The 72,089-nt window shown below is 39.1% G+C and overlaps 1 long non-coding RNA gene across 1 annotated transcript; it reads left to right on the top strand.

Annotated features, from left to right (window-relative positions):
- Positions 1 to 42,764: 42,764 nt before the first annotated feature.
- Positions 42,765 to 49,068, top strand: LOC120441768. The gene is made up of 3 exons (XR_005614259.1): positions 42,765 to 42,892; positions 48,598 to 48,842; positions 48,930 to 49,068. It is a non-coding gene; the product is annotated as an uncharacterized LOC120441768 (long non-coding RNA).
- The last annotated feature ends 23,021 nt before the right edge of the window (positions 49,069 to 72,089 follow it).

Genomic DNA, 72,089 nt, shown 5'->3' with positions numbered 1-72,089 from the left:
CTGTTTCGATCTTCCGTTCTCAAATCGACATAGTGTTCCGGAGATTTGGAGTCAACCATTAGCGGAGCGGGGGGGTGGCTTACTGGGCTTAAGCCCGGGTCATTTTTTCAGAAGCATGGGGCACCGTTGTAAATTCCCCCTAATTTTGGTATGATCCGAGCTCAGGTACTAGGCGACTGAGCACAGCACACATGTGAGCGAGGGGGGAGAAGCTGCTGCTTGCGAGTTTGCTGCAGACAGAGGAGAGCTTAAGTTTGACCAGGTACCAAAGCAAATCATTCGTACTGAACTAATAATGTAAATATGACGGTGTATCACAAAAGATTGATATCAAACTGATCAGTTGGTTGCGTTACTTGCTCTTCGAGTGAATCAACAAATGGATAAATAAAAAGCCGAACAACAATGCTGATTTTTTTAGAGAGTCTTAGCCTACATTTCATATTTTCAGTTGTTACCCTCCACGGCTAAACAAACTCTCTAAATCGGTTTCAATTGTGTACTGATGAACACAACAATGGACATAAGAAGCTTCTTTCAAAGAAAAACTCAGGTAGATGTTATTTTATATATTATGCTTTGTATGTTGTTCAGTATATCTATGCAAAACAAGAGAAATTTCAATACACAGCAGTATATTCACAGATGAAACCAGATATTTACATACACTTTAGGTAGAAAACATAAAAACTATTTTTACTGTTAAACATTAATTTAGAGTAAACTTTTGTTTTAGATAAATAAATGTTGAAATATCTTTTGAATTAGTTTAATGACAGAATAAAGAGAGACAGAGCTGTCTATTTTTATCCCTTTCATCAAATTTAGGAGTACATATACACTAAGTTTATTGTTAATTAATAAGAAAAACTCCAGACATTCCATTCTGAGCTTAAGAAGCTTCTGATAGGTTAGTAGAGTCCATGTGAGTAAATTGGTGGCACAGCTGTGGATGCATATAAGGCAAAACACAGAGCCTGTTTCTGTGACATGTGAAAATCAAGAGATGTCAACCAAAACACCAGGAACAGAATTGTGGAGCTCCATAAGTGTGGCTCAATTTTGAATACAATTTGGTGCCATTTGCAATTAAGAAATACATATAGTTTTTCTCTTTACTCTTAAAGTTAACAAATATGTTTTTATATTTATCAATCTAAAAAAATAAACATTTAGTCTGATTTGATGTTACAATTAAAAAGTGTTTGTGTTTTTTATCTGAAGAGTATGTAAATATCTGGTTTCAACTGTATATTTGATGATGTTGGTGTTTGGCTTGATTGTCAGCACAAAGAGGGAGAGAGAGAACAGAGAGGGAGATGGAGAATGAGGACAGAACAGAGATCGAACAAGAGCAGGTGAGACACACATGTTAGTCAAATGGTTGTTTGCCAAAACTCATCAGAACATGTATCTAGTACCTGTTTCTTTTTAGATACCATTTGTTACTTTTCAAATTCTATATTTATTAAGTTATGCAGGCTTGTTTGCACAACAAGGCTAAATAATTATATAAACTTTTCAGAATCTAAATAGCGTGCTTTGGTAGAATTAAAAAAATAAGTGTAGTGCAGGTCTATGATGATTTTCAGTGCTACTATCATCTAGTTCTGATTCTGGTTCCGTCTTGGTTAAGTCCTAAGTAGTCCTGATTTTGAACTGTTGTAGTCCTGTTTTAATTCGGATCAGTTCTGGGTCTGGTTGAATTGGGATTTAGTCCCTGTGTCTTGATACAGGCCCGACTTTGTTCTGCCTTGCTGCTTAATTAAAAAACTAGTTTAAGGTGTCCTGCATATGTGATATTTATTTTTTTTCTATATGAAGTCATTCTTTTTGAACAAAACTCAAAACAGAGCCTAATAATCTTTCAGTCATTTCTACCCTCACTTAATTTCCTTTCGCTGCTCAGCTCTCACACAGTGGCTCAGTTATGCTCCAATCCCTCCATGCTCCAATCACATGCGAGGATATAGGATAATATCATTATGTGAAAAACAGAGAGGGTGAGAGACGCGACAGTCAAGTGGAGCGTGCGTCTGTCCTCTCAGTAAGTGAGTGAGACAGTACACAGCGGTGAGGAGGGCTGTGCGAAAGCAAAACACATAAATATGCCTGACACCTGTAAACGAAGCAGCATCTGGCTGCAGTTTAAAGACTTTTTTGGTCTCGGTCTTGGTCTCGTCTCAACTTGGTCTTGGTCTTGTCTTGGTCTCGATACCCTCTGGTCTTGGTCTTTGTCTTGGTCTCGATACCCTCTGGTCTTGGTCTTGTCTTGGTCTCGGATTAGGCGGTCTTGACTACAAGTCTACCAGCCAGCAATCACAGACATTGATAAAAGCTGAGCCGTGTTACCCTCGTTAAGACCACACTGGACTTGTAACGTTGTGATTTCTACTTCATTAGGGACAGCCCCTTGAGATAGGCCATCTTGTTTTCAATGGGGTCCATATGGGAGTGAAAGTACAAAATATGCCAGCTAGGATATTGATATGAGCAAATAAGACACGAATCATTATTTGAACAGGGTGTAATGAGTTTAAGTTTTCACATATTTTAGATTCTAATGTTAGGCTATAACCCCTACAGCTTACTATTCATTTTCCAGATATTTTCTTGAATGTGAAATATTATTTACAATTACAGTCAGCATAAGATTAGAGTGTATAATTATGTTTATTGATTTGAGGGTACATCCTTTGCTCATTCTCACCAAAAGCTCATTTCCATCAAACTTGTAGGATCAACCAATCACGGCTTTTGAAATGATGACTCATACCTAGCAACGGGGTCAACCACACCTCACTAAGATAGGATTTTCCATCCATTCCTTGCTCAGAGTTCACTGAAAATGTTCTGGAATCACTTCTAAGCTAAAACTCCTGGCAAGGAATTTTTAGGTTAAGTTAGGAGCTCTCTGAGGGGATTCTCAGAATCTTTAGGGATACGGGCCCAGGTATTTTGAATTTTACCCAGTTTCTTTAGGTGTCGTGCTTTCTTAGCCATGTCAGCGTTGTATTTGGTTAGATGGTCATTCATGTAGACGTTCGATCCCTTTAGTTTTCTCCCCTGCTTCAGCAGTGCATTCTTGTTTCCTGTTTACAAATCTTATGATGACAGCTGGTTTATCACTAGCGTTTCTCCTGGGCAGAGGGTGGCATGCCTCGATGTTATTACAGTCCAGGTCGATCCCTTTTGACTGCAAGAAACCAGCCACCTGTTGCTCTGCAGAGCTAACGTCCAGTTCTCCATGCTCCTCTTTGCTGTCAGCATTCCCAGCCCGAGCATATGACCGAGGTTTTATGTGTAGCCCTGTGACGATCACATCGTTCATTCTGGTGTATTGCTCCAGGTCCGCGACCCTGCACTCCAGATAGACAATCCGTTTCTCCTTCTCTGCATTCTGATTGCGAAGCGACCTTATCTCCTCGACAATGTCCAGGATATATTTCTGCTGTAGCTTGATAGCTGATGTTTCTTCAGTTAAAAAGTCCAGTGACTTTTTAATGTCCTCAATTTCCTCAGTGGTCGGTGTTTTCTTAGGCCCCATTTCTGAAGTAGTAGTTAGTGGCGACTCACCAAAAAAAGCTCCTTAGTTGCTGGAGGATCCTAGGCCTGGTGGCTGCTGGAGGATCCGATCAGACTGGAGCCTTGTTGAGCAGATGGATCAGAGTATAAACGCAGCTGAGAGAAAAGAGAAGGATCTTTGATCTGAAGATGTTTGATTGTTATCTTGCAGGCTGTGTCTCCTTTTTTCCTCACTGTGTCAATGAAGCTGCGTGCCTTGTCTGCTCTGGCTAGGTTCTTCTCCAGTATTGATTCTTTCTCCAACTCACTTAAGACAGTGTCACATACGGGGGCCTCAAGGAGCTGTGTGAGGATTTTTGTTGTTACCCTCCAGACAAAGGCTGACCGCACCCTGGCAAGCTCCTCCTATCTTATGCCATCAGCTTGCCCTAGGTCACGGTTTCCTTCCACGCATAGCTTTGCAAAAATTGCATAAAAAGCGCTTGCAGGAACAAAAACATAATATTCCACAAACACGCTTTGCCGATCCGATTAGCTGTTTAGGGTGTAGCCCAGTTTGATTGACAAGTGAATGCAGATACAGCCATTCCCCAGCCCCTCATGTCTCTCTCTCTCGTGTTGCCTCACTCCCTCTCTCATCTGCCTTTCCACCAGTGTCGAGCTTGCTTGTCAGTCTACATCTGTGTTTTCAATTTTATTTTTATAGTCTCATGGTCCATGTTCAGTTTGTTTAGTTTGCTTTCCCTGTGGCGTCATGTTTATTTGTATCAGCTGTGTTCCCCATGTGTTTCCACTCCCCTTGCCGCCTCTCTGTGTATTTAGTGTGTGAGTTTTCTGTCATTCGTTGTCGTCTGCTCGTTTACCCGTGTCTGTTGATCTCCCAAATGTTCCCGGTTCCTAGTTTTTCTATGGTCCAAGTGCTTCGCTGTTTAGTTTAGTTCTTTCCCAGTTTAGGTTTAATCCTTGGTTTTTGTTTCTCTATTTTTGTACCTTCATGTTTCAGCCTGAATAAATGGCTCACCCTTTGTTTAACCAAGTTCGTGTCTCCTTGTGTTGTCTGCTTTTGGGTCCATTTAAATAATATAAGGTCTGCCTCTGCAGCCCTTCGACAATTTCTGAGTAATACAGGAATGTAAAGGGTTTCTGCACTAAATTCAGGAATTAAATTACAGTTACAGTTGTGTCATTACTTATGTTTCAAAGGTTCTTCAGTTAAAATGTTAACCATTACAGACAAATGATTCATAACCATCTCACAGACATATCATTATGTACAGCTACTTTCAATACTACTGGTAATTATTTAGACTCTTTCTCACCAATTCATTTTTCGGAGTTAATTTCAGTAATTTCTGCCTCCAAACCATCAATGTGTCTATTTGATCCCGTTCCTACAATAGTGCTCAAAACAGTCCTGCGGTTAATTAATGCTTCAATGCTGACCCCAGCCCAGCAGCCAGAGCCTGATCTTCAGCAGGTAACAAAAGTAACCAGACTTGTAACCTCCATTTCTACCTTTTCATGTTTTTAAAGTAGAATAGTAGGATTTCCCCTGCAGATGCCTAAATGAATATAACATTAATGATAAAATGAATCTTTAATCCTATAGTTTAATGTCACAAACAATCAACACTTGCAACACGTGTCTGGGTGTTCACTGGTTCAAAAGGGTTCACTGTCAACTTTTAAAAATCTCTTCATGCTGGAAAAGAGAAGAAAAACCCCTCCAAGTATGTGTGTTTCTCTCTCACTTGTGCACCGTTTCTCTTTTTATTTTCTTCTTTGATGCAAGAGGGTGGAACTGTAATTGTTATTTTGCTGACATTGCTATGTTAACCTCACCATGGCAATGATGCAAACACACGGACGTGGAGCAAATCGCCCAGTCCTAATATGGACACAGTTAGCTAAACAAACTAGGTAACATAAGATTTACTATAGGAAAAGGACAAGCTTAAGGAAACTTTAGAAATGTTCATGAAAAAAACATGAGGTCATCTTTATTTTGAAAAGCTGAGAATGAGGTATGTGGGATTGATCAGGTGTATGTGCAGTTGTAAACTGAAAGCTTTGAATGTTAGACAAGTTGTAAAGTTGTAGCATGCCATTTTAGAAGTTACCTGGTTAACTTGATTGGCTAGAATAGTTAAGGTAAACATGCATAAAAATGTTTATGGGTCTGTACAGTTAACCTGCCATTAAAAGGTTGTGCAAGGTACAATAAGCTTTATCATGCTAGTTAACTGTCTAATAGTGGGAAAACTACCTAGAGTTTTGTTACTGTAAAGCAAATGTACAAAATTATTTTTGTTTCCTGTTCCCCCCAAAATTTAATTGCCTTAAAGTCATCAGTGCGTAAAGAAAATTGGATGTGCTGATGCCAGTTTGTCTCAGTACCACCCCATTGAGCACCAGAAAGAGACTTCTGGGAACGTTACACACTTCAAGGTTCACTGGTTATGAAAGTTATTTAACTTTAAATTTCACTGTAGAAACCCAGTGAAATGGCTGTTGAAGCTTTTTACATTTTTCCAGAACAAAAAGTTTTTTGACAAACCTGTATAAGAAAATTCTTTAATTAACACACCACAGATTAGAGATAAATAAAAAAAAAAAAAAGGAGACTATTTGAGCACAACTTGTGTTTGTACCTTTAATAAACATCAACACAATACACACTGAAAAAACGAAATAACTCGCCAGGCTTTCTCCTTGCATGAAGATTAAAATGTATGTGATGCATCTTTTTGTTATTATATGGTAAAAATTCACAGGCAGACCAGCTGAGGATCTTTTATTCAACATACACTTTGTTGTTGTTGCTCGTTTGCTCATTTCCTTTGTTGATTTAGCAAAACAAACTTATGCCATGTTTTTCATGTAATTTTGCAAAGGTCCTGTTCTCTTTGTGAGTAGAGTCTGTTTGAGGTCACTTCTCTGAATATTTTACAACACTGAAGGTATAGTCTATTCATAAAACTGTGTGACCGAGTGCACCCAAACAGAATAGGATATTTCAGTGTCTCAGGATCCTGTGTATTATTGTAGAGCTGCAGGCATTTTAATCCAAATCTCTCATATCAGAGGATGGCTTTAACAAGGTTGTGAGGTTTACATGAATTGGGGAAAAAAGGCAGGTTTTTTGGTTAAGAAGAAACGCTACATGCATTTGAAAATAATACCTCATTATCTGTTATATTTGTAAAGTACTGCCTAAAGCTTTGTATTATCCACAGACAAAGTTCTAATAGGAATGAGGTCCAGGAGGATGCATGGGTCAACAAACCACAGAACAAGGTTTGTTTCCAGTTTTATGTTTTTACCCATATCCTTAACTACACTGTTTATTTAAACTTATATATTTATACCAGAGACATAAGGAAGAGAGTTAGCATTCAGAACATCTTCAATAGAATTCTGAAGGAGAATTTTTAAAGATAAAAAATGTCAGTTATCTTGTCCCTCACAATTAAGTGGAAATTCACTGGTATTTGTGGAGCACATTTCTTGAGCCCAGGGCTTTGAGTTTTGTAGCATCGGTTCTTTGTTTTTGGTGTGATTCATCTCTGAGTTGTTTTCCTGTTACTTTTAAATAAAAAATCTAGTCGGTGTTTGCAATTGTCATCTAGTGCTTTTACTCTCCTCTACATCCACTGTTTATGCGTATTGAGTTTTATTGAGTGTAGTTTATCTTTTGGCATGCCTGTTTGAATGTCTGTCTTTATGCATGTCTGTGTTGAAAAATGTCTGAACCATTTTTTTGTTGACTGCAATGTGGCGATGGTAGCCCGTTTTCTATAAGAACTGGTGGTTCCCAGTAGTTCAGGTTCTAGGAAGAAAGTCTGCTTGCATATGATTCTGCTTAATGTTCAAGTAAGGGGCAGAGGGCCAGGGCAGAAACAACTGCATTATACTGCTAACAGAACCTATTTTGGATATCTGTTATCATCCTATTTTTTTTTTTTTAAATTTTGTTGTCTGTGGACGTTGAATCAGTCTGTGCATAAACAGCTCAGTTTTTGTTCTGAACTCTGCCTCTACAATTGGGTCCAGCCTCAACACTCTCCATAGTTTGACATTTCTAGCCTTTCTAGCAATGACACCACTTTATACTACAACATATGGTGCTTTATTCTATGCATTTTAAGCACTTTATTTGCTTATTTCCATGACCAAATTAATTAAATTGACTAATCAACCTGTCATGCACGTCTGAGAACATAATGACTCTGCACAGAAAGACAAAGCTGACCAGCAGATTCAACCAATGGCAGCTTGTTTCAGTCAGATGAAACTGTCAGCCAGTGTACCACAGTGCCATACCCTATGCCAAACATTTGCTTTGTAAAATCAAAAAGATATAGAACTAGACAAAGTCTCTTTAGACTCTTTTGGTCTCCTTTAGCCAAGCTGCCTAACCTAAATGGTTCGAGAAGTGACCACATCTGCCCTGTCGTTTCTTTCTTCTTTAAAATAACGGTTGATGATTTATTTAGAGAAAGTAGTTAATTCACAATATTTTGTCCTTTAAACTAAACAACCTTGTATCACATTGCTCCCTGCATATGGACATTACAAACACATCAGCACCAAAATCAACGTACGGTGGAATCAACACCTCCATAAAGCATTCTGAAATAAACCCACCATTGCTGCACGTGTCTGTCTTAAATTATGTTATGCAAGCACTCAGTTTTATTTTGTTTTATGTTAGGAAAAAAAAGAAGAAGAAAAAGGGTGAACTTTTAGGCAGATTAGATTATTAAAATCTCTTAAATTAAACCACATTAATTGGTTGCTTGAAAAATCAGTTAAGACGATTACACACAGGGCATGAAAAACAGCAAACAATTTATATTTTCACAAGTCTTTATTCTAATTAGCTGAGTGTGAAAGACAAATATACACATAACATCTAGGAGAAATAGAAAAATGAGAATATAAAGTACCATCCCTGATGAGTTTCTGGTCAGTACTGTAACAGTGACTGTCCCTCTGAGCTACTGTCGACAGCTTCTGTGTTCATATGGCCTTAATCACCATGAAAACATCCTTTGTCACAGTCACTTTGATAGGATTAGCGTACAGCTGTGGGCAGGGAATGTGGAAAACTCCATTTTAGATATTGTACTCTTGTGTGAGGGATGTGTCTTCACTGACATGTAGGAGCTTAAATTAAATGTTTACACAAATACCTCATACACCTCATGGACACGTGATGCAAGGCGATGCCTGCTTCCTGTGCGAGCTCATTATATGCACAAACAACAGTGAAAATATGGACAAATATGTATTGAGCTGCCACTGGCTTGATAACTAACAGTAACTGCTGTCACAGCCGCCAGCTTAGTCACAAAATGATAAAACTGTGCCCTACTTTCACTTTTTTTCAATAAAAACTACTTATGAAAAGTACTCTTTGATAATGCTGTGGCCTTCCTCAGCAATTTTTATCCAACCCTCCCTTTCCATACAGCCCTGTGTTTTTTCCCCCCAAATAAATTTATTTTCTTTTGTGTCCTTGTAATATATTCATAGCAGAGGAAAACAGGCAGAGGATCAAGATCAAGCAGCCCAGAGAATATCAAATGGAATATATTCATTGGGCTCTGTGGCTTCTCACTGTGCTGGGCATGTTTTATATATAGGATACACACTAACACTGTTTGGAGGCTATCATTGTAATACTCCTAAAGCAAACAGCCAGGATATTTAACCATGTCGTCACCTGCAGCCTCGACTGAAAGAGACGGGAGTAGGTGGAGTCTGACTCAACGTTTTATATTTAGTGCATATTTTATAATCACTTTAATATGATACATATACACGTATACAAAACTGTCTAAACTGCATTGCCATGGAAAACACTGCGTTTGGCTTGTTGGTGCACTGATATAAAATGCAAAAGTCGTGTTGTAAATGTTAATACCTCACACATCTATTCTCTGAATAAGAAATGATGGTAGTGGTTTGCAGTTGTGTTGCTAGCAAACAAGTCTACACTGTAAAATCTAACTTGTTGTTTCAACTTAAAAATATCAGGTACAGGGCTGCCTTAAAATTTTAAGTTAAGTCAAGAAATAGAGTTTGTTCTTATAACACAACCAATTGTTATCTTAATGAAAAATCACATGTTGTCTAAACTTTTGTCTTAGTTTAGTTGACTGAGATTTGTTAGTCAGTTCAACTCCTTTAATTGTCATCTTTACTTGGGGAAAACCTTTTCAGCTAAATTAAAATAATCTATTGTTTAAACTCTTGTCCTAGTTCAGTTGACTTGGGTTTTTTAGTTAATTCAAATACTTTAGTAGTTCTTTTAACTTAGGAATCTATTTTAGCTTAACTAACATAATCTGTTAGCTAAGTTGATTTAAGTTTATTAATTAACTGAGCTCCTTAAGGTAGCTGAGTGCACTCGTAAATCAGTTTCATTTTAATTATCAGAGTTGATTGACTGGATGTAAAGAAAAATGTGTATTAAACATCTTAAGTTTTTTTTTTTTTTTTTTTTTTTTTTTTAGCTTTCTAACATCCATTTCAGCAAAACTACCTGTTAGGTTTATCTTAGATCTCAGGTTTAAATATCTACATTCCTTTAAATTAATTTTCTGTTGTTTACAGAAAAAATAAAAACCCACAGATTCCATTAAAGTCTATCTGATCATTTCAGGCAGAAAGTTTGTTTTAAGAACATGACAAGACAATTACTAATGAGCACCCAACATTCACCATTTATTGTGCCATCTTAGTCATCTGAGAAACAGAAAAATCAGTGACGTAGCTCATCAGGCTCACAATCCATCAAAACTCAAAGGCTGCTCCTGTGAAACAATAAATTTGAACTTGGTCTTGAGCCCAGTTTGGGTGAAGATTAAATTCTGACCAATACTCTAGGAGCAGTAGTGATTCTTGTGAAGTAACAACATAAAGTCTGCATTAATGTAATGTATCAACGGGACACTTGCTATTTTAGAAAAGTTATTCTTTACATTTGCAAAATTTTTAAACTTCATTGTGCTCAGTCACACCTGTTAGCATAAAACTTGAAATATTAAAATAGTACAAAACCTTTGATAAGTGACAGTAAAGATCAGTTTATAACAACTAAGACATCAAACTCTTGTATTTGTCTTCGTTTACAATTGCAACAAATTCCACAGAACCAATATCTCTGAAAATGAGCGCATGCTTCTGAAACATTTGATAATATGGATATTTCAGAAACATCAGTTTGAGTCTGCTCAATTGCAAAACAAAGGAAAAACTACTGACTTGCATGAGATAAGCATCTGCAAAGTCCACCATTATATTGTTGTTCACATAAGTTTCTTAAACCATGAACAAATGAGTAATTGTCTAATCTGGAATATAAAGTGCAGTCATTTAGTGACATACAAAAGTGAGAATGAGAACTTGCAAGAATAAAAAAAACAAACAGTAAAATAAAAACTGTCCTTAACACTGAGGCAACTGTATGCTGTGAGCATACAATTACAGTTCTGCATGGCTTTCTGCAAGAGTCTGTTTCTTAGACCATGCACTAGTGAGATGCACTGCCTTCCACCAATGTTCATTAGGATGTTCTGAATGACTTCAAAGATGTCCTTAAGTTCCGTTGGATAGTCTATGTTGAGGGCAAAAGAAGGCCCATCAGCATGGAAATGGCACTTGAGACATCCCTCAGATTAGACAGGATTACTGCCGCCTCAAGGACAACCAACACATCGATGATGTCTTCTTCTTTCACCATCGCAATGCCAACTTTCATCCTCTTAGAAAACATGTCTTCAATACCTGTCGGCTATAAAGACAAAAAAAAAATAATAAAATTACACAATTACAATTACACAATATCCCTTGTGCTTAAGAAATCATGTCTTTCCAAAGAAGAGCCATACTGATGCTTTGGATGATGGTGATTGGCTTTGGGTAACACTTATTAGTTGTTAAAGTTTTTTCAGAATGAGATATGCACCCCATGTTACAAATCCATTTCTTGCTTTAAACAAAGACCATGTTCATAAATAACTGAGCATGTCTTCAATTGCAGAATTCAAACAAAATTTTCAATTTAAATGGTAAATGGCCTGTATTTGTATAGCGCCTTACTAGTCCCCTAAGGACTCCAAAGCGCTTTACACATTCAGTCATTCACACACATGGGTGGATGACTGAAACTCAAGAGTTGACAGTTCGTCTTATAATCGGAAGGTTGCCGGTTCGAGCCCCGCTCCGACAGTTTCAGTCGTTGTGTCCTTGGGCAAGACACTTCACCTGTTGCCTACTGGTGGTGGTCAGTGGGCCCGGTGGTGCCAGTGTCCGGCAGCCTCGCCTCTGTCAGTGCCCCCAGGGCGGCTGTGGCTGCAATGTAGCTTGCCATCACCAGTGTGTGAATTTAAATCTACTTATGCTAAATATTGGCTGTGCTCTAAACCAAATCTGGCTGAGAATACATGAAATGTGCAAACTGCAGGATCAGATTATGGCTCCATAGACAATGTTTCTTTAATCAGTTTATTGATTAAAGTTTATTTTTCCCCTATATTAACAGCATGAAAAAGAGCATATAGACATGGCTGAACAGGTTGCATAATTGGCACTGAATATCAACATCCACCTTTACCCAGCTGCCCAATGACTCTCGGCCAGTAACCTTTAATTGCTTACCCAGTCTACACAGTCTCTTTTCCAGGGTCCAGGACATTTCACCAAAGTATTGCCCCCACAGCTGTAGCAGCCACTGCAGCCCCTTAAATATCCTAATATCTCTGCCATTACAATATACAATGTGAGAAATCAAACGTAAAGCTGAAGTGAACAGTACAGCAGCGAAATGTCAAAGACCCTGGTGAAGACATGAATAAACACAAGACACTAATAATATCAACGCTAGCTTGCCAGTTAGTTTCTCTGAAACCTAGACCAACTTCAGTGTCAAAGATCTTGTAATAATACATTTGGTGAGGAAAAAGTACACATGTTATCATGTGGCATCTATTGTTTCATAGATGCCACATGTTTCATTTAAAATCCACTGTGGTGCTGTCATTATTAAATTTACTAAAAGAAACAATGCTAACCTTCACAGTCTTGAAAGTGTGTGAGGGATCTTCCTTTAGAAAAGGAAGGTGAGGTCCTCTCTCCTCTTCCTTTGTGTAGGGCTCTGGTCAAAGAAGTCAAAAGAAAACAAAAACACTCTTTAAACAGTGTTTATGAAGCATGTAGACAGCTCCAAATTCACAGCTTTTTGATGCATAATTCCATCAATATATGATTATCATTGGAGATTTTGAATCAGGCTTATCAGGACATTCAAGTAGAATATGATATCCAACCTACCACCAATATACACAGATTCTGTAAAAGTTACCACACTAAATGTCCAGTTGTGAAATATGATGACTGACTTTACTTATCAGCTTTCTTTCAATGAGTTCATCAGTTGAACTGGATAACCTAAAACTTAAACAAAGGAGAACATTTCGCAGTTGAACACTTACATCATCATTGAAGCATTTTATGAGCCTAGTCAGCCCTCCTATGCCGCTCTTGATTTTGTACAGCTCCACGAACCTCTCCATAATGGTCAAGCACAGCAAAAGGAACCCTTTCAGGTCAACAGATGTAAGACGGGCAAATTCTGCTTCAACCTGAGCAATAGAAGAAGAGGGGTGGAGAGTACAGGCAGAATGAAAAAAAGATTCTTTGAGACCCAAATTTAAGCAAACAGTCATCTGAGGCCCATTAGAGAAAACACAAACACACAAAAGCAAACAAACAAAAAGATGCACTTTACCTGCCGTTCAGCAAACAAGGAAGTTCAGAGAACATTAAGCTCTGTCTTGAAATCTTTTAAAGTAGAATGATTGTGAAAATGACTTATGTGATATAAAACTTTAATAAACATGCGATTAAAAGAACACTAAAAGGACAAGTAACAGTTTCCTTATTCCTCAGATGTTTACCTTGATGAGCAATACTGTTTTAGTCCAACTGCCTCATTAAAGTTACACAACAGGCTTTTTACATTAAAGCCAGCAAGTCCATTACATACTCCCTTTTAGATCTGAAATACTGTGCACATTCTGTGTATATGTAGTGGACAGCAATTTACCCAAAAGAGCGCAAAAGTTTGCAAGTCCACCTCATTTAAATGACAAAGTCAGATGTGATCATCTAGACCTGTGAAAATAAATTAATGACAAACTTGCAGTTATGGATGTTATTACAACCACAAGAACCTAAACAGTCTGCTCCATTGCTTTTGTTAATGAATCATTTGTTGGCAACACGTCTGAATATTTAGTTTATGCCACCTGCATGTGATCATCAATAGTGCCATATTACTTCTTAAGAAGTACCCTGACACTACAATCTTTATATCATTTCTTCTACAGAGCTATTAAGTTACAATATGATCTGTGGTGTTTCCAGTATGACAAAATGCACAAATTGTAACTTACCATTTGACTCCACTGACAAAAATATATCCCCAGCATCAAGTTTGGCTTCACAGACCTAAAATGAGTAAAATAAAAATATATGTTATAATTATATTGTTTTCGCCATTTATTCATGTTTGCTAATTTTCTGACATATAAACAATGTTAGTTTTGTTACAATACAGAGAATGCAGTTTAATTAAAAGGTAAATTATTCCAAAAAAAAAAAAAAAAAACTTCTGCAGTATACCATGCCAAAAATCAGTGTCTCTGATGCCAATTATTTTATCACTACAGCTCTTTTATTATGGAAACTCACACAATCTAGTCATACTGATCACAAGAGTTCAAAAATAAGTCAAAATAGTGAGCTGTTGTTAAGCATAAAGCATTTCAGAGTAACAAATAACTGCACAATAGAATTAAAGCAAAAAAAAAAAATAAGCACACTGGAGGACTATCTGATAAAAACTAATATAATGCTGGTTTGTAGACCATATTTTGTCTCAGTCCTCAGTGCACTCTTGCAGCTTAGCATGCAGCAGTTAATAACAACTTAAGTGATTACATAGGGGTAAACAGATGACAACAAGCATCGGAGTCCTGCCAAAAGTTCTTTTGAACCCAGTCAGTTATTGGAAATATTGCCAAAATGAACTTCCACCAAAATACAACAGCCTGTGAACTTGAAAGAAATTTACAAGTACAGAGACAATATGAAATAAGCTTTATTAATTAGCTGAGTTAGCTTGCTAATATCGCAACAGTGGTTGAGTGCACAACCTTAAAGCTAGCGGCACAATACTTGTGATTTGGTCAGTGCCACATTAAACCCATAAAAAAGGCCATGTGTCAGTATATTAGGTCAAGTTTGGTCATGACACACAAGCTGGACCTTGTCGGCTAAAGTTACATTAGCTAAAGCAAACATTTCGGTAAAAGAGAAAAATACACATCATGCAATAAATTCAAAACATGTTCCAACTTTTGTAGCTCTCTTTCCTTATAGTTATAACCTATGTTACTCACCTTGAAAGCATATTCCAAAGAAGACGATTAGAAAACGTCCAAGTAAAGTGAGCATGTCGTTAACCGCCAATTCCCCATGATGCACCTCGGTAGCAGTCACGTGAGGCAGTTTTGAATCCTGCTGTGCTCAACTTACCCACATTGTCAACTTCACATAAGCAGTGTTGCCAACTTAGCGACTTTGTCGCTATATTTAGCGAGTTTTCAGACCCCCTAGCGACTTTTTTTCTATAAAAAGTCGCTAAAAAAAGACGTGAAAGCGCGTATCGCTTTTACTCTCAACAAGCAGCGGGTGCTGTAACGCAGTCAGTTCTTCTTTTAATCTTTTACTCTTATGCTGTTTTGTGGATCACAAGGTTTAAAACTACTTATAAACACACACAAACACAAAGTAACTCCACCAGAGTGTCTATTTCGGTCACTTTTGCCGGTCCAAGCCCGGTAAAGGAGCAGGGTTGGAATTGTGACATTAAAAAACAATAATTGCTAAAAGAAATTTAATTTGTAGTTCTAAATAAACTCTAAATGCATTTAGGACGTTTTTTACTCACTTTATGTCTCTTCCACGATGTTATTTCTCTCTCCAACAACATAGGTTACAATTATATTAGCGTGACCAATTATGCAAATTAGGTGATGACGTCATTTAGCGACTTCTAGCGACTTTTAGGACAGCCAATAGCGATTTTCCTTACTGAGGAGTTGGCAACACTGCACATAAGTTGCTGATTTAGCTGGACATGAGTTTTCAAGTTAGCTTTTTTTGGTGTAATTGGGACGTTTTTAACTTATAATTCTATGTTATAACAACAACTTCAGTCATCTATCGTCAAACTGATATAAAATAATATGTTGAAATAACAAACATCTAGAATTACATTTTACAGTGTACTAATGCGGTTTAAAGTCCTTTTAATCAAGAAGGAATATGAGCAAAAAAATTAGATGTTCATCAAAAAATGGAGCCGTTTTCCAAAATTACAAATCTCAAAGGGATCGACACGAGCTATAATAGGGTGTTATCAGTATTTGTAGTTTTGCTTATAGGGCTTGATTTAGGGTTTTACTTAGCTATGTGGGATACACCTGTAACAATGCAGTTTTCTCTAAAATTAGCTGCTTTGTATGACCCTTGAAAAGAAGATGACTGCTTTCACTATTGCCACTGGTATTGCCATGTGCTAAGGGCTCTACTATGAAGCCACATTAATGGCTTAAAGTCACCTGGGGTGGCTGTAGCTCAAGAGGTAGAGCAGGCCGTCTCCTGATTGTAAGGTTAGTGGTTTGATCCACTAACCTTACAATCAGGTAAGGTTAGTGGGAAGTTGCTCTCCGATGCATCCATTGGTGTGTGAATGTTAGCTAGAAAGCACTGAAAAGCATAGAAGAAAGTGCATGTGTAAATGTGGCATGTTGTATAAAGTGCTTTGAGTGCTCCGAGAGAGTAAAAAAGCGATATATCAGAATCAGTCCATTTACCATTTCTGTGGCTCTCTTTTTATCATGCTAAATCCCTGTGGTAACTTAAGCTGGTCACATAACCTGGTTAGGAACATGTTATGTTCCGAGTTTTAGTTTAAATTCACAAAATCTCTTTCTTTCACTTACAGCACGTTTGAAGTGCAGTATCAATTCTCTGCTGGGCAAATACATATGCATGAAACATGGATGTTAAATCATTCAATTCTTTATATGCCCTTTATTGATGGAATCCATCTGTGGTTATGGCACAGTACTGCATCTTACATAAATGTATATTTTGAGCAGAAAACTAAATTAATTGATATACTGAACTGTGCAAAGGTCCAGTCCTTGAACAAAAGGCATCCAACATCCAAAGAAAGGCTTCAAAAAGCCTGAAAAGCTATTATTAAATGCCACCTCAGAAAGAAAGCTTGTCTAAGTGACTTCAGGCTGTGTTGAATAAAGAAAAAAAATGGTCATTTCAAGTATCAAATTTGTTTGCATGTTTCAATAAATTGCTGCAGCTGTTTCCCATTTTCCAAGCTATGAAGAAATCAAGTGACTTTTACATATACATACACAATGATACAGTTGCATTGTAAGTGGTGGGCTGACAGGGTAAAAATCTATACTTGTGTACTAGAAGTAGTCACGGGCCTGTATGCAGTTTTATCCTATTCTGCAATGATTCTTTAGAATAAATTTGGCATCTGTTGCAGTAAATATGTGAATAAAGGGAGCTCTTAATTAGTTCATCTGGGAAACAATTGATCAGTTCATCAGAGGCTTATGTGGACTCTTTGTCAATAACATGGATCACAGAGGAAACAATGCCAATACACATCTGGACTTCAGTTAACAAGTTTTTGTCTCCTCAGGTTTGGGCCGACTTGTCTTGCATATAAAACAAAAATGGGCCGTTTTCATTACCGACATTAATTACTTATTTTTTTCTTTCTTTATTTATCCATTTAGTCATCTCTTCATCTGTCATTATTAGTGATCCTATTTGTGGATAATCTGAGCTGCCCTTCCCTTGCTCAAAATGAACTATGCTTCTGTGACAATTCAGTTTAATTTCTTTTGATTTGGTTTAAATTTGCACAAAAATACACCTTACTCTGTTTAACAGTGGCAGGCTAAGTGTAATTATAGGAATACCAACTATAGCATGGTAAAGTTGGGGTTCCACAAAAATACAGCTTTCAGTAGGGGGGAAGAAAACATTCAGAACACTGCCTTTGAACTTTATGAATTCTTTTCAAGTCTTATTTAAACTGTGGTGCACATCAGTACTTGTGGTCTTTGATATTGTGTCTCTCTGATCAAAAGGAGGCGAGAGTGTGAATCTCAGAGCAATCTGATTTGTTTACTGCAGGCCACTTTAGAAACAAGGACTGATTTTCTACTTTGTCACTTTCTGCAAAGAAAAAAATAAACCAGGTGAGATGTGGACATCAAAAGACATTAGTGTTCTTTTCGAATGCTGATCTTCAGGTTTAACATTGAGGCTTGTTTGCTGTCATGGGTAATGTGATTTAGAGGTATGTTTGGCACGGATGGCAAAAATCCCACCTAATCGCCTTTCATAAATGTCAGGAAAATTTGCAATACTGTGCCTGTGTGACCGAAGGACTGCAGAGAAAAAGGCTCAGCGGGGACTCGGAGAGAACACAGAGTACGCACAGCATAAAGGTTACACATTTTTACAGGGATTGTTGCTTTTTCCAGTTTGACATTTCGTTCTGATGATGATGACTTTAATGTGACTGATGTGATAATGTCAAGGGTCTTCTGCTCTGCGGACGATGGAGGCTTGGCATTACAAGAGCCTTGCTTCAGATCTATTCAGTATCAAAGAGTCACCTCCCACACAGACACACAGATAAATGAAAACACCAAGAACTACAGATAGCAGATGAACACAATCCTTTGATTAAAAAAGAATGACCTCCCGAATTTGGACTGCACCTTATTCCACAATAAAACTTTGAGATTCCCCTTCCTTTAGTTCTCATTTTCCTTTCACCTCTCTTGATACTCACTTGGTGCCTCCGTACATGGATGAAAGCTTTTGCGTAAATTCCAAAGGGTGCTCCCCTGACAAAAAAAAAAAAAAAAAATCTACCCAAAGCCAACCTTTTGTACTTGCTACTAGAGAATTATTTTATAGCACGAAACATGACTCCTCCATGCCCAGTTTGTCCTTGGGTGTGTTATTGAAGGAACCTGCTGAAGGCTACTGAACACCAGACAGGGATCTGGTGGATCTGGTCTCTGCACTATTGCAGCTCTGTCCATTAAAGTAACAAGTACTCCTTTGGGTGTTCCATAGAGAAAAGACCTGGAGGCTTACGGACCTCCAAAACTACATGAATAAGCTATATGCGAGTAAAACAGTATTGATCATTAAAATATTGATCATTTTGAAAATAAAGTTGAAATTTTGAATGACTTTAAAGTCAAAAAAGCATTTTAGCAGAGGTGGAAGGAGTACTAAAATATTTTACTCAAGTAAAAGTACTATTACTTTGCTGAAATTTTACTCAAGTACAAGTAAAATTACCTGTCTAAAAATTTACTCAAGTGAAAGTAAAAAGTAGCTCATTTAAAATGTACTCAGAGTAAAAGTTACATAGTTACTTTTCTGTCAGCAGGAGGACAGCCTCTTCTGAGTAGTGCAAAAAAAAAGACAGTGGGATATAAATCTCAAAGTAGTTCTTTTTTAATGAAAAGAAAAACTTTAAAATGCAGTGGCAGTTAAACTGCAAGTCTATACATGAAAATGGATAATGGTCACCAAACCAATCAACCAAACTGTCAGGTATCACAGTGTTTTCAATACAAAACCATATCATTCTTTCACATGAGAATGTGTTCTAAACTGTCAAATAAGAGAACAAGTACTGAACTGAACGGCAGCTGCTTTAAAAATGTTTTTTTAATTTTTTAAACTTGGCCCTGCCCTACTGTACCTCTAGATTAAAGTTCCTTTGTGTCCATCCTAGAGTGTTACTCTCTGAACTTCCTGTTAATTTTGAGGAGCAGTTGATTTTCAAAGTTAGTAGAGTTCATCCTTGCTCGCTTTGCAGTGAACAGTAGTCCAGCAAAGCTAAAGAGACGCTCGAAGGCAGCTGAGGCAGGCAGGCCAGTGTTAAGTTTGAGAGAAGGTTTTTGACGTCCCTAATAAGACATCAGTGCATTACATAGCTACTGCTGGTAAATTATACCAATATTCCTCGTGTTTTTTTTTTTATTGGACAGTAACAGGCTAGTTAACAGGAGGTTGCAAGTGCTAATTAACAAGTAACAGAAGTCAGCTGTCTTTGACTAATCTAAGGTAAGTGAGCGCTCTGTTATTCTTTTGCCTGCAGTGTGAACATATGTGGGTTAAGTAAGAAAGTAGCTGCTTCTGTCTTTAATTTAACTATTTTTTTTTAAATAAATTATTATTATTAACAAACAGGAAAAACGTAGGTAAACACATTTTCTTTTGGCAATTTACCAACCCAGTAAAAAAAAAATGTAAGTTGCGTGGACAACAACGTGCCCGATTAGAATAGAATAGAATAGAATTCAACTTTATTGTCATTGCACATGCACAGGTACAGGGCAACGAAATGCAGTTTGCATCCATCCAGAAGTGCTTTAGTGATATAGATATATTACAATATATATATTAGCAATAATATAGATATCCAAGTATATTACAGAAATGGGTCTATTGTGGTATGTTATAATGTACACGGTATGAAGTATGTTGTGAATATTCTATAACTATAGGTATGTACAGGCTGTAGTGAGTACAAGCTATGTACAGGCTATGAACAGGATATAAATATGAAAAACTATACAGAATATGAAATAAATAACTTTACAGAAATATGAGATATACAGTTATATAGAAATGGGAACTATGCAAGTTGTAAACAGTTGTAAGGTTAAAAATTATTGTATGTACAGAATGATTATTTACACAGAGCTATACAGTAGTGCAGTTAAGATAAGTGAGGGTGTGGATAATTTCTACAGAGGCTGTCAGATGGCAGGAGGCAGAGTTCAGGAGTCTGACAGCTGTGGGGAAGAAGCTGTTCCGGTACCTGGTGGTCTTAGTCCGGAGGCTCCTGTAGCGCCTCCCAGAGGGCAGGAGGGTGAAGAGTCCATGTGATGGGTGACTGGGGTCTCTGATGATTTTCCCAGCCCTTTTCAGACACCGCTTCCTGTAGATGTCTTTTATGGCAGGAAGTGGTGCTCCGGCGATGCGCTGGGCAGTTTTCATGACCCTCTGCAACGCCTTCTGGTCCGAGGCAGAGCAGTTCCCGTACCAGACTGTTATACAGTTGGTCAGGATGCTCTCGATGGTGCAGCGATAGAAGTTCACCAGGATGTCTGAGGAAAGGTGGTTCTTCCTCAGAGTCCTCAAGAAGAAGAGGCGCTGGTGAGCCTTCTTGACCAGCTTGGAGCAGTTGGTCGTCCAGGTGAGATCCTCGGAGATGTGGACTCCCAGGAACTTGAAGCTGCTCACACGCCCACAGCCGTCCCTTAATATGGATGGGTGGATGTGGGTCAGCATTCCTCCTGTAGTCCACGATGAGCTCCTTGGTCTTCTCGGTGTTAAGCAGCAGGTTGTTTGTGTCGCACCACTCAGCCAGACGATCCACCTCCTCCTCAGTAGGCGGCCTCATCGTTGTCACTGATGAGGCCAATCACCGTGGTGTCATCTGCAAACTTAATGATGGTGTTGGAACCATCAGCAGGTCTGCAGTTGTGGGTGAAGAGGAGTAGAGGAAAGGGCTCATCACACAGCCTTGTGGTACACCGGTGTTCATTGTGATTGTTGATGAGCAGCGGTTATCCAGCCGGACATGTTGGGGGCGGTTGGTCAGGAAGTCCAGTAACCATTTGCAGATGAGGGAACTGATGCCCAGGTCTGTCAGTTTCCTGATGAGTTGTGAGGGTGGATTGTATTGAACGCTGAACTGAAGTCTATAAACAGCATTCTGGCGTAGGTGTTGTTGTTGTCCAGGTGTGAGAGGACAGAGTGCAGTGCGATGGAGACTGCATCCTCTGTGCTCCTGTTCTGGCGGTATCTTGAATTGGTGGGGGTCCATGGTGGGGGAAGACAGGATTTGAAGTGTGCTAGGACCAGCTGCTCTAAGCACTTAGTGATGATGGGGGTGAGTGCTACTGGGCGGTAGTCATTGAGGCAAGATGGGTTGGAGTTTTTGGGTATCGGGACGATGGAGGTAGATTTGAAGCAGGCCGGTACCACAGCGTGGAGCCAAGGACAGGTTGAATATGTCTGTCAGCACTCCTGCAAGCTCCCAGAACACGCTCTGAGAACACGACCGGGATGCCATCAGGACCTGCAGCCTTGTGGACATTGATCCTGCTCAGCACCGCTCCTACATCGGTGGGGAGAGAGTCAGAGGTTGGTGGTCTGGCGTCACATCTGCTTTGGTTGTGGTTGTGGGGTTCCCTCGCTCAAAACGCAGCGTAAAAGTTGTTGAGCTCGTTGAGGAAGGAGACATCAGAGGATGCGGGGAGGGTTTGGTGGTCCTGTAGTCTGTGATGGTCTGGAGTCCTTGCCACATGCGTCGGGGTTGGAGTTGGAGAAGTGTTCTTCTACCTTCTTTTGTAATGGTGTTTGGCTTTTTGATGCCCTTCTTTAGATTAGCCCTGGCTGTACTGTAGGCGTGTGCATCTCCTGACCTAAAGGCGGTGTTGCGGGCCTTCAGGAGGAGACGAACATCCCGGTTCATCCAAGGCTTCTGGTTGGGGTACATGGTGATCCGTTTCTGGGTGGTGACACTGTCTGTGGTTTTGGAGATGTAATCCAGTACAGATGAGGCGTACTGGTCCAGGTCTGTGTTGGTGAACATATTCCAGTCTGTGTTTTTAAATCTGTCCTGGAGCACTGCGTCTGTCCCCTCTGGCCACACTTTAATTGTCCTCACAGCAGGTTTCACACATTGGATGAGTGGTGAATACCGAGGTGTGAGGAACAGGGAGAGATGGTCCGATTGTCCAATGTGGGGAGGGTGTTGCTTTGTAGGCTCCAGCCAGGTTGGAATAAACATGGTCTAAAGTCTTGTCTCCTCTGGTGTGGCAGGAGACATGTTGGTGGAATCTGGGAGGACTGTCTTTAAGTTGGTGTGGTTGAAGTCGCCAGCAACAATAAAAGCAGCCTCGGGTGTTTATTCTGGTGTTTGTTAATGGCTGCAGAAAGTTCTTTCATGGCCAACCTAGCATTAGCGTCAGGGGGTATATACATGGCAGTGAGTATGATCGAAGTGAGTTCTCTGGGGAGATAAGGTCTGCATTTGACCATTAAAAACTCCGCATTAGGTGAGCAGTGACTCTCAGTAGTAGTGGAGTTCATGCACCAAGCATTGTTAATATAAATGCACAAACCTCCACCTCTGGTCTTGCCGGAGTCATCTGCTAGCCTGTCGGCTCGGTGTGTGTGGCGTCCTGCTAACTCGATAGCATTGTCCGGGCAGCTGTTGTTCAACCATGTTTCGGTGAAAAACATGACATTTGAGTCCATAATCCGTCTGTTGTTAGTGATGGAGAGCCGTATCAGCAAGTTGCTAGTACCAATCAACGTTAGCTGTGTTCTTCACAGATGTCTTAACTTAATGTGATTAATTTGAGCACAGCCTTTTTGCTACCATGACGGTACGAGTTGTATTTAACTTACCTCTACATGCTTGCGCAGGTTTGATGTGGAATTTTTAAAAGCTGCTAACTCGATCTCTCTGGGCAAACACAGCTTACACTGCATAATAAAGCTGTTGCCTTTCTTGCACTTGAAGCCGAAATGGTCCCTTAAATACTGCCAGGGGTTCACATCCGTTTCTTCGAGTTCAGGGTCAGCAGAATTCGACGGGGCTTCTTTTTTCACTGGATCCGTAACACCGATGTCAGACTCCATCTTTAACGTGACCTTAGCGCCAATTTGTTCTACTACCCATCATTCCCTGCAGTATTTCCGAAGCGCAATGTTTTTTTAATTTACTCAGTAACGGGTGTGATTGAAAACGTAGCGAACTACAATACTTTAAAAAAAATATACTTAAGTAAAAGTAAAATTACAGACTTGAAAAGTGACTTTAAAAAGTACAAATACACAAAAAAACTACTCAATTACAGTAACGCAACTAAATGTAATTCGTTACTTTCCACCTCTGCATTTTAGTAATAAAATCTAAATATAATTTTGAAAAAAAAGTTGAAATACTATTTTGAGAAAAAAGTCTAAGAAAGAAAACACAAACTTGGAAGAGTTGGCCAGGTTTGTACAAAGTGAAATCACTGGCAATGGACAGATGGAAGGATACCAATGTTTATACCCTAGGGCCTAGTGCAATAAAGACGATGTATGTTTTATCACAAGACACAATAAGACAGATCATCAATTTGTTTCAATAAGTCATCTACACAAGGCATTTTGTAGTGATTATAGGAGCCGTGGTAGTTGTTTGACTTGAAACGACAACTGTAATCTCCACATTTTGACTTTTTTAATCAAAATACAATTTAGAGTTTAATCTCAAAATAACAGGGAGTTAAGGACATGCTCTACCCATGCTAGCTGGGAGTTCCAGGTGGATAGATTCATGGACACCATACACTGAAGAGAGACCTCCAGCTCCTGGATTGTCCTCTCCGTGTGGCCGTTAGTCTGTCCAACCCAGAACAAGGACTAACCTGGGCTGCCAGCGGGGAGCAAAACTCTTTCCAAACTGAGGGCCACATGATTGGTCATCCATTGCAGAACACTGAAGCGAAGCATATGGCTAGGTTAATGTGTCCTGTTTTGTTGATACATCGAGCAGCAGAGCTTCGTGTCTCACATCAAGGAAAACAAAGTTGAGTCAGCTGAGTTCATTTATGGCTCAGAGAGCATGAAGGACTGCAGAATGCAGTTTCGTGAATTTATTTGCAGCGATGTGAATGTCAGACTGAAGGAATGTTCTCAGTATTTGAAGGGAGTTGACTGATCACAAAATGAGGAGCCAGGTGAGTTGATTACCGCCACCAAGAGGTTCCCACCTCTGAAAGGTACGGTGCAGTTATCACACACACCCCCACACAAGACAGAGAGAGAGAGCCAAGGTGGAGAGCAAGAAAAAGTGGTAGGGTCAAAACCGATCCCCAAAACACAAAGGTCATAGTTTTATAATTTAGGGAAATGCTATTTTTTTTGTTTTGTTTTGTTTAAATAGAGATTTCTGACAAAGTTAAAAAGCCTTGATGCAATAAACAAATTTAAAAGGCACTTTTATGCATTTAAAACCTAAAAACGGGTCAAGCTTAACACAAGAGGAAGGTTGATGTGTCCCTAATATTTCATCATAGTGTGAAACCAGCTTGTCAAGGCAAGCAAATCACATTTTAAACACCAATTTCTATAGTAGCTTGGCTACTCAGGATCGCATTGTTTCACATTTGATACAAGTTTATGTGCAGTCTCCTTGTAATGGTCAGTCTTATCTCTCTTTGCACTTCGCTCATTACAGTTTGATTGATACGTAGTGGGTTATGGCTGGTGACTTGTTCCGTGGCTTGTACTGTGTACAAAATGCAAAAAGGTTATCAGACTGGAGAGTACCCAGGAGAGTTTTGGATTCATGGTGACCAATTACATCACAAGTCACACAATGTAGTTGAGTACAAGCAAATTGAATCACTTCGATGGATACTTTGGCAATAAATAACAAGTAAAACACATTATGGTTTATGATTTGTTACTTGCTGGGAACACACGTGTTCTGTGTGCTTAAGACGATCAATTTAAAACCGTTTAAAAAGTCAGGCCAAATGATGAGGCCAAATTAAAAGTTAAGTTGATATAAAGAAGAAGAAAAAAATGAGACTGTGTATAATGCCAAATGTTGATTTGGATAAATATATATAAAAAAATAATAATAAAGAGCAATAAAATAACCCAATCATGTTAAAGCTAGTTTTAAAATGTATATTTTCTGTCATAAAGTTGGCTGTTTGTTTCACATGGAGTCATAATTGTGCTATATATTAATTTCTAGGAGACACTGTTGGTGTAATACATAGCCTGTTGTTACTACTACCACCCTTCAACCATTCACAGACAGACAACCATTCACACTCACATACACACCTATGGCCAGTTTAGAAGGTTGTCAGAGATGCTGGAAAATATACAAAATATACATAAAAGTTAATAGTTCTGTCTGAATCACTTCTTCACTGAAACCAAATGCAAATGTGTCAGCGTTTATGTCAAGATATAGTCATTTAATTTCTCGACATACTTTTAGACTATTCCAATGTATTTTAATTTGATACAAATGCATTACTCCATTCGCAGCAACCACCCACAGTTGACTTACAGTAAAGCTGCCAACTTGAACCAAACTATTCCAAGTTTAACTTTTTTGTAGAGTTTGACACACATTCATATTTGCTGAATTAATATCTAAAAATGAGTTTTACAGCGCATTTAAGGGGCAGTCACAGTGGTTCTTATTCAAATTAAACAGCCAATTTGGGATTCAGGCTGCTAAACTTCTCTTCACAAGCACTTTTATGCTTCACATTTCTAGGCTACTGTCCCCAGTGAACTGAACTAACTGCTTAGTGCATGAATAATGCTCAAAAAGCCTTAGTAGCACACGAATGTGTCTAGTTGAGAACAGGAAAACAGGGATTTTAGGAGGATGTGCTTTTTCTTTTTTACATTGTACACCCTTTAAGGTGAAGCTCATTTCCATTAATAGTCTCAAATAGGCAAACATTTCGTCCCTGTTACCCAGCTATTTGAATTACACTGAGACAACTGAACCTGTGTCAGTGTAATTGATGGTCTTCACTTACTGCTGCACAAGGTGAGTAATGGCAGTCTTTCCCTCCGTTGCTGTTTCTCCCTGCATCCAGTAATGGCTCCTCTGAGAGCAATAATGGCATCCAAGATGGGCAGTCAACTGCTAATACTATCATCTCTCTGTTACTTATAGAACCTGGACTGACATTTCAGGCACTGCAAAGAGTTCTGTCTGAATAGGATTCCTGTAGAAATAACATCTCACCTGTAAGGCATGGTTGAGATAATGTGGATAATCTCAACTTTTTCCTGAGTGAGCAGCTAAATGTGTTTGGTTAGATTACAGTAACTAAAAGGCCTGCCAGCTGCTGTAATTACCTTTCCTAAGTACCATGTGAATACCTTAGATAGGCTATTTGGCAGAACAGGCATCTAGAGAGAGGAGGGATGATCCGAACAGATCTGCCTTATTTTCCTTAAGGGTCTAGCAGGTGCTCAGAAGACCTACCCCCACCAGGAATAACGGCTGTTGGAAAGTAGATGTGTTTGAAGTGTAAATATCCCACAGGTCAAAGACTGCAACAGAGAACTCAGATAACAGTATATTTTTACCCATGCAAAAAAAAACAGACTTTGATTCATTTCACACACTTTATTCTTCCCAGAATGCAGACAATGGATCTCCCAGCAGTGCTTATGAGTAAGGTTTGAAGCTATATTAGGAGCAGTCTGGGCTGAGTTTGTCTGGGAAACGCAAGTCAGAATGAAGGTGTGGAAGTTGCAGATGCTGTCCTGTAAATAAAACCTCACTGACTCATGGCAGTGAGGTTCTATCATTATCACCCAAATGTTTTCTGAATGTTTTCTTTTAAAGATTTTAAAGCCCGAGACGGTCTGATTAAATACAACTCTATAATGTGACAGTGAGTGCAAAAGCTGCATGTGCTGGAAAACACTTTAATTATTGCATTTGAATTCACAGCAGGCAAGAATTTGCATCTTTTCATGTGTTACTAAAGTTGATGGAGGAAGTCAGGTCCGGCTAATACAGAGCATGGGTCAACAGGTTAGCAAGCAGACAAGGTATCATACTAGGAGGCCTAAATTACTCTAACACACTTAGTAGTTTAACAGTTCCGCAAAGAATTGAGAGGCGAACCTGGGTTATATACTGCTGGAAATGGTAGATGAGTCAAGCAGAGTTAATACCACAACTGCAGACAAAAAAAGAAAGAACAGAGAGAAGGCAGGTCCGAACTAAGAGGATGGAAGGACCGTGACATATCGTGATGGAAATCACTCATGCCCTACGCTGAACTTCATCTTTGGAGAAAACAATAATGGGTTGTAATATCATTTTTCTTGTTTAATATGCTGCCATGTTTGCACAGTCTTCATCACATGACATGAAAACAGGAAACGTGCATGTACTCCAAGGTAGTCTTATATTTGAATCTTCTACCTCTACAAGCTGCTGATTTATGTGTTACCTTGAATTAATAAGCAAATGGAGAACAGCGACCTTTCCTTAACCCCAACCAAGTGCCTGAATACACCAAACATGTCAGTTACACTGTAAGAATGGAAATTTAAACAAAAGGGTAATACACAGTCACACATTTTAATACTATGTTCTCAGTTTTTGACTTGCTGATTAACAGTGTCACTATTTAATATATTATTTATTGCAAAAACACCTCAAGGAGACAGGGTTAATTATGTACTATTAGATTATACACAATCTAACTGGATAATTAATTTATCATCGACTTCTTGTTAGTTAATAATACATTTTACAATGGATAATATAGCCTTGTCTTATTGGAGTGTTTGTGTTTCTGTGTTGTGGATGTTTTTTTTTAATTACTTTTAGTAATTTTCTCCATGGGTGCCTGGAGGTAAATAAAACCCTCTTGTTAGGAAACATAGCCACATGTACAGGTAAAAAATCGAGAAACCATTTTAGGCTGAAGATGCAGGGAAAACACATAGAAAAGGATTTATCATTTGTTTAGGTACCTTTCAAGATGGTTACAATAAGAAATACACTGTGTGCTTTAAGTTAATTGTCACTTGAGGCCATAGTTTGTCCTACCTTACATCATCAGCATTTGCCATATGTTTTTTCAGCGTTGTCCTTGTTAGTTAACCTCTTAGATAAACACTGGAGACCTCACCCCAAAGAAAATGCAGTAGAAAATGTGACCTAGATTAAGAAGACAGTGAGTGAACCATCCATTCGTCTGGATTGTGCAGTTTCCCCATCACACTGACACACATTACACATCAAACTCTAAATTAGCAGTGAAGAAGATTCAAGATGCAAGAGCCTCAAGACCTCCAAAGAGCATAAAGCATCAAATCATGGATTTTACATTTAACGTACACTAAAATTTCAGCACTGCTAGAATGGGTGAATTGAAATGCAGTACCCAGAAAATAAGACATGTACAAAACTCTCAATTGTAGCAAAAGATAAGCAACTTAAACACGGAGTGAATTCCAACAGTTGGGCCACGGTTTCCACCAGCAATCTGGTGAGAAAACTATAGGTTACTAGTAAAGCTACTTTCAAGTACTGAAGTTGCCTTCTTGTCACGGGGATTGCCACAGCATGGGCATCTTCCTCATAGTAAATATCTTAATATGATGGGAAAGATGTTTTGATGTGTAATTTGTGACGAAGCTGAGGAAAGTCCAAGTAGGCAAGTTCCACGGGTGGAGAGAGTGGGCAGGTAAGTGAGTGGAACTGGCGGGCTGAATTATCAATTTGTAGTTGAAGCAGAGAGCCAAGGATGTCAGGTAAGATGTGGTGAGAGCCTTTCCAGGTAAGTGTTTCCTTCAGTTTAAGTTTTTTTTACCAAGGGTTTACCATATCACTAGCTGGAGTAGAAACACACCAGTGTTAGCAACCGGCCTGTGTATGGAGGTGACAGTGCATCTTTGAAATCCACAGCAGTAATGATGACCAGTAGTGATGGCTGAATCACAGACAGCAGGAAAGACACTGTTTCCAGGCAAGGGGCAGGTCACTTCAGAATCAACTTCAGCTGTATATGAGGAAAGAAAGAGACAAACAGAGAGAAATCAGATTAGAGGGAAACGAAATACGCTGTGAAAGCAGGAGAAAAACAGACAAGAAAGCTGGGGCCTGGCCACCATGGCAGTTTTCTATCAGCTGGTTCTGCATCTTTGTGGGTGTATGAACCATGGACCTAATCTTTTTGTTCTCTCTTAACACATAAGCATACTACATACTATGAACTGATAGCACGTGGCTTGTGGATCGACCATTTACCCCTAGTACAGGAAGTCTGGCCCGGCTCTCTGTTTAAAGGGGCCAAGTATTAGATTCAAAGGGGTGTTACTGGTACATACTGCCTGACCTCCGGATGTCACACACACACTCACACTTTCCTACTCTTAATATATACAGTACTTTTCTGGGTCTCACAATCAATCTGAACAGTGCTCTACTGCACTTCCTCTTTTCTTCTCAACACATACAAAACCTATGGCAAATTTCAAGCATTACAATTACTTCATTCAGGGTAGATCTACTGTGGTAGCATGGAGTGGTATGTACCACCATAAAAAAATTCTCTTGCCACCCCTAGTGCCACCCTAGTCTTACATATTGTTTTTTTTTTTTATTAAAAATCAGCTACCATTAATATTTTGAGCTAGTCTAGCTACCACTAATACAGAATATGAATGAAATACATTGCCCCCACCGAAACGGCTTTTTTCTATGTTGTCAATAACAACCGACAGACTAGCCTATGACTATGCTGCATTGTACATACTAGAGAATGTAACACCATCATAAAAAGGTTGGATGTTAAATCTTTTGTTCTACTCTGGGATGCAGATGAGCCGGGGGATCTTAATCTCCTTGACGGGCTATAAAGTAAATCTTTTGTCAACATGTTCACCTCTAATCTTTGGACAACTGTGTATTGTACTGTAGCATCCACATCTAAAGCTTAGCTGAGGGAGCAAATTTTCAGCCACTTCACTAAAGTTTTACAATTAATTAAGTTGTGAACAATACTGCAACATAAAATCTTAGATTAACTTTACACCAATTGGCTTTTAGTGGGCAATTTTCTAATTAGAAAAAAATGTGCTGCGCTAAAGTGGAAAAAGCTTAGTGGAGCATGGCATAGTCTGGGAAAAAAAAATCCCCTCATGGCCACAAAATAAGAAATGGTGTTTTAACAAGGCAGTCACACCATTTTAACTCAGAAAAGATGTCACTCTGGCTCTGCTTTTACCTCACTGTGTGTTTTTGCAACTCCAGGCTTCTTGTAAGCTTTTTCTTGTCTTAAAGACCTGGATGACCTCAAATTTTCTGCTTCGAAATTCAGATAAAACTGAGGTTATTGTGCTCAGCCCTAAATGTCTTAGAAATGCAGTATCTAGCCAGATACTTACTGTGAATGGCACTACATTAGTCTCCAGTAACACTGTGAGGAATCTTGGAGTCATTTTTGACCAGGACGTGTCCTTCAATGCACATATTAAACAAATATGTAGGACTGCTTTCTTCCATTTGCGCAATATCTCTAAAATTAGAAATATTCTGTCTCAGAGTGATGCTGAAAAAACTAATTCATGGATTTATTACTTCTAGGCTGGACTACTGCATTTCATTTTAATATCAGGATGTCCTAAAAACTCCCTGAAAATCTATTGGTTGATCCGAAATGCTGCAGCAAGAGTACTAACAAGGACTAGAAAGAGAGCACATTTCTCCTAAACTTGCTTCCCTTCATTGGGCCCCTGTCAAATCCACAATTAAATTTAAAATCCTGCTCCTCACATACAAATTCTTGAATAATCAGGACCCGTCTTATCTTTCTCTGTAGTTTTTGTAGGGTATCTTACAATTAAAAGCACCTTGAGGCAACTGTTCTTTTGATTTGGTGCTATATAAATGAAATTGAATTTAAAAAAAATTTAATTGAGTTGTAAATCTTTAAGGGCAAAAGTTTTCATTCTGCCATAGCTTTGACAGCTGCCTTCTTTTGTGTAGTGTAATCAAATAAGCCCACAAATTATATTCAAATATTCTGAGACCTTGTAATGTAGATACAATGCTGATCAACAAAGTACTAAGGAATTGTGAACACTATCCAATGAAGTAAACAACACTCATGCAGGAAAGGGATTGCTATATATTAGACTGTAAGTGAATAGTCATTTCTCCATGTCAGTAATTTGAAAGTGGGAGAAAAGGACAGGCATAAAAACCTGAGCAACTCTGACAAGGGCTAAATTGTTAAGACCAGTGAACTGTGTCAGATTGAGGCTGAATAACTACCAATGCTGAACCAAGAAATCATCATCACGGACGGGCAACACGGTGTTGGGGATGTGCAAGAAGATGTTTGAACTGCTGTAACTCTGAGTAAAATGTACACTTCTTGAAGCATCTACAGCAAACCACCTGGTAAGTGATACCCCATAGCATTGCCCCATATACCTCTTCATTGTTGTTTATTATTAATTATCGGTATTGTTATGGCACCTGTTTTACCTTGGTGCCTTTTCAAACAAAGAATTTGTTAGTTTCTTGCTGTAGCTCCTTCTATTGCTACGGAAATCAGTGTTCCACTTTTCAGCCAGAAAACTCTGTGGTTGCGTGCCAGGGTCAGTTAGAGTCACTAGAACAGCCCATGTTTCTGTGGGTTGGTGCCATTTGATATTATGCAGCAGCAGTCATGATGTTTCAGAATAGGAGATGTAGATGCAGTTATTATAAATTGTAGGTTTCTTAACTCTGCATCATCATATTTCTTGGTACTTGTACGTTGAACTAGGGGTTCTAGTCCAGAAGAGAGGTAGGTCCATTGGTCCATCACAACATGGTAGTAATGTAAATAATAAATGGACCTCATGTAGAGTATACAGCACTTTTCTATTAGGTTTTTACAGTATACATAAAGCATTTTTTCTAGCACCTTTAACTCAATGAAAAATCAGGGTGAGTTTTTTAGGTTTCCCTACCCCAAAACACAATGTGGATCTTAACTAGTTAGCTTGTTATTATTGGGCAACTCAATCTGCATCCTGAGCCACAGCTGCCCTCATATTTACTACACTTTTAGCCCCCACTCCATGAACAGTATTGTAATATCTTTCATAAATATTTTTTTAGTGATCCACTTGGTGCTGTTAGATTGTTTGAGACTCCCAGGCTGTAGTTAGAAGCAAAAATCTAAACAGCAGAACAGCAGGAAACAGAAGCTTATGCAAATCAAATTTGTCCAACAGTGAAGTTTCTTTGGTCTCAAAAAACAGATGCAGCAAGAAAATCAAGGATGTTTTTTTGAAACAATATAAAAGAACAATAATCTTATGGTAAGAGCGTTCTCAGCATGCCACTGAACGAATTAACGGATAACAGTCGTACTTCACAGAGCAGCAGCAGTTTGGGGTTTCTTCAGTGCAGCTTGAAGAGAGATGAATTTACATGAAGAGAAAACATTTGAAATGTTCAGGAAGGTTTAAATTTATCCACAAGCCTTGACTTCCAGAAACTGATACTGATCTTAGGTGCCAAGAAAACAATAAATACAGGAGTGAATACTGTTTCCTGGATAGATGAAGCAATTTCACAGTTCTCTGTGCTGAAATGTTGTTTATGGCATTAACATATCATAATCTGTTCTCAACAGAGAGCTCTTTTACCCACGATACAAAAAAAACTAAAAATAAAATCCAAATATGTGTTCTGCAGGCATTATCACTTTGGTTGATCAATGCAAGCTTGTTTTACCCATCGTTTCAATGTTGGGGGTGTTTATTGCACAGCAATTCCTTCAGATTACCAGTAAAACACTGTGGAGATATGTGACAAATGGAAAAGCCATGCTGTTTAGTGTTTTGAGCACAGCAGACACAATCTAATTTAAGAGAGCATCTTCAGTTCTATACCAAAGTTTTTGTAGCCAAACAAATATGCCTGGATTAATAAGTGTAGGTGATGCGTACTCTATAATGGCATACTGAACATTCTAAACAATGAATTAGGTTATTCATTTCATAAATTAATGTTTATTTGAAGAGTAAGTGTACACCTCAGTCTCTACCAAGCAATATTGTAAAAGAGAAATGTTAGGCAGCACTAAAGCTGCTTTTTAAGATTCATAAATAACTTCTATCAATCTTCAGCACAGGAAGAGTTTATATCTTTCCAAAAGTGTTTTTATATTTTTCCTTAGAGTGACTTGCAAATCATCTCAATCAACATCAATACATCTCCACAACTGACTGCCAGCGAATGCAGCCGAAGAGCAAAAAGATACACATTTATCACAGGATCTACAGATCATTCCTGCATTTATATTAGAAAATGCATGCATCTAGAATCAGATCAACAAATATGATTTGCAGAGGTCTGCCAGAAATGCAGCCACAGGGGCTCAAAAGCTCGTGGACTCTCAGTGCTGCAAGCCCAGTTAAATGGAGAGGTTTGCAAAATCAAATGTGCAGATCATCAAGAATGAGATTTCCATATTGGAAAGAGGTTTCAGAAGTACCGCATACCAAGTGTAATGTACGGTGGTGGAAACTTAATAGTTTTGCTGCATAAGGGACTGGGTAGCTTGCCAGATATCTGTTAAACAGTTGAAGTTAAACTGGAAGCTGAAGAAGGAGTGCCTCAAAAAGAACAAATGGATAATTGTGGAACAGGCTTCTCAATGCTTCGATTTGAATGGCTTTAAAATCTTGCGACAGGATGTCAACTAATAAAGAGACTGGTGGAGAGTGTATGCACAGATTATACATTTTCCACAAAATAACAGTGTGTTTAATTAGAGCTGCAGGATAAATTAATACAGGTCAATCAACAGGTCACTGCTTTCACATTTAAACTGTTCTTCCTTTTAATTAAAACAGTTTGCAGAAAAATGTTGATACACCTGAGGAGTGCTTTTCCTCATATATAAATTGATTCGCTTCATTATTGTAGCTGCACTTTGGATGTGAAGACAGCTTTTAGCAAAGTAATCAACAGCTGTTAAATCCCCTGCAATGGTTTCCATACAGCACTGTTTTTCCCACTTTGGAAAAATAATTGCAGAAGAGGATATCATACCTTTTGTCCATTTATTTAGCCGTTTTCCAGACGATGTTCTTATTCACAGTGGAATGTGATTGTGTGAATGATTTCAGAATCAGAATACTGTAATTCCAGAGGAAATTATATGGTCACAGTTGCTCCAAGAGCAGGGCTCATGTTCTTGAGGGTTAGCCTTCATGCATTAGTTATACTGCAGTTTGTGGTGTGTTTTCAGCTGCCTTGCTTTGTGGCTGGATATACAAATATAGAGCACTGTCTGATTTTCTTGGTTGACATCACATCTGTTGTAGTAGTCCAAAAAACTTAAAGCTGCGCCGTTCAGGAAAAAGCAGTGATTGGTGGAGGCAGGCATGTAGTTACGTGGTGATTTAGGGAGCATGATTTGCTTTTGTTTTATGTTCTGTTGGTGCATTTTTCTTTCATGTTTTCTTAGTAAGAAGCCAAAATTTCATGTTCAAGGTTAAACTTTGACTAATTGTGGAACCCTATATTTCATTATATTTATAATTTAGTAGTAATTTAGTAATTTCCCACCTATCACTAATCTTTTCTTTTGGTCCTATCAAAGAGGATTAAATGTTTGTGCGTTCAGATATGTACCATGTTTTGTAACAATCATGACATTTTTTTAAACACCAGTAGTCTGCATGCCAAATTTTCTAACTAACTAACTACTTAAAATTCAAAACCAAATACAGGCTGATGAAAATGTCGTTTGTTCTTCTGTAATTCAGTCATGAAGCAAAGTATTGAACACATTAAAATGTTGACCTGATGATGCCGATTACAAATCATCCAGAGTGAATGTCAGTATCAAATGTCAAGGCAATACATCCAAGAGACAACTTTTATTTAAAGGCATAAAGGTGAGCTTGAGTCAGGGGGTCTTCCATGTCAATTTCAGCTTGTGCTAGTTGGTGCGCTCACTAAGAAGAGCAGAGTTCAAGTTGTACAGACACACAACTTCCAAGTTTATTATAAAATACATTTCCTTACTGTAAGTTCACTACAAGAGACAAGAAAAATCTCCACATAGAGTTCAACTGTAACTAACCTGCTTTTAATGCTGCTGCTGCTGTGCACGGAGCCCAAGGCGGCAGTCTTTATTTAAAACAAAGGAGGAAACATATAGAAGCCAAAGATAATTGTGGTCTCAGTAATTAAATAGCTTGGGCTTGATGTATCGGAAAATGCTGAGCTTTTAAGCCACTGGGCCCTGCTCATTTACTAATCCATACTGCAGGAAATGCAAATGCCGTCTCCTGTCTCACTGCTGTGGGGGAGAATTGAACACTGCGATAGATATCGTAGCCCGGAGAGGAGCAATTACATTACTTACATTATTGTAAACTGATCATGTGTGGAAAAAAATAATGCAAGAGGGGAGTTCAGCAGGGGAGCTGACCGAAGTTCCCGAGTTCAGTTCAATACGTTTCATTTTCTCTTCCATGACTCTGGCTGCTGGATCTATTTCACTCCAACTGGTTTTCTATAAGAGGCCTGACCGCTTTATGATACCAGAGACAGCTTCATTGGCACATTCGTCTTCGTAAAGCCATTAAAGGGAAACTCCAAAGCTATTTATAATGTATTTTCAATTGGAACATTGCATTTTGTGCTCAGAACTTTTCTGAAACTGCTTTAAAAAGCATCTCAAGAAGCTGCAAAACTAAATTTTCCTTGGTGGTTTTTTGGTGCATGTTGCAGACCTTAATGTAAAACACAGCTGTAAAACATTTTCTTGACAAGATACTTTGTGTTTTTATGGGTGTTTTAGGCACATAAATGCTATGGCTCCATGTATGACCACTTTGGCACATACTGAATTGAAATTCCCATGAAATTGGTTGTAGATACTTCTCTACAACTAGTGCAAATCTTCACATAACCAATCAACCATCAACCAAGGCACCTCTGTCTTCACTGAAATATGGTGGTGTGGTATGCGGGGTACACAATGACAGGTTACCAGTCCATCACAGGGCTAATGCAGACCAACGTGTAATCAACATGTAAATCTTAGTAGCACTTACACCATAACAGGCGATGTCGTTGTTTGCATTTAATTTGCATGCAGAGACCTGCACTATGAGTTCAACATACCCATGGTATCTTTCAATCACCAATCACAATTATGGATAAATCTCTTGGCAACAGAGGGGCTTATTTTTCAAAGGAAGTTGAAAGTCTACCATATGAAAAATATGAATTGATTAAACACACCATATACAGGAATTTTTTTTATTCATATGGCGGCAAATCACAACAACAGTTGCCTCAAGGCGCTTTAAGCTAATAATAGTTCGCTACTAGCTAATAAATCTTGAACAAAGAGTGTAACACTGCTGCTGCAGATAATTCAGTGGAAATAGAAACAGAAATCAGTGTGTGTGTGTGTGTGTGTGTGGGAGGGAAAGTGCTGTAGAGCGGTAATATCGTATTAAAAGTGTGCTCTTTAAGCCATTTGGTCAAAAAGACCAAAACAGAGCTGCTATTTTAATAAAGTTTAGCCTATTTAAAGAAAGAAGGACTGACAAAAACGCTGACTGTGTAAGTTAACAGATTTATGAATATCACAGCTCGGGAGAATCTAATAGATTATGATGATTTTCATTAAATTAATCTTTAAAAGACAGTTTTAGGTGCTCGGTGGGAAAAAACAATTTAATTAACTCAAATAAAATAAAGAAATCTTTTGAACAAGATGAAAACTGAAAACTTGAAAAACTAAAACAAGAGAAAAACACTGAGGAAATATCAGCAATATCAAATTTGATTAAACTTTGCCTGATGAGGCATTGATTGTTGTGTTTATTGAGACTTTGAATGTCTAGTCAACTGCTTTTATAACGCACAGTGGTTCAATTGCAATACATGTACTGATTTTCCTTAATCTTGCCTCTAACACATGCCAAAACAATCATAATTAAATAAGATTAAATTGAATAACAATAAGAGAATAACATTTAAAAAGACTAAACCTAACACTGAAACTAAAGCAAAAAGTCAAAAGAAAAATAAACATAAAAACCAATTAGACACAAACACAGAACTATAACAACTGTGGCCCTGAGCCAAACCTGCCCAGGTGTGCTGCATCCTTAACTAGACCATCTCCACCCACCAATTATCTGGGAGAGATTGAAAGGCACAACCAATAAAGAAAGCAAGGCCCAGGCCAATGGCTATCATATTACTGCATATTACTGACATGTAGGAGATAGCTTAAGAACTGTACATGCGTCCTGTTCCCACTTCACTATGTTGAGTGTATCACGCACATGCTTTTATAATTCCTAACATCAAAATGGACCAAAAGTCAGTGAAGGTCCAGCGATTTGAACACACTTCACATTTTGCTTCATTAATTCTAATTCTAGTCTAAAAACGACACAGAAAGCTGCCCAGAAAAGGTAAGTAGCACTCGTTATTTGTGTCACAAACACTATAGAGTAACATCAATAAAAATACAGAAGTTATAGCATTTTAACAGTAATAGCTGCTGAGTTTCTAGCTAACCATTCACAATAAACTTTCCACATGAATTAAACATTAAATGTTGTGACTGCCTTTCAAAAGACCTTGACATAATTTTTTTTAGGAAGCTATTATGGAAATTTCTTTCTAACATTTTTGACCCGTTTATCTTTCAGCGTGAGTCAAACTGCCTTGATTGGTCAAATATTGGTTCAAACTGTGGTCTGTTGTTTATCGTTAGACTCCAGTGAATCACTTCGGAGCCCAGCACTGGTTTTTTTACACAGATAATGAGGCTTGTGATTACCATCTTAATAGGCATTAATAAGAAATGAGTGATGGCACAAGGCACATTTGCAAACAGTACATAGAGAACGGGGTATCACAGAGTTAAACACACTTGGGAAGGGAGCTATAATCTCATGAAAATTCAATTAGCCCACTTTAGAAATGGATTATGCAGAAGAAATAAAATTAGCAAGACCGTCTGGAAAACAAGAACATATCATGGAATCGCAAAGCAGTTGGCAGTGACATTCAGTCAGTGGTTTTGTATCGTGAAATGGCGTGTTGAATCCTGCAGCAGTTTAAAGAAGCAAACCTGTGCACTGGCAGTTTGTCTTTTTGAAACTGTAAGCTTTTATATACATTATAATTAACATCACACAGCTGCTCATTCAACTGTTCCACGTTGATGTGTTTCCCCAGATACAAAGTTGAATAAAAATTGACTTTTAAGATGATGGGAACTCTTAGCCCTGATCCGGGTGTGAGTCATGCACAGCTGAGACTTGAAAATTTAAAGATTTATGGGACGATTCAGTGTTCATTCAGTGTTCAAGGTTCCTACCGAATAAAGCTGTCCAACTTTGGTGTTCACATTTAATTTCCATTTACAACAGGCTGTCATTAAATAAACACAACCTGACACAACTGGAGAAAGGTTGCAGAGTGTGACTCATTCAGTGAAGAGACCACCCGCTAAGCATTTTTAAAATAAATGCAGCATGTGCCCTTTTTTGCTGTTGCATTTCTGTCTGTGTAGTTGAAGTTGACAATTTCCAGAACAGGTCCCATAACATTTAAAGATATCATTTACAACTTACTTTTTTACAACTTACAACTTACAAGAATTTCACTCGCATGTACTGTACCAGTGTACCTGCACATGTGACGTGACAATAAAGGTGATTTGATTTGATTTTTTTTCCCTTTTCCCCCCAAAAACACTCTAGTTGGTGATGCATAATGTTTTAAAAAAATTCTCAAGTCTCTCTTATCCATATAGCCCAAGGTAAGTGCAGTTCTGAACCCATAACTGATTGAAGTTAAACACATCTCCAAATTGAAAAAGGAGCCTTTAATCTTTCATGAAATCAAACCACTAATATTGTTTTTTATGGATTTGTTAGAATGCCCTCACAAGACAGTAGCTTTTACAGTTAGTACTGGGTTTCACCAGTCCCATAATTAAAACTATTTTAATGGAAAGTCAAAGCAAAGTAGTTCAACAGTATAATTATGCAAATTGTTTATGTTGGTATACTTGCAAAACTAATGACAACATTTTAACTGATGATAAGTACGACAAAAGAAAATGACTAACATGTTAAACTGAAATTAAATCATGATAAATTTTACAGTTCATTCAAGCCACCTTTCGTGGCTTGAATGTTAGTACCAGATGAATTGGTTTGATTTGTTCAGAAACTGCTGATCTACTGGATTTTCCAAAACAACCATGTTTAGGGTTTATAGATTTTGGTCCAAAGAGACAATGTACAGTATTCAGAATCTCGCTGTCGATGCCAGAGGCCAAAAGAGTGCCCAGACTGCTTTGAGTTGATAGGAAGGCAACAGTGATAGCTGTTGTTACAACCAAGGAATGCATAAGATTATGAATTATGTCGAACCTAAGATTAAATGGTCTACAGCAGCAGAAGACCACACTGGCTGTCAATCCTCTCTGCTAAGAACAGAAAACTGAAGCTGCACTTTTCACAGGGTCATCAAAGTTGGACAGCAGTAAGACTGGAAAACCATTGGGCTGGTGTATCTCAATATCTGCTGTGCCGTTTGGATGGTAGGGTCAGAATTCGGTATAAACAACATGAAAGCTGTTCAAAGTATGATAGAGCATTTCATCCTTGTTTTGGTGGTGTGATGATGTTGAGAATATTTTCTTTGTATACTTTGGGGCCCTTAGTACCAAATGAGCATCATTCAAACACTGCTAATAATAATAATAATGCATACCTCATTGATCCCTGTGGGGAAATTCCTCTCTGCTTTTAACCCATTCACTCAGTGAAGCAGTGGGCAGCCACGGGGTGCCCGGGGAGCAGTATGTAGGGACAGTACCTCGCTCAGGGGTACCTCAGGGTAGCTGTTCAGGGGAATTGAACCCCCAACCTTCTGATCATGGGGTCACCACTCTACCTACTGAGCTATCCCTGCCCCTATGCTAATCATAACGACAGTGTACCCTTCTTCTAAACCCTGCTTTCAGATGGCTAACATGCCATGTTATAAAGCTATCAAATCTATCATCATCAAATGTTACAGTGTCAATATAGAGAAAAATCTCTCAGGAATCCATTAGACGGCTCTGAAAGCAAAATGGGTCCAATCTGCTATAAGCAAAGTGTATCTGTGTAAATGTAATCTTTTAATGTTTTTGATAAACCCCACTGTCCTTATGAGTCATGTTAATAATAAGTAATAAATTTAAATCTGAGAGGAGGGTGGTGTAAGAGTACAAGACTTGCTGTATATCTCACAAGTGGACACATGTGGACTTATTGAATAGTGTTATAAATAGAACAAATGGTATACCACTGTCGTGATAGAAAACATGGTTGTCAAAGAAATGCAAAAGCCCTCGAACCCAGTAGTTAACAGCAGAATTAAAAATGTTAACTTTCTGATTGTATCAGATAAAAAGAGTGGGGATAAAAAGTTCAAAAGATTTAGCCTCTGGGGATAATGAACATCCATTATAGCAGTCCATTAAGTCAGTGTGTGGGTACTTCTGTAAGAAAATGCAAACTTCAGCTTAAGGACATCACTGAGGAAGAAATACTTGCTTCTTTGTTATCCACTTTCTTTCTTAGTTCATTCATCCATAAAGAAAGGATATGTAGAGATTTGTTTTCTGCAGCTTTGTGGAGAAATGTTGACTTCGACAGAGAGTATCACTGAACAGCCTGAGACAATGCAATTAGCATGTCCCTTTAAAGCTGTTACTTTGTTCTTATTCAAAGGATTTTGGTAATTGTTTGTCACAAACAGCAAAGGAAATATATTTTAACACAGGTGTGGAATTTAATTGAACTAACATAATATGATGACAGAATGAAATACAGGATAATGTCTTTTAAGTCAGTTGCTGCCTTTATGTTAAGCAGTTGAGGCTCTATTGATGCAAAGTAAGTGAAACGGGGAGCAGTGAAGCCAGAAATGCCCCATCATGTTGGTACTTCATCATTTAAACAATCAGTGTTTTTGTAAACCCACATTAGAGGGTTTGATGACCTTTCTGTTATAGCCCCTCAGAAACTGAACAGCAGACAAAATAAATTGGATAGACAGATTCAATTTTTGAGGAGCTTCTTGCCAAACTTAGAATTGTTGACTGGATGCTCCAAATCACAGCGAGCTGATAATTAGGCCACTCGTGGGTCAACCTTTTCAACTGACAGGCTGAAATGAAAAAAGAAAAAGTCAAGAGTGAAATTAAAAACAGACTTCAGACATCAAAGTAAGTAGTCCAGATTCGTGGGATGATGACATGACTGGGCACTTTAATAAATTAAAGCTGTGTATTACTCAGTAGGGAGAAAAACAAAAAAACACCTAACATCCAAAGCTGAGGGCCAGACTAAAAGGAATAAGGGCTTATTACAAATTTTGAGCTGCTTGTTTGTTCTTTATGCTGTCAGTTCTCCATTCCTTTTCATTTAATCTTTTGTCTGGTTTTTTGTGTTGTATCATCTCTTAGATTATCTTTGTTTCTTCATGACACTGGAATCTTCAAGAGCTATTAAACATACAATTAGTAATCATGCCACTATAAAATCACTACTCCCAAAATGTAATTATTTATTTTTAAAAGGTGTTAATTGTGTGGATTCATCAAGTTTTCAACACAGTGTGCCAGTTTTGTCAAAGCTGGTGGCATCTTAAAGATATTCACAAGGTTTCCTTTGGGACTCATGATCTAATGGACCAGCCAGAACAACAATGGATGCCAAGTGATAACAAAGAAAGTCAGCATTAGTAGGTTGGTGTGGTGGTGATGTAGTACATCACAGACGTTTTTTAACCAAGGTATATTTTGTTTCCACATGTTTTTTTTTCTCTTGTCAGGTTTATCCACCAAAAAGTGCTTAACGTGTGTAGTATCCTCAGAGTCATGCTGTTATACTCCTGTCTAGAGATATGTAAGGGTTAAGTGTCCCCTCCTCAGTCCGCAAAACCAGAAGTAATTCACAGTTAAAGATGAGGTTTATTACTACTCTTTTCCGAAAGGACAAGACCAAACCTGAAAGTATAGGTTCTGAGATAAGCCAAGACCAAAGTAAAAAACAAAACCATTTTTTTTCAGGCGAAAGTGCAACCTAAACAATATGTGAAACAAAACCAAACCAAATACCAGTGCTATCCCTAACTCCCTACCTCAACAAAACACAAGACAAAACTGTACAAAAATAAGTAGGAAATTCACCCTTCCTGCTTCAGAGATATTTACACAGTGGGTGGACTGTGCTATTTGCAACACTATATAAAATCCAGGTTACTCTCAGGAAAGCACACATAAAGAACTAGCAAAAGTTTGGAGACTGAGGACAGGATCTGCAAATGCTGCTGCTGTCAGTTGCTGCCAGTTGCTGCCAGTTGCTGCCAGTTGCTCACTTGGTAGCAACTGCTGAAGTCAGGGCTTTTGAAATGACTAGATGGTGATGAGGACCAATCAGTAGCTGTAATGTCAAGGTCAACCTATATGGCTCAACCAGTCAAGAGAGGAACCTGCAGAAACTTACAAATCTTTAAAGGGTAAGAACACTTCATCTCACATTTTCCTCTTCAGACACAGGTTATCCAATCAAACATAACAGTACAGTTTAAATCCCTTTCCCATGTTCTCCGTTAGATGAGCTGTGCCATTTAACTTTATTATTAATTAATGTCAATTTCCAACAGCACAAAATCCAGTCAAAAAACCCAATAAATATTTAGTGAATGATGGTCAAATTATGGCTAATCTCCTCTCTATCGGCTCATTATAGCAGCTCCGCCATATGCCAAAGCCAACTATGTGCATAAATGCCTTTAGAGATGCCCTTCATAACAACAACATGTCTTAGACAGCAGCCCTAGTGCATAGCTGCAAATTAACAAGTTGAAAGAAGAAACTGCACAACCTTTTTCAACTAAGAAATGTCTCCAAACTGCGAACTTTGTTGTCTAAATCTGAGTTAGAAATGATTATTCATGCTTTTATTTCTTCTCGCTTAGACTAACAGTTTTTTTCTTTGTTTGAGCAAAAAGAATCTTGACCGTCTCCAGTCAGTCCAGAAGGCTGCGGCAAGGCTTTTAACAAAGACACGAAAAAGAGAGCACATTACACCACTTTTACACTCATTACACTGGCTTCCAGTACATTTTAGAATTCATTTTAAAATCTTAGTACTGACTTTTAAAGCTTTGAATCGTGACGCTCCTGTCTATATTTCTGATCTTTCAGAACCTCACACTCCCTCTCGCAGCCTGAGATCATCTAATCAAAGGCTGTAGGTAGTCCCCCGAACCTGTTTTAAAACCAGAGGTAATAGATCTTTTAGAGCGGTGGCTGCCAGAATTCTCTCCCTCCATCTTTACATTGCCTGGATTGTTTTTATTCTTTTAAACATCATCTTAAGACTCATTCATTTAGACTAGCTTTTAACTAGATTTGTGTTGTATGTTTGATTGTGCTGTTTTATGTTATCTGTTTTATATTATTGTGAAGCACCTTGTGGTTTTTATCCTGTGAAGAGTGCTATATAAATCAATAAAATAAATTAAAGTAAAGTAAAGTCGTCTTTGTGGAGAATTCCGTTGTCAGATAAGTGGATGCTTTAAATTAGCTTTTATTTAGTTAATGGTAGTTTTCACTATAATAATATAATAACAATTTAGCAGAGGCAGGGACATGTAATAGATACCCTGGCAAATAGCTAAACTAAAAAGTGACTTGTTATCTTATGTTGCTTAAGCCTAAAGCATGCATTGGGAACGTGGTGATGCCACAATTTGACTTGGTCATAAACAGGCTGGCAGACTGCGATGCATTTTGTGCTGTTTGTGTTTATTTTGTGCTTTCTTTCAGTTCTCTCTCATTTTTTACTTTTCTGTCAGCATGTTAATGAAGTTGAGTTATTTAGCCCCAGGAGACATGAAGTTTCAACTAAAGTAGAAACATTAACTTCGTTTCTACCCATGCCGGCTTGTCTCTCCATTTACTTTGCAGGGAGCTGCGTCACCCCTAAAATTATTGAAGTCTGCTGTTTCCACTTTTAACACTAAAAATCTACATAACTCTGCGGGGAGGCATACAGAAAAATATCGCTCTATGCTCTGCGAATTATTTTATAGGTCAACTCATCCAGCTTGGCTGAAGTTTTGTTTGAGTTAAGATTTTTTCAGTTTCATCTTACTATTCAGTGTATGATTCATGATACTTTTGGCTTTTTCTGTGTTATTTCTGTTCAAATTGAAGGCGTTGGAGCAAGAGAAGCCATAATTATTTAGGTGTCTATTCCTGTTCCATACAATCATATGCCACAGTTACTGGTTTCTTGGTATTTGAAATGTTGCTTAGCGATGACTATTATCTACCTGTTATTTAGTGTGCCATCAATCATGTTAGAGTTCACTCATCCCGTATGTTAGTTTTTCTGACCGTCAAAACCAAGGCAATCACTGTATGCTGGTGTGGTTTGCTAGTCCTTATAGGTTTAAATCTTCAGGTGTCTAAATTAGCTGAAACCCCTACGCACTCCACTTCTAACTTATGTTTACTGCCCGTGGTGACCTGCCCTACTTTCCACCAGCCAGTGCTGAGACTCCTCAATCTTAAAAATCAATCACCATAGTAAAACCCGGGTTATTGCCAGCTTTTCTGACATGCAGTGTGTTCAAAACTCTAAAATGGAAACTAAAAGTGGTACAAAGACTAACATGTCTCTGAACTGGGGGAAAAATGCTGAACTGAACTGTCTGGGTCAATATTGTGTCTTTTCATAACTCTTTCATTTCCTTTTTAAGATCTCAAGGTTATCAACTTTACAGCCAGACAGTCCCCATTAAGTATGCTTCAACTCTCTGATGACAGCTTAATAGATTCAAGGGTTTTCAGCTGAAAAGAAAAAAAATATAACAAGCAAGGGGGGTGGGGTGTTTGTCTCCAGTCATGCATCAAGAGTCTGACAGATCAAGCAGATGGAAACTTAAATATGTATGGGGTGGCCTTTGGTCTGACACCTATAGAAAGACCATAAATAATGGATGAGAAATAGCTCCTATAGATTTATCTGTTTGTGGGATTTCTTTTGCAACAAGCATTTGTATGAACTTGACACCATGAATGAAAGGGGAAAGTCAGCCTATTCCTGGTTTTTAGAGCATATGCCAGCAATTATGCTAACATTGCCTTAGGTACATTTTCAAAACTGCTACAATTTTAAGTGTAGTCTTGATATGAATTTAACAGTCAGTCACTTGAAGACTATTAAAAGTTTTATACTTACTAGTTGATTTACTATGAAATTGAACTGCCACAGTATCAGGTCTGGGGGATATTAATAGCCAACTCCAATCTTGTAAGTCATCATCAATCTTCCTATGAGTTCAACTGACAGCGATTTCCCCTAATTTGCATATGATTACGCAGCTCTGCAAAAGGCGAAGCTTAACTGCCAATCAAAGAGATACCTTAAAGAGGACCTTTACCTACAGCGTGGCTAAACCATAAGAAGAATGGTCACTATTTCAAATAATGTGATGCTATTCTCTATGACGAATTACAATGGCCTTTTTAATCATAATATGGAAGCCAAAGTGTTAATGTTGTCTGTTTAAAGAGGCCAGAAGGAAGTCTCCTTTGGGCATCTTTTTACCCAATGCATTTCAAAGTGGCTTCGCTGACAAAAGCAAGTCAACTGTGACGTCTGTACACAATTGAAAGGAAAATAAAGACAACATGTACTTGCAGGTTAATGAGCTAACTGTAGTACTTTTTTGAATGAGTGCATGGATAAGGCACCGCCCAGTGTGCAATTGATATAATATGCTTGTGGATGGATAAGTTCATAGCCTATGGGTACAATGTGTCATGTACCACATCCAGCCTCCCAATTTAACTAGTTAGTACTTCTTGAACTAACAATGCGGAGCAAAAGAACTTCTAGAAGAAGATTCCAGAACTCTTTTCCCTTTATTACAGCTTCTACATATTCATATCTGTTAATAAAGATTATCAGTTTCCTAATGTTCATTCTCTCAAAGTCCCACGTGTCATTCCCATAACACAGCATCATCCACATTAATAAAGGTGATAAAATATTTTTAAAAAGAGTGGGAGGGCACTATTAACTATAAGAGTGATAACTACTAATAACTGAGCTAATGAGGTGTTAACAATTGAAACAATTGAAACAGGTGTACCAGCAACCTAAAAGAGAAATTCACATGCAAAATCACAGTGTGTAAGTGACAAGCTATGCCTTTATAAGAGGGTTACGTGCTGTCTGGGTTATTAATTGCAGAGATCATGGCTTCGATTAAAGAGAATTCAATACTGGGCTACAAAGTGGTACCTTATTTATTTGAATGAAAGATATGCAGATATGCATACACCCCCAAAAAACGAAACAAACAAAAAAAACAACAACAAAAATTCCAAAGGTCCTCCACCAGATTTAAAAGCTTCTGCATTAGAATCCTTCTCAATTAAAGCAAGTAGAACAAAAATAAATGAATAAATAAATAAATAAATTAATTAAATAGCAAAAAGCAGTGAGATAAGATGCTGTCAAATAATTATTTATAAAACGTCTTCACTAAATTTTGGATGATTTTAATAATTCAGCCTCCACCTTTGCTTTGTTGTATTGTCTTGTGTTTTGTGACGTTCCACAACACATATGGAATTTAAACCTGAACTCTTCTTTTATCTCTCACTGACCTCTTTCACATTTGTCCTATCAGTCCTGCGGCTGTCACCTGCAGCCTCCCTCAGGGACTGAGGATACTTGATTCTCAGGATTCTCTGCATTTCACACAAGGTCTTACTCAAACCTTCTCATTCTTTCAGCGGTTTATTCAGTACAAAAGGAGAAAGAAATAGATATGCAAAGAGATAATGATAAAAGCTGAAAGAGATGGACGGATTGACAGTAGAAATGGGACAGATTCAAAAGCAAACACACAAACAAAAGATGATCCCCGTTGTGTCTAGAAACGTGCAAAATAAGCCATTTGAAAGAGTAGGAAAGAAAAAAATTTCCATAGCAGTAATACCTTCATAAACAACTCTTTTAGGGGCAAACTGGGGATAAGCATTCAACATATTTCGTCACCTTAGGATTTTATGAATATCCAAGTTTAATAACACTTATTAAGAGAAGAAAGCAGTCAATACAGTTTAGTTTATTTCTTCTTCCTTTTCAAATACTCAAAAGTAAAAGAAAGCATGTCTGAACAATTAAGTAGCCCCACAGACTGATAACTAATTAGTACCTTTAATGTCCAAAATTAAAGGGGTGTAATATAATGAGTTAATCAAACTTAATCTAGTTAACTAAATTAATTTGATCAGCCAGGAAAAGTTTAAACCCTTTTAAAGCACAGCCAATGAGTTACAACCCTGTACTAATGTAGCTGGTGTATGCTACAATCACAAAGGGGTTGGACATGACCACATTTCAGTGACTATATGCAAAAACTATAAGACTATATGCAAAGAAATTATAGTCGTATTGCCTTTAAAATGGTTGCTTTGAAGATCAGGTGTTTGACCACTTGCGGTCAGTTGCCATCTTCAAATTGACTTTCGTGCATCAGGCCAGTAATAAAACAGCAACAAGACAGTCAGCTGCTGAATGTAGTCAACTATATCATAAACAGATTGCATGTAGTTGGTAACAATGCCCCATTCAGTCTCAAACTGATAGCAGACTAACTATAAAAACAAAAAAAAGATGAAAAGTGCAAATCTGCCAACATCTACGTACACAGAAGTTCACATTAACCGCTTACAAAGTTCAGAACAAGAACTTTATAAAAGCAAAAGTTGTCATTGCAGCTGCAGGATTAAGCTTTTACTGCAAAATTACATGAGCACTTGGCAACTTTGCTTTTATACAGTATTATAACCTGAAAATGTTTGTAAACTTAGCACTAATATATTGAAGACAGTGTTATTAACTCTGAGATGATGTTGGCCTTGTTAGGCAGAGTATAAAAGACATCTCTGTGGAGCTATACAGTGAAATATTGACACCTTGCTGTGAAATTGGCACCCTTTCTGTCAGGTTGGTTGAGTTTCACCATGTTTGGTCATGGCACCGCCTCTGGGCAGGTTCCTCTGCAGTTCACCTGACGTGAACACCTGCGTCATCAACTGTCCTTGGCCAGTTGGTCATACAGGCCTCCTCAGTTGCTTATCCTTACTTATCCTAGTTTATGCTTACCGGTGTTTCTCCTTGTGTTCCTTGCAGTACCTTTGGATCCATCAAACTCACGTCGTGCAGTTGGATTCCTCCTCATGAGAATTCTGGATTTTATGCTCACTGGCTGTGTGCACTGGCTCACCATTCACCACCTGCCTGCCCTTCTGCCCACGCTGTCTCGGACTGCAGAGCGCTCTCTGGATCTGGACTCCCGGCTCACCCAACTTTGCACCGGTCACTCACCTGGCCTTCCGCAGCTACCCTCCCATGCTGACTACCTCTCGTCTGTAAAAGTAAGTCATATCTGCTCAGACTGTTCAGATTCGTTCCCGTCACCAGCTCCCAGTGCATCTTTTAACACTTATCTCCCTCTGTTCCAGAGCTCCACTTATCATGGGCTTCCCCTGTGCACCTGAGAACTCCCTGTGCCTTTTTATTAGTTGTAAATACTTCAGTGATTCTGACGATAAAATTTTGTTGGTTTTGGAGTTTGGCTGTCTGTGTCTGGTTCTGCATTTGGGTCCACGTCTCGTACCGGCCTGCGGGCCCCGTTGAGACTTTCAGGCATAGTGAAGAGAAAACAGAGGTCCTTGTTTGTGCCCCTGACAAACTGGTGCCTAAGGGGATGGAAATTCTTAGTCCCCTTTCAACATCTGCTAAAATCTTCTATCAGGAATCTCGGGGTAACTTCTGCCTCAGATTTAAGATGATCATGTTAAAATTTTGATTCACTCTTCTCCTAGTAATACACTCTGAATTAGAAATGATTGTTGTTACGTCGATTTCATCTTGTCTGGATTTTTAATATTCTTTTTTCACTCATCTTAACAAAACCTCCTTGGGATGTCTTCAAGTTGTTCAGAATGGAATGGCGAGGATTCGAATTAAGTACTCTTATGTCACACCTTTGCTAATTCAGTTGGACTGACTCCCCATCAACTTCAGAGCAAATTCTGGGTTTGACTTTTTGCATGGGCAAACACTGGTGTACAACAGTCAAATTTTACATCCATACATCCCCATCAGGTTCCTGAGGTCTTGTGATTAGGGACTTCTGGCTGTGCAACATATAAGGCTGAGAACTAAAGGAGACAGAGCTTTTGCACAAGAGATTTTTAAAACATGAACTTTTTCACTTTATTTTTTTAACTTCATGTTCTGTTGTGATGCACTCTACGATATTCATTTAAAAAAGATGCTATATAGATAAAAATTTTACTTACTTAAGACACACATACTTTATACAACTACGTATATATAATGCAAACCTCTTTACTAAGCAACTAACTCAGACTGAATTGCTCTTCAAATTTCAGGCTGAGTGCTCATCCAGGAGCTGAATCCATTAGTAATCATGTATAATACAAGAGCCACAATCGCAAACACAGCTCTTTGGGGGAAAGTTTTCAACCTCCAGGACATATTGAATGAACGCACTGAAGAAACTATAGATTATGTAGCTGTTTGTGCATGCAAAATCAAATTACAGCCAGTGGCAAGGTCTATATGATTAGTACACACTGGCTTCATTAAACTGTAATTAACCTAAATTATCTCTTTGGAAATAGGATATATTTGTCCTTCACTTCAAAGATCCTCATATGTCTTTCTCAAAAATGCCAAACAGGCTCACTGACATTTAGAGGGGAAAGTGATGGGTCCCCATTCCCAGAAGAAAAACTGACAAAGTGCCTAGATAAGGGGTTGGGCCACCATGCACTGTCACAGCAGCTTCACTGCTGCTTAGAACTAGTTCTGGTCTCTGCAAGTTCAGTGAAAGGATTGAACAACATCCTTGTAACGCTTATTCCCTCATTTGAAATTTTGATTATGGTGGTATAACATGCTGCTTAACAAAAAAAAAAATAAATAAATCTTCAGACACTCTCTTAACACAGATCTCTTTGCTGTAAAGGCCATTTTGTGTGGCTCACATCATTTTCTAACTTATTTAATGAATCACTGACACCTCTTTCCAGTTGCTGGGGCATTCTCACCTTAGGTGGAATTCTTATCAGGATTGAAATGTTTCATCATGGGATAAAGTAGTCCTATATAATTTAATGAGACGGGATGAAAGACAGTGAGAGAGTTGGTTGTTGCTGTTGGCAAGCTGCTACAACTTATACCCACTAACCAATCACTGGGAATGCAGCTTTGTACAGTTTACAAATTTAATGTCTTACTCAGGTTTTTTAGATCTATGTTGCCCGGTGTAGTTTGCAATGAAATTATTAGTGTTAAAATCACAAAGTGTGTATATGCCTGTACAAATTTTTTATCAAACTGGAGGACATAGATTCACTTAATGTGGGGCACTAAAAACCAGGGTAAAAATGAAGCCAGTTTAAATTATGAATCAGGTAGGGAAAATAATTTACAGATGCTATCCCTTTGCTAAATAATATTTCTTATTAATATAAAACCGTGGCTCATTTAATCTGAACTGATTTTCTCTTTCTGACTAAAAGTCCACATAGAATAACAGAGCCGTGAGCCTCGTTTATCCTTTCATTTGTCAGCCTTCGTAACAAGTGCAAGTGCAGATTAGACAGGCAAACATTTAAGCAAAAACCCACAGGTAGACACAGATGGACAGCATTGCCAAATGAAAAAAAAAAGTATATTATCTCTCTCTCTCTCTCTCTCTCTCTCACATACATATATATATATATATATATATATATTTATATTAAATGAAAGCTGCTGCTTTAAGTGGGAGCTGTTTGTGTAGTGCCTGTACAGAACAAGTTTCATCCTTTCAGGAGTGATGGTGTTACCAGAGGCTGATATCTCCAAGGCTGTTGACCTGAAAGGAGTCTTATGTATTCAGTCTAATAAGTACCCTTCTATTAATATACATTAAGAATCTAGTCAGCGATGTACAGAATGTACTCACAAACCATTTGTTTTATTCCCACCATGGCAATTATCTGTTAGTATACACATAATATAATATGTGGTTCTGATTTTAAACATTGTTTATGGCAGTTTAATATTTTTTCAGTTGCTAATGCTCATAGGCTTTTTTCAAGGTTGTAATGTTCTAAAAAAAAAATGCTTATTATTACTATAAACAACAGAAACCAGGTATTATTTTCTGACATCAGTATTCATGTTGATGCAGGTGACCTGGCAGGCATGACAGCTGACTCTGTCAGGAAACCTGTCAATCAATCATAAATTCACAGAGTTGTTGTGAAGGAGGAAAGAGGTCAAACAATTTCTTTTTACGGGGCCATAAATATATATATATTTTTATGCTGTAAAGTTGGGTATTTTAACATGGAAGTGTATGGGGATTGACTACCATTTGGAGCATGCCTCAAGGGGCACTTAGAGAGCTTTTGTGTTGGCTTTATTGTTCAGCTTTAGAGATGATCCTTTGGTTTTGCTACATGTGAAGATGAACCTCAAAGGACTAGTGGACTGTGAAGAGTTAAGGAAACCAGTATGGTCTCAGCATCGGAAGGGACACAATAACCCGCCTACCAACGAGGACTTAAAAATGTCCAATGAAAAACTAAGTGTTACACACCGGCCCGGGGGCGCTGGAGTGCAACACAAGAAAAATAATAAAAAGAAGTAAATCACACAGCCACAGCTTTACAATGACTAGTCGTTTTATTAACTTGACAGGTAGCGAGCGTCAGGGTGGGCATGGCCAAAACAACAAACAAAACACACTGGAAATAAATCAGAACTAACTTACCTATAGTGAGTCAACCCCAAAAGAAAAATACAAACCTCTAACCTGTCTCCCTACCCGAAACAGGAGAAAAAGGTTGTAAAAGAAATGGCTTCCCACCCCTACAGCTACCATGTCCAGATAAACGACTCTCTACACTGTTTTTACTGCAGCCTAGCTCTGTCACACGGCACGAAGGGCCCCAACCGCGCAGCTCACTGGAAACAGGAAGTAGGAGGAGACTGCCGGCCCAGTCAGGTCCCAATTTGTAGCTGGCCTCATTCCCTCTTCCACCAATGGTCAGCCTCCACCTGGAAACTTGCATAACACAGACATCACAGAGTACAAACAATGCCCCCGCATGGTGTGACAAGTAACAGCAGAATTCTCTAAGCGTGCCCCAGAACTGGTCTGCAAGCCACCTCTCCTGGAGCAGACGTAAGGGTCCACGCACAGGGTGCCCAAAAACCAACTCTGCCGGGCTAAAACCCAGGGACTCCTGTGTGGCTTCTCGAATGGCAAACAACAACAATGGCAGGCCCACATCCCATTCTGCATCAGTTTCAACACAGTACTTCCGCAACATGGCCTTTAGAGTCTGGTGGAATCGCTCCAATGCCCCCTGAGTTTCTGGGTGATAAGCACTAGACACCCGGTGCTTAACAGACAGTTCAGACATAACTTGAGCAAAAACCCTAGACAGGAAATTAGATCCCTGGTCGGTTTGAATGTATTTCGTAACCCAAATGTAAAAAAACTGAACTAGTGCTTTCACAACGGCCTTTGCCCTGAGCGATCGCAGGGGAATAGCTTCTGGAAACCGTGTAGCCGCACACATTATGGTAAGTACATACTGGTAACCTGCCTTGGTCTTCGGCAAGGGCCCTACACAGTCCACTATGACATGTTCGAAGGGCTCACCTATTGCAGGGATAGGATGTAAAGGGGCAGGAGGGATGACCTGATTGGGCTTGCCAGACACCTGACAAACATGACAGGACCGACAATAAAGAGCCACATCAGATTTAAGCCCTGGCCAAAAAAAAGCGCGAGCACTCTGTCATACGTTTTTCTAATCCCTAAGTGGCCTGACAGATGATGCTCATGGGCAAGACTCAAAACCTGGGGTCGGTACTCCGTCGGCACCACAACCTGAGTGACCACATCACCCTCTAACCCAGACACCGGAGTCCACTTGCGCAACAGAACCCCGTGGTCAAATTGGTAGGACGCAGGGACCAGGTGCAGCCACCTGCTGCAAGGCAGCAGAACGGCATGCAGACAAAGTACCATCAGACTGTTGAGCCTCAACGAGCTGCTCCCTGTTCACCGCCAAACACAAGTCCTCTGATACTACACTAAAAACCTTAGATTTCTCATCGTCTACCTCCGGGAAGGGCTATTATGTGAGTCAGAACCATCCAAGAACGTCTCAGATATGTCCACCACGTCACTAAGGAGACGAGCCTGAGCACGTGTAACCACACATGCTGGGAAAACTGTGGAGTCGCCAAGTCCAGAAGAGGATGACACAAAATATCCGGATTAGGACATTCAGTGACTTCAGGAGTGGCCGGAAACACCTTTCCCCAGCCAAGTCGTTTCCCAGAATAAGATCAATGCCTTCAATTGGCAGCTGATCTTGCACCCCCACCCGCACTCACGCCCGATACAAAGGGCGAGGACAAGGTAACAGTATGAAGCGGCATGCGCAAAATACTCATCTTAATTCCCCACACCAACAAATCAGAGCCACAATCGACGACTGCTGAGAAAAAGCACAATTCCACGCCACGCCACGGAATGCTTTGCCCCGTATCCCTTAATATGGTGATTGGAACCTGGTCCGCAGGAGCACCAGACAGTGACAAAGAACCCACAGAGACAAAAGGTCTGAACACCTCATCTATCGCCACCGGAAAACCCCATCCGGCACTGGCCCAGGGCGGTCCACAGTAGAACAACACTGCACCGGCCCCACCCCAGATGTGGTTTTAGTCTGCGATACCTCCCTTGTCCTTAGCACTGGACAAAAAGCAATGAGGTGACCGAGCTCATGACAATAGAAACACCTGCGGTCCCCACCCGCCACTGTAGGACTACGCCGTGAAAACGGGGGAGATCGTGCCCCTCCCACCCCAGGCAAAACTCTAGGGCCCCGACGCGGTGGAGGCGAAAAACCACTCTTGTGAGTCAAGGCAAACTCATCCGCCAGGACTGCTGCCTTTGCAAGGGAGTCAACTTTCTGTTCGTTTAAATAAACAACAACCCGCTCTGGCAGGCACCCCTTAAAGTCCTCCAACAGCATCAAATCCCTCAACTGTGCAAACTCCTTAACCTTGCTAGCCTGACACCACTTATCAAAAAGCAGACCTTTCTCACGCGCGAACTCCACATAAGTCTGGCTAGCCCCTCTCTCACACTGCCGAAATTTCTGACGGTACGCTTCTGGCACCAACTCAAAAGCACGCAACACAGTAGCCTTAACAACATCATAATCCAAACTATCAGCTGCCGAGAGACTAGCACACACCTCCTGAGCCCTACCCACCAGCCGACATTGCAGCAGCAAGGCCCAGACCTCCTCCGCCATTTCAACGCAGTAGCAACACGCGCAAAAAGCAGCAAAGAACGAATCCACCTCAGACTCACTAAAGGGTGGCACCAATTTAATGTGCTTACCCACATCAAAATCTCGATGTGGAGCTTGGGTGAGACCAGGTGTGGGTGGCGCAGGGGTAGGGCTACGTGGCGGAGGGTGGCGTTCCAGCTCTAGCGCTCTCACCCGAAGGTGCATCGCCTCCACCTCCAACTTGCGATTACTCAACTCCACCTCCTTAATGCGGAGCATCAGCTGAAGCTCCTCAGCTGACGTCCCCACCGTAGTGGGAATAGGAGGAGCCACAGAAGAAGAGGTTACAGGAGGAGTAGGGAAAGAGCAGATAAAGGAGCTAGCGGCTCCACAGCAGCCTCGCCCGCCCCACTTGCAACTGCCACACCCGCCAACAGGCCCCGCTCACCTAAGGCCTCAGCGATAAGCCGCCGCAAGTCGTCCTTCTTCACCACCACTGGAGCATGCACATCAAAATGGCTGGCAAGCAGCAGCAAATCCTCCTTCCTACACCTGTTCAACTGCTGCAAGGTAGGAGCCTTAGCGAACTTATCCAAATCAAACTCCATTTGCGGCCAACAACACAAACCAGCCACCAAACAATAGGCACACAAAGCAACAAACACCCCACGCCTACACGAACCCCACAAAACACAAACGGGCAAGGACGAGCCCCAATTATGTTACACACCGCCCGGGGCGCTGGAGTGCAACACAAGAAAAATAATAAAAAGAAGTAAATCACACAGCCACAGCTTTACAATGACTAGTCGTTTTATTAACTTGACAGGTAGCGAAGTCCAGGGTGGGCATGGCCAAAACAACAAACAAAACACACTGGAAATAAATCAGAACTAACTTACCTATAGTGAGTCAACCCCAAAAGAAAAATACAAACCTCTAACCTGTCTCCCTACCCGAAACAGGAGAAAAAGGTTGTAAAAGAAATGGCTTCCCACCCCTACAGCTACCATGTCCAGATAAACGACTCTCTACACTGTTTTTACTGCAGCCTAGCTCTGTCACACGGCACGAAGGGCCCCAACCGCGCAGCTCACTGGAAACAGGAAGTAGGAGGAGACTGCCGGCCCAGTCAGGTCCCAATTTGTAGCTGGCCTCATTCCCTCTTCCACCAATGGTCAGCCTCCACCTGGAAACTTGCATAACACAGACATCACAGAGTACAAACAATGCCCCCGCATGGTGTGACAAGTAACAGCACCACACGGCAACAATGACCTGGGTCATAACACTAAGCAATAGGAAAAAACGTCAAAGTCAACTGGTTTATTAAAATGTAAGCTCTGTATTTCAATTTGTTTTTTTTTTATTTGAATCACATATTTAAAAATGAGGTCACATTTTTTATGCCAGTTTTAAATATTCAATAAATGGGATACAGAGAGATAATATGGCGTTATTTTAGTGCTTCTATTCTGAGCACTAAAATAACGCCATAAGATACAGGTATCTATTGCTCTGATACAGCATGTTCCTGATCTGCTGTGACAGTCCTGCCAAACTCAGTGCACATTGCTTATAGTTTGTGGTCTCTTCATGTCCTTTTCTCCCAGTCTCTCTTTCTTTACCCCAGCTGCTCAAAGCAGATGGCTGCCTTCCCTGAGCCTGGTTTTGCTGGAGGTTCCTTCCTGTGTTTTTCTGGTTCTGTGAATCAGTGCTGTATAAATAAAATGCAATTTAATTTATTGAAAAAGATAGATGGGATTATGAAGTAAACATTGCTTTTAGGAAGTTTCATTAACTTCAGTCTTGCACAAAACTTTGTATTAACAAAAAAAATACATAAAAATACTCCAACCACTAGAGCAAACTGTGCAAAGAAGTTAGAATATATTGAAGCACACCCAGCTAGTGGGCTTTACGGTGATGTGTGGGCTAACATGGTGGCTCCTAGAATGAAAAACATGGGTAGGCAAATCCACACCCTTAGTTTAAATGTCAACAAATGTCAACATGTAAAACTACAAAGGAAAACATTAGAATGAACTTGGCAAACCTACCTCAGTTACAGTTTTTAGTGTGTGAGGTAGATATTATTTGAGGACACAGCTAGAATACTATTGTACTTCGAATGAAAAGGACACCTTTGGTGAAGGATTCAGAGAACAAAGATGGAGAGACCTTTTGAACATGCGTTTAAATATTTCAGATAGCACTGATCAGATTAGAAATGAAAGCCAATCTGGATGATATAGAACCCCGTTTGTAACCTCACACCAAATCAAACATGAGACAGACTTTGAACTTATAGAGCCATCCAAATGACCTTGGGATCACATTTGAAACGCTCCATTGTTATTGAACATGCAGCAGAGATGGCACAGACAGTGACTGTAGTCTAATCAATGGCAGGCCTTTTACCGCTTTCTCCTTTCTTTGTCATAGAGCACAATATTTCATTACTGTGGATTAAAAAGATGGAGCAGACAGCAATGTTTGGCAAATCTCACGGGGGATTTGAGGCTACAAATAAAAGGGGTGTGTGATGTGTTGTGAGGAAAAGGGGAAATAGAAGGTGAGTGTGTAGCTTGCAGAGCTGAGAACTGAATAGAAGCTGGTTTGAAATTAAGCATTTATTAACTGATTAACTGGGAAGGTGACCATGATGATAATATTTAAAGAGGTTTTGTACTGACCTTCAAACACAACAATCATTGGAAAACTTCTTTGCTTTTTGTGTGGCCAGTGCACCTCATTCCCAGCCTATTCAGTACCAAGCATAAGAGGTTCATGCAATTGCACAGTTCTTAAAATTCATTTATTTTGTCATTATGTTGCAAGCATCAGAATCTGAAAGAAGAATGCAAGATATTATTCAAATATACACAAATGTGTCTGCTGTCTATTGTAATGCAAGTTTTAATTTGGGATTATTGTTGTATTTTGATTTAAAAATACAAGAAAACATTTGTTTTTCTTGAAGATGCAACTTGTTTATCTTATTGCTATTGGAGAAAAAGAAGGATTTACTATAAAGAAAGATGCATTAAGCTTGAAATAAGGGTTTTCAGTGTCACAAAGGTTTTGCTCTTTTTGCCTGGATCAGCATAGTCATTTATGCCTGAAGACATAACTGCTGATTATATTCAGAGCTTCAGTTGAATGTTGGCTGTAAGCAGCATATTTTCATTGAAAGCGCTGCCCCTAAAGGAATACATTTTATACATGCAACCCCTTGAGCCATATGTTACAGCATTGTAAATTGTGCGACTCATTGCTATGAATATTTGCACAAATTTAGTGATACAAAAAATGTAGAAATATGTTTTATGCCTGGTCCTTGTTACTAAGTATAGTTTACACAGGGATTGAGGCTAATCAGAAAACAGATTGAAATTGATCAGTCTTTTTGCAGTTTATTATTCAAAAAGATTTAATTAGTTTCACTTTGATTTGGCCAATAACTAAAATGATTTCCACATCTCTGTCATGAGGCTATGGATGGTGTAGTGGCAGAGCTGAATGAAATAAATACCATAGAAATCTAAAAGTCATGCCGCCATTAAACAGTGGCACCGACTATGGCTTCACAGGATAATGGTTTACACAATTTGCGTTGAATTTAAGGTCACTGGTATGCAGTGTTGGGTAAGTTACTTTAAATTAGTAACTTAGTTACATTACTAGTTACTTCTCTAAAAAAGTAACTCAGTTACTTCAAGTTACTCGTTTCTTTCAAAGTAACTAGTTACTAGGGAAAGTAACTTTGGTTTTACTCAGAATTCTCTTGTTAATGTGTTGCTTCCGTAACTGGATACCCAGCAAGATTGCCAGTCTTCTATCTTGCTTACTTGCCACACGTGCACTGTGCCACCTACCAATAGAAAGGAAAAATAATGTGCACATTTCCACGAGAAATCCCACGCCTGGACCGTCGTTGACCGCCGCCATGATTCTAGCCTGCTTTTTACATCCAACACAAAAACTGCAGTCGTGGTGCTTTTGATTGTACTCAGAACTTGGAAATTCTGCCTTCTGAATAGGAAGATGTAGGTAACACCAGACTGCAGATGAGCTGCATAGAGAGCTGGACTGGGTTAAAAAAAATCGTCCCGGGCATTTTGACTAGAGACCGGCCCACCATTATAGGAAAAATCATAAAGCCTTTGAATGAAAATAAACACTGTTGTGACAGTGATGTACACTGTTCTGATGGTATATATGTATCAATCTATCAATTGTTTGTTGTAAGACTCAGATAATTATTTTTTAAAAGCGAGACATTTTAAATGAGAATAATAAAGAAAACTATTTCCTTGTCCCCCCCTTTCCCTGTTAATGCCCTACATGGACCCATGGCAAAAATTTCCTAGATCCGCCCCTGCACAGTTACCAGCTGTCAGCTACGTAGAAAAGGATGCTGGTGTTATTTGTCTCTCAGAAACAGCTCATAACTTCCCTTCAACTCATTCATGTCACCTAAAAGGTAAACCTGTTTCTCCATCACCTGTTCAGCTGTGATGATTCAGTAAGGACATCTCCTGGTTTCATCTGCATGTTTCCCTCTCACCAGATAACCAAACCGATATCATGACCAGCAGCTTTTACAGCTGTGGCTCCAGCAAACATCAGCTGATACTAGAAATTAATATTAAATAAATTCTAACAACAGCTGATCAAGCTTAAACGTGCAGCTGTTGTTTAAGGCGACATCCGCTGGTTTCCTCTTTCTGGCGCAAAGTGGGCGATAAATAAACAAGAGAGAAAAGCCGATCAGCTGATCATTGATCAGTTTCGTGATTGAAGTAGAAACAGGAGGGGAGAGAATGAGAGAAGAAGAGGCAGCTGTGCAGCTTCAGCTTTGTGTCTTTTCATTGTAGCTGAAGTCCGGGACAAACTGTGTTCCTTTTCACCTCAGTACAAATGCGTAATATTTTCTCTGAATACGAGGCGATTCTGTTTTTACAGGACGGTTGGCAACTCTAATAATTAACCGTATGAACAAAATAAAGTTCAACATCAGTAATATAGCACCCACACAGCTGTATAGAAACTCCGTCATGCTAGCTAGCACGCAGTACGAAAATGTCAGCATACCGAAAATAAACTCCACCTAAACTTGGTTTATATCTGACTCCGATAGACTGCAGGTCATAACTTCTTACCTGAAGTTCAGTTCACCTGACACGCAGACCGGCGGCCGCTTCGGGTCTCTCCTCTTGCCTCCCTTTTCCTTCATCCACCTGCTGGCTTCCACCACTTGCTAATGTTATTGAATCTGTGGAAGCTCCGCGATATCCACCACACTAAGTAACGAGTAACGATGAGCCTATCTAAATCCCAGTAACGAGTAACGCGTTCCTGGTTTTGGCATAATAACTAGTTACCGTGCTCGTTACCACAATAATAACGTAGTTACTGTAACGCGTTACTTAATAACGCGTTAGTCCCAACACTGCTGGTATGACTAGAGACACCAGTCCTGTTAAGGGTTGCATCAGGAAGCGCATCTGATGTAAAACTCCCCCACATCAAACATGTAGAGCTACCTGCTGTGGTGTCAAGGAAGCCATAATGATTTTCTTCAGTCATTATTGTCTTTTTCCATTTTACTTGTTGTATAATGGAAACAACAAGTAAAATGAAGAACAAACACTGAAGTAGAAGGCCAGTGTAATCTGATTTGAGTTGGTTTTTAGGTTTTCTCAAACCAGCTAACATAAAGAAAGCCTGGTTATTTTGAAGTTGCTGAAATACATACATTGAAACAATGCACATGTGATTGTAGTAAACCTACACCCAGGCCTAAGGAGATCTTTATCAACTCTTCAAACTCATACAAAAAAACCAATACAACAAAAGTTTGTATGCCTTGAAGTTTGCTGCAGACATTACCATGTCAGTAATGTTTAAATGGGTTTGCAGGTACATAAAGTAAAATTAAAGACAAACAAATCTAATGTGTTAAAGCCAAGAAGATGCTATGACCATTTAACAGCCATAAAATTGCCATTCTCACTCAGATTCACACCTATAGGCAATTTAGAATCACCAATTAACCTAACCCCACTAACTTTGGACTTTGGTAGGAAGTTGGAGTACCTGAAGACAACCCACACAAACATGAGGAAAACATGTAAACTCCACACAGAAATGCTTTGGTAATATGGTAGAGATGAAATCAGGACCTTCTTGTTATGAACAGTGCTAATCATTGTGCCACCCTGCTGCTGTGTGTCAACGAATTATGGAACTAATGTTAGCCTAATTACCTTGCTAGTTAGCATCTGGTTCGTGGCTATCCATTCTCAGATAATGGCTTCCCATTTGATTCTCTCTCATACATGGGAGACTTGGCTATTGCATCTTTGCTTCATTTTTTTGACAGCTATAAGGAAATTGGGGTCCAGTTACTCTTTGCATCTTACTGCTAAACTCTTCATTTGTCACTTGTTCAGTGTATGAAGTGCCTCAAGAACTTTTTGTTACATCTCATCTGTGTTCCCACAATTCTTCTTCAAAGCACTGTTATCTGTGCTCTAGTTGGCAAGATTTCACATTTTAAGTCATGATCTGATATGATAGAATCAAAGTACTTTATAGTTTTCACTGTTTTCAGTCTTTTCCTGCCAACTCTGATTTCATACTTGATGCTTTGAGCATTGTTGGCCATGAGCTTTGTCTTTTTGGTGCTGCTCTTAATAGAAAAAGCTGACACTCCTTTGTCAATGTGTTACATAAAACTAGCAAGTTCTTTCCCTTCGCCTGCAAGGTAATCAATGACATCTGCCAGAAGCAGGTCAGGTGATTGTTCATCTTTCGATTATAATTGTGCCTTCATGGTCTTTTAGGACATCATCCATAATTCTTTCCAGATATGTTGAAGAGGGAGGTTCAGAGTAGACATTAGTAGACACTTTTGAAACCTACTACCAACATCCATCAGCTCCAGGCTTTTTTTTTTTTTTTAGTCTGAAATAAGGAACCTGGAAGAGAATAAATCTACTACTATCAGTGTTTGGTGTTAGAAGAAAAACACTTAACTGTAGCTTTAAGACTGATGAGGTTTGGAGTAAAACTCAAATGTAAATGTGTTCAAGGTGAGTTGCAATAATACCAAACACTAAATCTATCTTTGAGGAATGATTAAAGAGGAGAGATACTGCTTATATTGTATGATACAAAGTGTGGAAATAACCAATGCTGCAATATCTACTTTTCGGAAGAAGTCTGCTCATCAACATGATAAATACAGGTTTGGGTATTTATGTTAAAATTAAAAAAAATATATTAATTTGGATGACTGACTCTCTTTTCTAAAATATTTTGAGGTAAGATGTCAGAATCAAACATAACTAGTTGCATTAACAGGCTGAAAGACAGATAATGGACTCTAGTGAACCCCTTGATAACAAAACAACTACAATGTAATGTCATAATCAGCCAGTGATGAGATAATTACTGTTAATGAACATTTTGATGACCTAATTTACCATCCTGAGTATTATCATACATATCCAGATAATCGCTCCAGCAGTGTTTTTTTGTTCATGTTCAGATTATAAGTCTTGATATGTTTCTTGTCGTGTGACTGATGAACCCTTTATCATAAAGCATGTGTGTCCCTATCTTACCATCTTGCATCAAGAGTATTTTGTGCCCAGGGAAATCAAGATTGAAGTGATTGCATAACAAGTGTGGCAACCCAAAAGTAAAAGGTTGCAGAGTGAGAGGGAGTACTGAAGGAAAGTCCAGGATGGAATCTGGCAGTTTGCTGACCTTGGTCATCTCCTACAGACAAGCCGAAACATGAACGGACATTAATGGATTGCCTCCTTGCAGTATCACTCACCTCTGCCTATGTGTACTCTCCTTTTTTCCAGCTTAGAAAAAGACATCCAGTTCTGACGCCTCTGAAAGCCAAAAGTCTTAGCTCTAATAAGGCCCCTGCAGGGTAAATCAGCACCCTGAGGGGGCTCCTATAACTCTGGATCAGCGTACTAGACCCTTCTGTAAAAAGAGTACAAAGAACATAGACTGCATGTACAGAGTGTTTTACAAGTTGGTCAGCAAGATGCAAGTGTAGCAACATCAAATATGATAGCAAAAAAGGACAGGGAGAAGTTTCTGAATAACTCAAACAAATTAAAACTGATACTTACTAAAAGTGTATACTTTTACACTATTTTTCATTCATTGTTCATTCATTACTTACTAAAAGTGTAAAGTGAAAGTTTTGGATCTACTTAAGGAATATGAATATCAGCTGGAGTTACTTCCTGTTTTTTGTAGAAAGCAGGAGCTTTATGGGAAGAGAACTACAAGAAATAAAAGTACTAATATGCTCCACCTTGGGATTTTTACTCAAAACTTCTTAATCAACACCACAACTTATCCTACTAACCTAACCAATAAAAACATTGTCAAAGAATATATTGTATATGATAACTGTTGTACATGTTTATATAAAGAAATGAATAAACTTATGTTTAAAAACTCTTTGGTTCCTAAAAATCAAACAAGTAATGAGGTAACGCTGAGTGTAAGAAAAGGTCTAAATTATTTTATCACCAATAAAATAATCTTTGTTGCTGTTCTCACTTGAAAGAGTGAGAAGAAGAAGAGAAGTTGGTTTATGATCTTAAGATGCAAAGGTATTTCCAATTTCAACTTTATTTTAATTGTATAGCACACTTAAAACAACTGTAGTTGAGCAAAGTGCTTTACAGATTCAGCCAGTGCAAACAAAAGGGACAATAGATAAAAGGACAACAGAAAAATAAAGTATACTAAAATAATAATAGGAATACACTGAGATGTCTGTCCCAATGGCACGAAAACAAATATTATTTTGGTCACAGTCCTGACCTGTCAAGATGTGGACTCCATACAATCCTGAAGGTATGTCTTGGTATCTGACAACAAGATGGTAGCAACAGATCCTTTATGTTCTCTAAGTTGCAAGTTAGGACTTCCATGAATCTGATGTGTTTGTCCAGCACATCCCACAGTTGCTCAATTGGATTGATATCTGGGGAATCTGGAGGACAAATCAGTACTGCAAACTCTTTGTTCCTCAAAGCACTTTTGAACCATTTTTGCTTTGTGGCAGGTCGCATTATCCTGCTGAAAGAAGCCACAGGATGTATGTGGTCTGAAACAATGTGTGGTCTGAAGGAAGCTGGTACAAGTCAAAGTATCATCCACATGGGAACAAGACCCAAGATTTCCCAGCAGAACATTGCCCAAAGCATCACACTGCCTCTGTTGGCTTGCCTTTTTCTCATAGTGCATTGTGGTGCCAAGTGTTCCCCAGGTAAGTGATGTACAAACACTTGGCCAGCCAGGTAATATAAAAGAAAACATGATTCATCAAATCGGACCACAATCTTCCATTTCTCCTGGTTCCTATTTTGTTGGTCATGTGTCCTTTTATTGGTGCTTTTGGGAGTAGCCAGGGTTCAACATGGGCACCCTGGCTGCTCTGCAGCCCGATATGCAACAAACTGTGATGTGCTGTTTACTCTGACAGTTTTCTATCAGAACCGGCAATAGCAATTTGAGATACATTAGCTCATTGCAGTACAGTAGCCCATGTACATCAGTGAGCCTTGGCTACCCATGACCTTGTCGCTGGTTCACCACTGTTCTTTCTTTGAACAGCTTTTGTGAGATACTGACCAATGCAGACTGGGAACATCCCACAAAATCTGCATATTTGGAGATACTCTGAACCAGTCATCTATCCATCACAATTTGGCGCTTGTCAAACTTGCTTAAATCCTTACACTTATCCATTTTCTTGCTTCTAACACATGAACCTTGAGGACAAAAAGTTCTCCCTAATATAACCCACCCAGTTACAAGTGCCATGATGAAGAGATAATCAGTATTATTCACTTTAGCTGTCAGTGCACATAATGTTATGCCTGCAAATTGTCAGTGGATACTGGACTTTGGTGACATTACACCTGGCATATGGAACGGCAGCAAACTAAAACACAAAAGACAAAGACATAGTATTGCAATGACAAAAGCAATTTTATATGGTTAATGTTTGTTATTTGTATTGGATATGAAAATGCAGTTTGCTGTGGCCATGAGCTAACTAAGTACTCTGGCCCTGCATGTTCCGTGTATGAAGGTTCCTGGTAGGCAAAGAGAAAACACACACACACACACACACACACACACACACACACACACACACACACACACACACACAGTTTGAGAGCCAGCCCAACAATTACTAATTTACTTATTTTATCTTTTGAAAAAAAAAAAAAAAAATCAAATATTGTTTACAATCTATCCAGTCATAATTTTCATTTGAAGTGCCAGGATTTGTGTGCATTGTGTTTTCATTTTGGAATAATAATAAAAGGACAACAATAAATCCTAAACGAATTCTCTTTTGAACCTCATTGGGGGATCCATTCTTGTCAGCAGGCATAACTGCTCATTCAATTCCTCTCATGCCTGTTGGCCGTAATATACCTGTGTTAGTTACTGGCTACAGCCAAGATCAAACACATTCAGCATTATTATACCCCACTGATCACACTATTGGCATTTATCTGGCAGCTATCCCCATGTGGCTCGTGTGACATGACTGTTAGCCTAGTCTGATAACAAAATATTAAATGGTCACAAAAATACAATTTATTAGCGCTATGTTTTCATGTACAGACAGTGCGGCTTAGAAAAAAAATGCACTTCAAAAGAATGTCTTGCCACTGCAAAAGACTACTAAGGGGATGGCTCAACATGACAATCCAGAAAACACAGCTTTGAATTAAAAATGGTGACTACTATTGTATTTGAACTCAAATCATATTTTTCCTAACTGTGACTGAATAGTTCCTCCCCTTTTCTTCACCAAAACTTCAAATGTGGAGTTTATGCTCTTTAAATCTGGAACACATAAAAGAGGAAGAAAGCTGTGCCCTGGAACACAAATTAATATATTAAATTTCATGAGTGATTCCAAACTGCTGCGAGTCTGTGTTCAAATGAAGAGATGTGAGGGTCAAAGATATTTTCTGTGGCCTTGGGCCAATAATATGCAGTAAATAACAGTGTCCTCTGCATAAAAGAGCACTCATTAAAGCCACCTCGTTGTCACACAGAGCTTGATTTTTTTTCTAAAGCCAGAGCCATGACTTCTCTGCACATCACCGGCTCTCTTCCAATGCAACATCCTGCTGATGTTGCAAGAGCTGCTCCAGGGAACAAAATATCAAGACTTTCTATTACTGTACAGGCTGTATTATGACAGCTTCACTTCGGCACCTAGGAAACTACAGTAATTTACCACTAGAGTTAATGAAATGGAATATTTGAATAGGCTCCGGGCTGAAGAGAAATTGCTCTTAATCAATAGAGCGCCAGCCAATTTTATATTCATTACCGTTTCTGACATTGATTAAAAGTTTCTTGCAGACTGTCAGGTGTGGATTTTATTGGGGCAACACTGACCTGAAATGATGACCTTTTTCTGTGTTCTGAAAATGCCATTAGTTATAATTATGAATCTGACTGTTAACATATTGATTTTTTCTTAATTAGAAGTGTTATAACCCCAATAAGGACACAGCTCCCCATTATTCTTGGCATAGATTTGGCTGATTGAAGAGAATAAATCAATGCGTCAGTCTGATTTCTTGACGGCGCTTGCAGTTGTCAGGGGAAACCAACTGGATCACAACATGGCACAAGAGGGAGTGGAAGGAGAATGTAACTCTTGCATCATCTCAAGACAGGAGTTTAGTCTGTCACATCAGGCTCTCTTCTTTGGAAAATAATGAGTGTTATGCATATTAAAACTCTTTGTAGCGCAGAGCTGTAAGAATATTTTAGTGTCTGTCAGTACAAAAGGTGTAGTCTGTTCAGAAGTAAAATGTGAGAACAGTTTTTTTTTTTAAGCTAGTGTCAGAATGAGTGGAGCTTACATAAGGAGATGCAACTTCAGCCTTACACAAGAGGATTTGTTTCAGTCAGAAATGTAACATTAACCCTCTTCTTGGGACAGTTTTTCCTTCTTCCTCTGTCTGTTGCTCAGTCTGTCCCTGCGTTAAAAACTAAGACATCTGCTGCTAACTGACAACCAAGTCAAATTGATGGGCTGTATATAACCCAAACGCAAAAGCGCAAGGGAAGGGATAGTGTCCAGTTTTTTTAAAGCCTTGCCTTAAGGTAAGCCTTTCATTGGACAGATAAAGCTGCTGTTTGCTATAGAAGTGTTTTGAGCAAGCTTCATGTATTTATTTATGTTATTTTATTTTATCTTTGGTGTATCTTGGACATGGTTTGGTTAGAAGTCATAATGGAACTGCTCAGCTGCCTGCAGTTCATTATTGCAACGTCAATAAATCTTCTAAGATGGTTCACCCACATGTATGTTTTAGAGCTTCTTTTATTGATTTTTCCTTTGTGAAACAAGAAGAATAAGTCTGCACTGTATGCAGAGATTAACATTTCTTTAGACCTAAATTAGATGCAAGATGTTTCTTCTAAAATTATAAATGGATGGATTTTTTTCTCTTCTTTCAGATATAGAGATTAGAATTAGAGAGAGATTAGCTATCTCTATCTAAAGATGGATAGATAAAGTTTGGGAATGAAAGACTTAACTTTCCTAGGTTGAGGCTCATATGACCCTCTGTTTTCCAAAAAGAGCACACCGGGTGTCCAAAGGAGCAGGTCAAATATTTATAAGCCTTCACAGCAGGGCTGGGATGTCAGTGCAATGACAGAGCGAGGCTCTTTTCAACTAAGTGGGGATGGAAGTTATGCTGAGAGAGGACTGTGACAGGTTTGCTATCAACATCCATGAATATTTGTCAAGGACAGATCTGAATACTTCATGTGAGAGTCCTGCTTTGGAAATGTAATGTTAAAGTATAGAAACTGGAGAACTTAAAGTACTCAGTATCCCTCACTAGATTACTTTTGACTCATTCAGTATAAGCAGCATTTTACTCTGAGCTCATTTTGTTAATGTTATCTTATTAACATTATGGATAAATCTGCTGATTATTTTATTTTCTCAGTTAAATCAGTAAATTGTGTCAGGCGTGTGAGCCTTTGGAAAATGGTGAGAAATGTCTATTACGATTATATAGATCTTCAGCTTCCATATTGCTCCTTAAATGAAATCATTAAAATTATGGAGTAGCAGATGGAACTATACATTTCAAACATTTAAAAATTACAGTGCTGTGAAAAAGTATTGAGCCAACCTCCTTGCTTTATATTTTGCAAAAAAGGAAAAAAAGGAAATAGGCGCAGCAAAATATGCAAACAAATGAAAATAGAGTATATGTGGGAACAAAAACAGAGTAGAATTGTATGATGTTTGTTCTGATCACCTTTATTTCTCAACACAGCCTGAATTCTTAGGAAACTTTTCTTTGAGTAGTCTTCAGGAAGTTCTCCAGGTTCCTTGAGGGACATTCAAAGCTCTTGTTTGAACGTTTGCTGCCTTTTGTTCTCTGTCAAGATTTTCCCCTCATGTTTAGGTCTGGTATCTGTAGGGAGGCCAGTCCGTGACTTTGCATTGTATGTTTCTCTATCCAGGTGTGCTTTTACTGCATCGGCAGTGTGGTTAGTAACACTGAAGCAACATTTTCAAATTTGGATTCAACACACCATACAGCTTGCCAATGATTTTTAGTCCAGTTCTTGTGTAGTTTGGCATACTTCAGCCTTTTCTCCCTCCACTGAGACCATTTGTAATGAGGTTTCAGTAAACAGCAGTTGGATCAGGTGAATGGCCACTTGCATTTCTCAGGTCTGTTTTCCCCTCCTATTTCTTTGGGACATCACTGTCAGATAGGTTTCATCGGTTAGAGAATTTTTTTTTTTCCAGGCCTGCAAATTTTATGTCCTCCATTTGTTTAATTTCCTCTGATTTTTTTTTAAGAACACACTGCACATCATGCTAAGATATGCCAAATTTTCAGTTAATAGCCCTTTGGGAATAACCTTGTTAGTGCAAAATTACTATTCTAAATAGCATTCTTCTATAAACATTGTCCTGAATGATTCAGCTCCCTCATTATACCTTGTAATACCATATTATAAATCAATGCTGTGCTCTAAGGTTGCAGGCTTACTTGTGGTAGGCACAGCCCTCAGCTATTAGTCCTGGCTGCTATGGAAGCAGCTTACAGAGTTTGTGTTAAGGAGACAGACACCCTTTCCACTTTTAAGATAAGGTTTAAAGCTTTCTTTTTTAAAATATAACTCATAGTTAGGGCTGGATTAGGTGACCCTGAGCCATCCCTTATTATAGTTATGCTGCTTTAGAATCAGGCTGCTTTTGGATTTGTTTCTCCATTTGTGCCCCTCTTTTTACTCTTGATATATATTAGCCCTTTTTCCATTAGGACCTACTTGGGTCGGTTCGCCACGGTTTTCAGGGTTTAGGTCATTGTAGCTGGTAACAGGTAATTTTTTAGTACCTACTCCACCAGGGTTCCAAGCGATCCGAAAACCTAATGTCAGACTGCATGTCATCTATTAGCTGGTCACTGGCATCACTCAATGAGTCATTACAGCATCTCGTTCACGAAAATAAAAACCGCCATTTTTGAAACCCAGCAACAAGAGAAATGATTAAGAAAACAAACAAACAAACAAACAAACAACCAACAACAACAACGCATTGATCACTAAGTCTGACAAAAAACTACAGACTGAGTAGGGATGGACCTAAATTACTGGATCGGATATCGGGGAGAAATAAAAAAAAAAATGTAACCCGATCCATAATTTATCACAAAAGCACCTTACAAAATTTGCAACATGGTATAACCCAGGTCATGACCTTAGCACGTCAGAGCAGTATGCATCACGTGATAGAGCGCTTATTGAGTGCGAGATCTGTCAGCGGTCATGTCAGCGGTGTGGAGTTAACTTCAGACTGAAAGAAGAAAAAAGCCAGACTGCTGAATGTAACTTATGCAATGCAAGTATTTCGCGAGGTGGTAGCAGTGTTGGGAACTTTAACACCACAAACAGATAAAACCAAGGAAAGGAGTACACAGAATTTATCCAGGTCTCCAATGCTAAGAAGAAAAGTGTACCGTATCCAGTGTTGGGAAGGTTACTTTTAAAATGTATTCCACTACAGAATACTGAATACATGCCCTAAAATGTATTCTGTAACGTATTCCGTTACGTTACTCAATGAGAGTAACGTATTCTGAATACTTTGGAATACTTAATATATTATCATGCTGTTTACAACTACATGAATGTCCTATTGCTGTGATTTATTACTGTTACTGAAGGTACGTAGTACGAAACGTAGTAAAGGGACCTCTGGCTAATACGTCTGGTTCCCTGTCGGGCTGGTAGCTGAAAACTAGCTTTACTTTGTTGTCTGGGTCAACTTTGCTTGCGGGAGACAGAGAGAGGCGTTGAAAGGCTTCTCCAACGGAACTTATTTTTTCCGGAGGAAAACACGAACACAATGTACAGTTGAGTCTTAATAGCTTACTTACAAATGGGCTCCTCAGGCACTCTTCTTGGCTGCAGTGGTTATTATTATATTTACATGCTTCCAGCTCCCGTTTTTGCTCCGTGACAGCTCGGACTTTTCCTTTCTCTCCCTCCCTCGCTCACAGAGACACATAATGGGTGTGGCAGCCCATTCTCGCTGCAGCACGGACTACACTGCCCATCAGGCTACATGCTTTAGAGCTATGCCTGTAGCATTCTGCCTTTTAGCTTAGCACAACAACAACAACAAAAAAGCGCTCTCTCACCCAGGAAACACGCAGAGAGAGAGAGAGCGCGTCACCCTGTAACCATGGCAACCGTAACGCTGCCGCCTGGAACAACAGAACGTAGCTGTCAAACAAACCCAAACAATCCTGACCCGCGACAATATGAAACAGGAAAGTACCGCCGTGTATTCCATTTATTTCAACAAAGTAACTGTATTCTGAATACCACCTTTTTAAACGGTAACTGTAACGGAATACAGTTACTCATATTTTGTATTCTGAATACATAACGGCGGTACATGTATTCCGTTACTCCCCAACACTGACCGTATCAACAAATGCTTTTAGAAAACATTCAGACTCCCTCCAGAAAGCAATAAAGCAAAGCTGATAACGGGTAAAATTGTTGAATTTGTTGTGCTTGATAACAAACCCCTTTCTGTTATGAAAAATGTGGGTTTTCAACGCTTAATTGAGCATTTGTAGCCTCACTACGTGCTGCCAAACGGCATTTCATCTCTGAGCAAGCTATCCCACAAAAGTACAAGCAGGTGTGTTAGTTCATCTCTGAATGTTTGGAAAGCATTCCCACGTTAAGCTTAACAACTGATATCTGGAGCTCTGACGTTTGTCCGTGTCATTGCTAAGTCTGACTGTACAATGGTATTGTACAATAACAAATGCGTTATTACGAGAATGTTGTTTCATTTTTTTGTTGGTTTTTTTTTTCGGGTTTGGGCAGCTACTGCTTTGTCTGCTAATATTGCACTTCATTTGTTTTTTCAGAACCAAAGGGTTTTTGAAATTTGCACTTTTAATTACGTGACTATTCCTTTTAAAATTCAGATGCAGTTCTGCATAAACTTTCAGGATGGATGTTTGGATACTGGTGACAGCTACACGGTGCTAAAGTTTAAATAAAAAGGTCAGTATTGCTGAACTGAGCCATATTTTGGGTGCAGTGTATTTCTTCCATATAATAGAAGAGCTTTAGCAAGACATTAAAAAAAATTTGAAAAAAAACCCCCAAACCAAACCAAAACAGTTAAATAGACTATTTTTGATTCATATCGGTATCGGCAGATATCCAAATTTATGGTATCGGTATCGTACATAAAAAAGTGGTATCGTGTCATCTCTAAGACTGAGCAGCAGGTATGTTTTTACTAAATCTATGCTTGTCCTTACAGTTTACTGGAATACATTTGACTATGGTTGTCAGAGTCTCTAGCTTTGTCATTCTTGCTATTTTTAAGTATAGGACTATATTTAGAACTTTCTTCTTCTCTCTGTGTGCTCCTAATATAAAGCTCAGGGAGGGGCAGCAGTAAGATGGCTACGGCCGGGACCGTCAATGGTGGAGGCTCCATCCTGGACAAAATTGTGCTAGAGCAATTCATGGAGCGGCTGGCGGTGGAAATGGCGCGATGGGTCTGTTGCCATCGGCCTGCGAGTCTGCAGTCACGCTTGCAGAAGACCATCTGCCTTCCAGGGCAGAGGGGGTGGAGAGAGTCAGCCAGCCACAAAGCTTGGTTCACCCCGGGGC

This window comes from Oreochromis aureus, linkage group 9 (assembly GCF_013358895.1).
Source record: "Oreochromis aureus strain Israel breed Guangdong linkage group 9, ZZ_aureus, whole genome shotgun sequence".
Taxonomy (NCBI): Eukaryota; Metazoa; Chordata; class Actinopteri; order Cichliformes; family Cichlidae; genus Oreochromis; species Oreochromis aureus.
Note: the sequence above shows the minus strand (reverse complement) of the source record. Positions and strands in the feature narration are given on the sequence as shown.